Source organism: Hylaeus anthracinus, unplaced genomic scaffold (genome assembly GCF_026225885.1).
Source record: "Hylaeus anthracinus isolate JK02 unplaced genomic scaffold, UHH_iyHylAnth1.0_haploid 3, whole genome shotgun sequence".
NCBI lineage: Eukaryota > Metazoa > Arthropoda > Insecta > Hymenoptera > Colletidae > Hylaeus > Hylaeus anthracinus.
In genome coordinates, this window is record NW_026535284.1 from 2,299,666 (window position 1) to 2,366,146 (window position 66,481).

The following is a 66,481-nucleotide window of genomic DNA, read 5'->3' on the forward strand; positions in this document are numbered from 1 at the left end:
TCTTTTGATAGAAAATATAAGATCCGGAATGGACCCGTGACAATTAAAGAACATAATAAACTATAATAAATTGTGAATATTCAAGTATTTAGTTAATATGGCAATGGATAAAACATTTCTTTGAATTATGATACAAAAATCTACTATACTGTATCCGAGAAAATCTATCCACCCTTAATGCAAACATAGAAATCACTACTATCATCGAGTACACCATCGATACTGTTAAACTTGGTGCACAGTATCGACATTTCCATCGAGTTAATTATTTAGTCCAATCGAACACCTGTTCTCGTCGAGAAATCTTTCTCCTCATAGACTGAACAATTCATTTCATTATTTTGAAATAGCATTGTGGAGAAACAGAAAGACGGAAACGTTATTTCAAATAGTTATTCTGTATTACTTATTTCCAATTCAAAAATGTACAATTTAAACAGTTTTGGTCGATAGTATGCGCATACCAATAGAGCCCTGCGAATATCTCGTTATCGATCGACTCCTGCGTCAAACAAGAGCCGACTTTCCTTTCGACTGTTTCGTTGATCGACATGCCGTCGATACGTATGCACGTTCCCATGTAAACCTATAGGTTTATTCACAATTTACTTACATATTCTGGAGGAACCCTGCATTTGGATGAAATTTGAATATACGTAAATATTTGGCAACAGAATCTTCGTACAAAATTCATGTCTTAGCCAGCCGGCATTTACTCAAAATTAATCATACGTTTTTGGATCTAGCTGCAGATCCTATTTGAAAGAATTTGATAATTTTACAAATATAGTATTTAATTGGTCATGTGTACAAACATTTGTATAAGTAAATATATGGCAGTAGAATCTTTGTACAAAAGTAAAACAGCTTCTGTTTCTAGTGAATCAACATTCAAACATTCAACAGTCGTTCAAAATTAATCATACGGTTTTAGATCTAGCTACAAATCCTGTTTGAAAGTATACCATAATTTGACAAAAATATAATTTAAAGATAATGAATTGATCACGAATAAACTGCTAATTTCATACGTTTGTGATACAAACGAATACGACAAATATGTGGTAAAGGTAACGTAGAGGTATGTACAAAACTAAATATTAATAATATTATATTAACTATTAGAGTATATTCTATGTACATTATATATATTTTTTATATGTTTTCCATATTAGTATACGATGTAAATGTATAAAGTCCGTAATCTAGTTATAAGATTTGGATATGTAAATTTTTTAACTAGGTTTGCATACGTTTCAAAATGTTCAATAGGCGAAACTTTCAAACGTGAAAAGTAAGAGTACGTTGTTTTATCATTTAAAAAGAGTGCACGTACTTTAGATCAGTATTAGAATATAATTTCCCTGTTAACAAGTGACGGAGAAGTTGCACCCGTTGGAGAACGGACTGACAACAAGAAGTCGAACGCAACACTGCTCGTTTCCGTAAGTACCTGCTCGACGTTACAGCTGAAAGGTGATTATTAATTCGAGTGGTATCGATCTCCGAACAGAAATGAAATCATATAACCTACACAAGAAAACGTTCCTATTAATTTTCTAGCATTATCGAGGCAAGAAGGAACCGACGGAAGAGGATGTAACGCCTGCGCGAAACCCGGACATCTCGGTCAGCTCACGGACTGGCAACTATGAATGAAAGCTCGAACCTCGAACCTCGAAGCTCTCAGTACCGCGCGGGACAGCGACAGTGTCGTTGCTATTCCTCTTTGTCACGTTTCGGGACCGTTATATCGCAAAACGTAGAACACTTCGAGCATTCGAGTTCTTTGACCAGTTAATTTAATCAAAATTAATTTTTAAGTCATAAAAAAGAATTTGATTCGTCGACTATTACAACTTTGTAAAGTCGTGTAAAAGCTATCTTAAACACTGTGACTCACTAAAATAATTTTATCGCAATTTTGACAAAAAAAAAAAATTAAATTCAAAATAAAAATTCACCACATTTTCTTTTCCTTTGTAATAAAGTAATCGTATTGTATATATTTTGGTTTTGTATACAAGTAATCGAGACATACAAATATAATTGTATTAACTCTTCAAGGTGTTGAGGGGAGTATGCATATCCAGTATTGTAATTTTGATTCTGCCAGGTTGCAACGAATAATAACTTGATAATACTTATTGCATCTTCTGTGAGTATGTTGGTGGGACAGTGTTAGAAATAAGCAAAATTTTATTATAATAATAGATAATGTATAACATGATAAAATATAGTGATTTATCGGTGATTTTTTATTGATTTGGTCATCTTTCGGAAAATTTTGTAGCTTGATTTTAAAAAAACTAGTCTTTTCAAGTACAGGAATTTCTTTAATAAACAAAACATAAATTTTGAAATTGATCAAGTGAATTAGTTTCTTTAATTTAAATTCACTTTACCAAGAATCAACAATGATTTCTGGTGATGCATTATTTTTGTGAACAACGAAAGATTGGGGATCTATATATCTTCAATAAAATATTATTGACGATACGCATATGCAACACGAAAAAATTCTAATTCCTCCAACACGAAATACATTTAATTCTACTTTAAAATTAAAATTTCAATTCCTATTCAACTCTGATTATTTTAATAATAGATTCTGTCTTCGGCGATCTCTGGACGGTGTCGCGTTGCATTCAAAGAGGCTCGATGAATTACATCGAATAAAAAGAGCAAAAGCCGCGGACGTATGGAGAGAGATCCACGGTTCACGTTCCTCCGTAATTAATAATTTCGTGTCCCGGCACCACAGATCCGTTTGAATTTGTCGAATGATCTACAATTATGCGTACACGTCGTATGGTGCTGAATTATTAATGGTGTATCGCCGCCGAAAAGTGTTCTCCCGCTCGAACAAAGAGATGTAATCGATTAAATCGGTAAAAATGAAAAGCAACTGGAGTAGCCGATCGCGCGATTGCGGTCTCGGTCAATTCGGCCGCAAACGAGGCGCGACCTAATTGCATAAAATGTTGAATCGCGATGGGCGAGAGTTCGTGTTTTCTTAAGGGGAAGGATGACGCTGAGAAAACTGTACGACTTTCGCGTCGCAGGGTTGGAAAATTTTAAACGTCAACCACTCGACAAGAAAGGAAAGTTTCATTCTTCTTTCTAACCGTTCCACGATTGAAACTTTAATAGTTACGTAATATTTCTCCGGCTGTATTACGCGTGACGAGCATTCGTGTGTAGCCTACCGCGGGGAATAAGGCTCGTCGGAATCTTCCTGTAGACGGAAGATGCCTCGTTTGGATTTAGATTTCTTCAGCCAAGAAACCTTTAGGTAAGACCAACGTTCCGTGCATTCGAGGTTTTGGTAAAACGTATGGCGATGTTTTCCTGCCGGGGGTAACGTATAGTGCGTGGGACAAATGTAGGTATTCCGCGTAATACCCAGAGAGAGGCCAACGGTGATGGTCTTGAGTGCAGTATGTAAAAAGTTCAGTGTACGCCTTGAAGTGATTTATTTTAGGTGTCTTTTTCAAGCTTTATAAAAATACATTTCTTTTGTTGACTCTTAAAGTGCATGCTCTTGCAATTGTTGTAAAAGGAGGTTTGTAGGAAATTTTTGAAAACGAGATAGATGTGCCATGGAAGATGTTGAGCAGACTAGAGATCATGTGTCACATAATTTATTGTATTTGTAGTATAGTTTGTACAAGCTTTAGTGACGTTTTCGAGTCTACATATTCGATTCCCTTCGGAACATGGTTTACCCAAAGTGTATTACGCTATACGCATATTGATACATTTACATTGAATTTTGGAGAAAAAGAATATAAACGCTTTAAATTGTTTGTATACAAACTTTAATAAATTACGATTATCATGTACGTTCTTTTTTTACCTTGAGAAATTCCGTAAATTAAAAAATGGACAATAATTCATATGTACATATAAATATCGCGTAACAAAAAAAATGAATAATTCAGGATCCCTCACTTTTTCGATAGAAATTGAATTCGTACTACGAATTAAAATTATACTTTACGTTAAGTGACAATAATAAACGTTGCCAATACGTTGTATCATAATGTTATTCATGACCAGTTACTGCGATCAAAATTTGCTTACCTTTGTGCAACTGTTGGCAAAATCAGAACAATATAATAAACATGAGCATTTGAGAACTATGAGCTACTTCCTAAGTAAGAATAATTTATGATCCGTAGCCTTTGGCGATTACCTTTTGGTACTCGCGCTAATTTTCTCTTAATCCAAGTTCATTAGGAGTACATACTGCTGCTTCAGTTTAAAGTCCATTCTGTGTAATGAATAAGTAATTAAATCAGAACGGTAGTTTGGCCGTACAAAGGCAATATGATGTCAATTGTCTTTTAATTGGAGATTTATACGAAGAAGATAATGAAATATAATATCTCCCTAAAAAGTAAATATGGTTGGTTAGTATCAAAGAAAAGACGACGATGTGGAAGGCGTTTGTGTTATTGTGACAATGTGTTGATCTATTACTGAGTTGGTTTGTTGCTACCACAGTGTGTCGTGTTGTGTATTGTGGCAGAGTTAATGTATTGTAGTGTCGATGTGTTATTGTGTTATTGCGTTGGTGTGTTTGTGTATATAAAAAATTGTGTTGGTGTGTGACTTTTTTTGTCCTATAATTGTTTCAGTTAAATTTTCTGCCAAATAATTTTATTGATACCATACTTAAGTAAAGTGCATTGTGAATCACATATTCAGCGTTAAATCTATTCTTTTATGTCTCGCTCAACTGATCAAAAGGGTAACCCATTGTTTTTTCAAGTTTTACAAAATATTCGAGAAAAAGAAGAAACTTATCATAATTGTTATTAAATACCTTTTTTAACTTTATTAAAAACTACATTAATTTTAATGGGAGATGAGTGTCATGTTAAATCAATGATCTTTTTAGGTAAGAGTGGCTAAAGTAGGCTTATTAATATATATTAATTTACCATAAGGATAGATTTTATTGTACCAACGCACCGTTTTCAGTGATCGTATGTGTTATATTTATCTCTATGTTATGTAAATAACATTTATCAATTTAATATATGGATAGCTTTTATTGCATCAACGCGTGCTTTCAGTAATTAGTGTAAGTTTGTCCAAAGTACTTTGCCAATATTATTAATATTGATGTGCGGAATCACAACATATTACATCAAATAATTGTAATTTCACTTTCATAATCTGTAATTATTTTAATGATTGCTCTTACTGTTACACATATGAATCAATATAATTTGTCATTTTAGTATTATTAAATTTTCTGAATGCTTTGATACATGTCAAAAACGATGGTAATGACATGTTATAAATGTTGAAAGACTATTTAACGCGAGTTAAAGTAACATTATCTTACAAAATAAACCCATAAGACTTTACACATTATTATATTTTTCAAATTTTACCAAAAAATAAACAATATTCGTATCTTGGTGGATACATCCTTCTACCATACCGCACTGGATATGTATTGTTTACAAAGAACGTCCAATCACCTAATTAGTTTTGATTTGATTAATTGTCCGAATGGTTCTATTTTTTCAAATAAAAATTCGAACAGCATGACCCGACAAATTCAATAAGTGGCCTTAAAATAATTATTACGACAATGTTTCTGGGATTTTGTGTTTTTAAAAACGGGTACGAGAGAGTTTCGCAATTAATGAGAGCCCTCAACTTACGAATTGGCCCAAATGCTGTGTAAATATGCGGAGAATGGAACGCGTTGCGATTCCCAATCGCTCACGCGAAGGCTGTAAAAAATGCAAAAGAGGCATGAATTGCACTCAGATAACAAAATTTAGAAGCAGTAGTGGTTAGTACTTCGCGAAAGAATCTCTATTATACCACAGGAATATATTACAATGAGTAATATCAAGGTTTTCGCATTTTATCGTTGTGAAAAGTGCGAGCCGAACTTTACAACGATTTCGCTCCACGTTATGTTTTTTTAAGACGGCGTACACGATTTCGGGGAAACTATACGACCGATTTCTTTCCTCTTTGACACATGCGTGTAAAATGAGTGTTTACTGGATATTAAAATCGTGTCAAGCACATATATATAGTGATCCAAAGGTTCAAAGATTAGGTTCCTTTATCCAATTTAGTTCATGGTGAACACAATGCAACGGTATCATATATTCACTATAAATTTTTTCAAAAAAATCAGCCCTCTGATTTCAAATATGTGCAACGTGAATATTTTCAATATTTTCAAAGAAATATGTGATACGGTGAGTGATATTAACACAGATTAAAAGGCTATTCGACTTTTTGTATTATGTCAAATAATCCTGGATAAACCACGTACGCGTTACTCCTAGCATTGTGCAACACGCCACACAACACACTCGTTTAAATGTTGGAAAATATTTTTTATTGTGCATTCCTTTAATTAAAAAAGGTATTAAGCTTTCTATCTTAATAATTCGTTTGTGATACCGCTTGAGCACGCGATTTTGTAGCGTTATATCCCCACAAACATAAAAGTTTTATTTACAATACAAGATACAGGAATTTTCTTTCCAATCTTATTTTTAATTTTAAAATAGATTATATTTTTAAAAGGGGTGCAAGAAAGTTAGGTATATTAAAAAATAAAAATAAAATAAAATCTAATAACTGCAACTTTCTTTGTCGGAGAAAGAAAAGATAGTTGACAAATTTGATAAGGGAAATTACGAACGGTTTACGTGTAAAATGAGATATTTAATCACATTTCTTTCCTCTTAGCAATTATCATAAATAATTCAGTTTTCTGCTCCTTTCTTCTGCAGAACTTGCATCGTGAATATTTCTCAGACATTTTTCGCTTGATTCCCGGAAGACGTGCCCTAGAAACTGTATTTATATTTGATCTACATCTGTCGTTGCAAACTTTCTACAGTTTTATGTAGCATTTGCGGATAGATTCACATGTTTAACTCGAATATTAATTTATGGTTGTTTCTTGTGAAGAGGAAATAATGTTTGCATTGATGGCTCCAACGTTTATTTGTTACAAATAATTAAAATAAAGTGGTACGCCTGGACAAGTACAGAAATTGATTATTCTCCTTATCAATGATTCTTGTCAGGAGAGTCTTTAAAGTTTCTCTTGAGAAGGATCTTCGCTACTTACTAACTTGATCTACTTACCAATTCGAATTAAGATAACATTTTCATAGCTTTTACTTGGACTTTCGAAATGAAAGTTAAACATAAAGTTCATTTCTTTCTGGATCGCTAACTTCAACAATGATGGCGGAAATACTGTGAATGGAAAGAAACACGTAAACTGTATCCATCCTAGACCGATGTTCGTTTTACATATAAGTGTATACTGCACCCTATATGAAAATGCATACTCTTTGCTCTACTGACGTTGCCAGAGTCTGCGATCATGCTAGAAATACGTGACATGCATAGCTAGAATTTTGTAAGTCAAAGATTATTTTCAGGCCACATCTCTGGTGAAATTTTAATATCAGCTGCAGTATGCAAGAGAAAAAATGTCTACCCGCATACAGAAATTACAGAAAAAACATTAACGTGCTTGAAAACTTTAAGAAAAATAATCTGGTGTTATTTTATTCGGGGGGGGGGGGGGGGCCCGCCTGATGTATTTGTCTTTGAATGCCATCTAAATTACATATGAAACACTTTTTGTGTTCCCTCACGACTGAAAGAATTTCCTTCTGTAGTACGCCTTGTATATTCATAGAAAATGTAACAAACATCGATTTCTTTTACTGAAAAGAAGCGAACACACCTTCTTGATCACGACACCGTAGTTAGGCGCTCTTCAGTTGGGAACAACACATTCGGTGGTTTATGTCCAACAAGGTTATCGCCTAACAGACCACACCAGGATCCCTCAATTATATTGGTACATTTGTTCCACACACTGTACTATAAATCGTACTATGGGCAACTTAATTCAATAAACGTATATACCAGACACGGAGCAGTCGTTCGTGACCGGAATGAACATTGGAGAGCGGTGGGATTAATTCAATTTTAAATAAAATTTACGGTTTCCTTTGCCTAGCAATGTGGAGAGCATAATTACGATTCGAAAACAGATTCTACGACGCTGTTATTGCGGTAAATAATCGTACATGATTCTTTCACTCGCCGTCGGTCCTTTCAAGGTGGCCTTAATGATAAAATGTTCGAGCTAGAACTGATTATCACGAGCCTGGCCCGTGGTATATTGTTCTGGCCAAGTCATCACATTTTGGTCCCAGGATGTTGGAGCTTAAATCGTAGCTTAAGGGGTTTAAGATCTAATGCCATTCATAGTTTATCCAAACATGACGTCCATTAGAACGCTTTTATCTTACAATTTCAGGTTTTCTCAAAATTAATTACGTAAATCTATACAACTTTTCTTAATTTGTTTCGGTTACTGGCAACATATACGTAATTTCGAGTGTTATCACTCTTCAACGCATGTTTAATTGTTTATGTTATTACTAGTACCATATTCGATTATCGCAGAGGTAACTTATGTTATGTTTATGTAAAGCACATAAGGAGAGAAAAGTACCGTCAAATGGGGTTCTTTGCAACACCTTTTCACCTGAATACAATTGTTGAAGTACGGAGACACCCTGTGATTCGTGTCGAGTGGCGATAGAAGTAGCCATGCTTAAAAGGAACGGTTGCAGATGGAACTGTCAAACTGTCAGATTCCGACTGGCAGCCGACTTATTAACATGTCTGAATTGTCGGAGAATATTAACTGTATTGTATTACGCTGTTGTTGTTGTCGCTGTTGAATTATGGTTTACAATAATCAAACGTGTGACGCGAGAGTCGCGACCGACGTTTCCAACAATATTATGATCGCCACGTCATCCGCATATAGGTGACAATCATTTTCATCAGAGAATGAAATAGATTTATTCTGAAAATGAGATGTTAAAGGAAACAAATTTAGATGGGATTAGTAAATTTGAAAGAAGTTGCAAGAATAAGTACTATCACAAAATTTTAGCCTCGTAGGAATTTTCACGATTATTAGTTTGACAGTCAAGGTGTTAACCCTATACTCTATGAAATGTAAGATATTTCAGCAAAAAATGAATACGTAAATGAATACTGAAGATTAAAAAACTTTATCTATTACCGTTTCGCTTTGATGTAACCAAAACGTAGGTGCCCTCACGTAATTTACAAGACAATTATTTTGTTTAGGATAGCAAGTATGATTGTATATATCATAAATTCATAAACATCCGTAGCCTAATTTATCAGATTGTGATAATAACAGTGCTGACACAACTGATACTGATGAAGACGACGAAAGTGTTAGATGAATCCTACTAAATAAATGTTAAAACAGTATTGAATAAAACTAAATAAAACTGGTAATTATATAGAAAAGAGTGCTCAAAATATACATTAATTGGTGATATTTTGGCGAGGAAGAGGTTTACCTAATAATTGTTTTTTAATTACCTGCATTATTTTATTTCTGTTAAAATGTTAGCTGAGAAAGTTTTTTTATGAATATCTCGAAGACTAAGCGTTTCCATTGGTCATTTATATAGAAAAAGTAATTGTGCAGAATAATGATTTGATAACATGTTTCAAAATCATCGAAATCGGTGATGACCACCCTTTTCTGTATAACTATCATAAAATTACTTAATGTCGTCAAAAACGTACAATTATTATATAATTCTGTTACGTTTTCCCACATCAATAATTTTAATCTTAACATACGTTACGTGTTAATATATAACATACAATTTTTAGACAAATATTTTTTATCTTTGCGTAAGACTACAATTATAAAGTCATAAATGATTAGATAATAAATGATATGCGCAGGGGATAAGTCTGGGTTTTATATCACTCTGCTATGTAAAAGTTTTAATCACTCGAATGATTATTAGCCAATTACGATTATCGATATTGGCATTAACTATGAAGATAAGATTTTAATCTTCTAATCTGAAATTAAAAACTTCAATTATAACATGACTATCGACAGAATAATTATCGAATACGTCAAGGCGCGATTGAGATCTGAAATACGTGAGATCTTGACAACAATAATCGTGCACGATTTGACGTGAAAGCCTTACACTATCTGACGAGTAGACAATCGAGTACTTTTCCAGGAACTTATGACAAATTATCGAAATTCTGCTGGTTTGAGATATACAATATGTGACTCAATATTAAACTGCGAATCTTTATGCAAAATAAAATCTTCGCGAACGTGCCTACAAAAATTGAACCTAAATAGGAATTTATTTTATTCTACAAATATTGTAACATGAACTTTACTTTCAATCTTTTTTATATTCTTGCATATTGATGCATTTTGTAGTTTCTTGCACATTCAAATTTCCTATAAATGCATAAAGATCCGCAGTCTACTCATTATATTAACATATTCACGCCAGCGCTGTTCTTTGTGTTTCTCGCCATGGGGCGGCGCGGAAATACACGCCGTCTCATAGATACGCAAGCGCGAGCCACCCGTGGTACATGCCGCCCGATGAGAGAGGCAAGCGCGTGCCATCGGTATCACACGCTGGCGCGAACTTGTTAAAAACTTGTTTGCACGAAAGCATAGTGTGATAATAGTCTCGCTAACAACGATCGACGTTCTCTATGGGAATAACAACGTTCGTTTGCTTGTCAGAGACAGCGTTAACAAGAGGAAATAAATACTGTCGATCCGTTTAGACCGGGGACATTTTGGACAGCAATGAACATTTACGATTGATGGTTTTCAGTGCGTGAAGAGGACACATACATACACACGTGTACTTGTATGCATTTATCTAAACGTTCACAGGTATTCGACGATGTCAAATTGTTCAATATACCGCCACAATAATTGCAACTATTTAAGCGTTAAATCGAACTCAATTAAGAACCAGTATATAGAAAGATATTCGACATACGAGTAAAATTGAAATTTGAAGATTTGATCACATGCATCGTGGTCGATAGTTTGTACGAATAGCTTAATTCGATTTTATAGATTAAATTATGCTAGTACATTAACGTTTTAGGCTCTCCATATTGGATTATTTTCAGAAATATTGTATACGTAGGCATGTACAAACAAGTAGTAATAAATGTACGTATCATTTGGGAGAACTGTATTTTCTTATCGTCATTTGGTTGTATATGTTTAGGAACAGAATAGATAAGATTGAAAACGTTAGAATGGTAGTGTATACTAATCTACAAATAGAAAAATACGAATGAAATTGAAATATCGTTGTTCGTTCAGATGATCGATCATGGCAGTACAATTTTTAAATTTTTCAACGACCATTCGCGGCTTCTCGTATCACTTTTAACTAAAATGCAATATCGTTGACGGTTATCTGTCGATACCAAAAGTCAATTAAAACGATTTCAACTTTCCAAGTGCTATGATCTATATTTCGATATTTGATTCGAGTTCTCCGCGATAACGGTTGAAAATACCATGCATATAAATTACAATTGAAAACATTCTATAGCACAGTAAGACTTGGTAAGCCTGTCTAGAATAGTTCAAAAGAGGTGCACATTTGAGAATTTTGTTTGGACAAACGGTCGATTTTCTGGTGATAAATTCAAGGACATTCGAAAGAACGCTTTTTAGTACATGCGTTACAATTTTTGTATTTACGAATATTTTAAATTAACAAAGTTGTAAGAGTCGGTGGCAATATCGTTTTTGACTTGAGCATTTTGCGATGACTACTCTACCTCAGAACTGGATTATCTGAAATTAAAAAAGTAACCGTGATTTTTAAGAAATATTATACATTATGCAAGTGCTATCGAGCCATATTTTTGAAAAAATAATTTTACGTATAAAAAAAACAAGATAATTAACTTTCCGATTTATAAGGAAGTTATTGTAAATGAAAAATCGATTTTTTAGCAGATCTCCATGTTTCAAGGTCATTGGAGTCATTTTAGTCTATTTTTAACGAATTGTTCGTATGTGTGTGTGTGTGCGTATGTAAACAAATTTTTCATTAACATATTCTAAATAACTAATAGCGAAATCAAAATGATCGATGATGCAATCGATGTGTATCAATCTAACTTAGAGCTGATTAGATTTTGTTCTAATTCGGTCCAGTAGTTTTTTTTACTACTCTACTGAAACAGTCAAATATTTCCAAAATGGAACATTTGTGAGAAAAACGGTTTAGAGAAATGTTTTAGGGTTTAAAAATTCTATTGAACTATCGTGTCCGTTTGACCTTCAAAGGACCGGTCAAAGTCACGTCAAGGTCAACATGATTTTTTTAATGGAACACCTCATTTTTTGTCATGCACTGTGAAAGCTGGCTATGAGACTTTTTCAAAACACTAGTTTCAAACATTTTTTTTATTCGCAATAGATGGCGCTGTAATCGAAAATCGGAAAGTTCCTTGTTTAATATATTATTCGAATACTTGTAATTATGAAAACACTCAGATAATTCAATATACTATTTATAAATTCTTGTGGTTTGAATTTCAGATATTTCAGCTCAGGGATAGAGTAGTCACCGCGGAATACTCGGGGGGAAAAACTATAACGTCGTAACTTTCTTAATTTAAGATATATTTCAAGTATAAACATTGTGACACATGCACTAAGAAACGCACCTTCGAGTACCCTAAATCTTATTACCAGAAAATCGACCGTTTGCCTCAAAAACATTCACAAACATGCACCTGTTTTCGGACCGTAGATAAGCTTCCCCTCTTTAATCATACTTCATTTAGTTTTGCAACTTGATTGGCACTTGAATTTGGGAGCATCGTAATCTACGAATGCTTCACTCGGTGATTGAATCACCGTGATTGTAGATAACGCTAGACTCGTTATCCTACGAACTGACCCAGGAAGTGGTGGAAATAACTTTCTGACAACTTGATAGACAGTACTGCATTTAGCTGCCTTTCAAATACGAAAACAAAATATGCATTCAATACTCGATTTTCTTTTTTCCACGATTCTGTTGCAGAATGATCGACGACCGCGATGCAATCGTTTACGAAATTCATGACAACGAAATCTTGGTCGAGAACGGAACTATCCCTTACAATATATCCTCGAACGAAGATTATATCTTCGACAGGACCAGTGTAAAGGTGATCTTTATTACACTCTACACGATCGTCTTCATCTCATGCTTTTTCGGTAAGTTATCGACTTCTTTGCAACACTCTTCGACTTTAAGGAGGCAGATGCCCCCAAAAATCGATTTTTACTTATATAACTGCATATAGTAAGAAGGATTTTTTTTTACAAGTGTAACTATAAAGTTTAGAAATATAACGAGATTATGGTTAAAATCGTAAAAACTTGTATGACAAATAATCGGTAATCAGTTGGCACGCTGTCTACTTAACTGAACGTAAATTAATTGAAAATTACTGCGAATCTGAAATGCTATAAATATTTAGGTTAGATATTTTATAATAATTGTGATTATATTAATTGACACTGTCTTATGATTCGTTTTAATTAGTTTTCAATATACAATTGCTTTACAGGTCTGCTAAAACTCCATATATACCTAGGTGTATTTAGTTATGTTATATTATCAACCTTATAAAGTTTCAACCTGATTTCCATTACAATAATTCTATTCATATATTATATAACCTAAGTTCCAACCTGATGCTTATTATATTACGTATATGCATATACGAAGATTGGTAGTCATAAATTTTTGCTTATTGTTAATATTCTAACTAATTAACTAATGTGTTTGATAATTACAGTAATTGTAGAAGAATAACAATAAGCAAAATTTGATGGCTACTACAGTTCGTATAGATGCATTGCAATGACCATCAGGTTGATACTTTATACTACTAAGGCTTTATAATACAATAAATGACTTCGTATAATAGGTCGATGAATAAATACCATCTTATTAGTTATTATGGATAAAAATGAAGTTCTATTTAAAAAGATTAATTTTTTCTAATCTCCCCCACCACTTTATTTACAAAGAATGATTTACTCCATATAATGTTTCACCTCGTACCAAATAACTTTTGTGAAAATACCTTTTTCATAGTTATATCCCTTCGTGAGATATTTTACCATTCTGCATTAAACGAAACACACTCAATAAATGGGAATGCACTAATTTTCCCTTATATGTAAATATAGTTATTTGGAGATAATCATTCTTTCAAACATCGCTCGTTTTCGACTGGCCAAAAGGGCGTAGAGCCTAAGTTGGCAATTTATCAGCTCCAACTTTTTCCACGAGATAATGTTCACATATTTTTGAACGGGTCAATTCTCATCCTGCAAGGGTAATATAGAATTCCAAATGAAAAACGTAACGCATAAAAACGAAGCACGGTTCGTAAATTCGACGGAACCTGTCGTCGTAAATCTCTCGCGTGGCCAGTAGGACTTATTGGCAACTAGCTGAATTACCCGAAAAGTTGCCCAAAGGTATGAATTATCGTTTAAATGCAGAAAGTATTTTAGCGTTTTCTGATATACGAAGTTTTTCGTTTGATATTCTAGGGCATAAATAATCAGGACACTGGTGCTACTCGCCAAGTAGAGTTTTAAATGCAGGCGAGAGGTTGTTTGGGTCGATATATCGATTACTATCGATTCCATTGAAAGTATTCAAGAGACAAAGAAGCTTTTAAATTTATCATTCAACAAACTTTGTTATATAAGATTTAGTTATGAAAGCAACTACGAACGAGATATTGTTCATTTTACAGTTGGCGATTATTTAAATTTGGATTCGTGAATGTCTTTTACGTATTATAGTCGTCGCAACGAAACTGATTTTTTATCTCTATTAAATAAAATCATTTGTTGATGCTTAATATCATTGTCTGAAATTTCCACAAAGTCACCCAAATCATTGACTTAGTTAAAAATAGCGAAAATTATACAAAGTAATATCTTCTGTTAGTTTTGAATGTACGTATTTCAAAAGAGTGTGTCTTTATAGAAACTTCAGATTTTTATTTTTACTAAAATATATATTTCCATATTTTTCTTTAAATAAATATCGCATTCATCACAGTAACCCTATATCTATTTTGTTTAATTAATCCCATAATCATACCAAATAATAATTATCATTATCATGTAATAAATATCAGGTTTCATCGAAAAATTCGATGGTTTTATAAAAATTCCAGGCAGTGTAGAGTAATTACTAAATACCATGAATCGTGTGGGCCCTACACCATGTTTTAATGAAATATTCAAGAAATGGTTACCCACTTTTATATGGCCTTTTCATATACAAGTTGGGCCAAAGTAGGACGAGCTCTAACTCCGTTATCAACGCCTCTAGAGAAAACTGTGAAGGACAAAACAATGAATGGTTCAAACATGGTTCCATATTTCTTTTACACAGATTGAATCTTTTCATTATTCTATGTAAAATAGTATTAGGGTAAAGTGGTATAAAAATGATCAGTTCATGAAATATTTTAAACAATTCTTTTTATTAAAGAAGATGCTCAAATGCTTCTCCATTACACTCAGAGGTGGGTAATATTTGTAGAGAAAGTATTTTAAATACTATTTTAAATAATAGATTCATCAGAATTCAAATAAAATAGTATTTCAAGTGGGATATAAAATTTCAGCAAATAAAATATTTTATTTTGATAATGTAAAACGTAAATTAAAATATGTTTCATTTTAATACCATAAAGCATAAAATTGAATACTTTCCATAGATCTTAACCCGAAAATAAACTGTGTAAATATGATACACAGATGGAGAAACTATTTCTTGCGATTGAAGAATATCTCTTTCCATCACGCATTTCATGAAGATTCTTAGTTGAAGTATTCATTGCAGGACTACATTGAATGTATGTTTATAATGCAGAGGAAAAGTACTTCTTTCGTTTTAGATTACCATAATAAATGTACTTTACATTATAATTTAGTAAAATAAAAATATTTTATTTGCTGATAATAAATTGAATACATAAAATATTCCGAACTATGGCACAAATATTTTCAGTGTTTTTGAAATAAAATATCACTTAAAATATTATCTTAAACATTTTTTATAACGAATAAAATATTTTATTTTTAAAAATACTTGCATGATCCGAAATAAAATATTCTTCTACTGTTTATTATTTAAAATACGTATTTTACACAGCTCTGATTACACTCTACACATTTTATTCAACGTATTTTAATTGTCCCAATTATATTATTAAGGTATTTCATTTATGACAAAAAACATTATATTAAAATATTTTGTAAACATTTTATTCTCACTTTATCTAATACTATTTTACGTAGTATAAAATTTAAAAACACACATTTAGGTGTGGGTGAAAGTGTTAGCATTCAACATGTCCTTTACACATCCCTTTATTGCAACACGCACTAGAACGTTAAACAATTGATTGGCGTAGCGTATATGGAGTCACGAAACGAGAATCAAACACGCTGGTCGTCGATTCTCTTTAATGTAAACAGTACGGACGGATGGATAATCCACTGAACCTAGACCAGGGCTCTGGAACTATTTTATGTACATTGGGAGGCTACAATTTATTTAAACGTTCTCTATTTCAGGTCAGATCATAGGCTGTGAAATTAATACACAGCAAAACGTTGTCCTTTTACTTAATTTTAATTAAAGTCCGCTAGCGAGGAATTTAATTAAAGAGAATTTCAACAGAGACTGTTCTTTGTATTTTGTAATTGACAATAGCAAAAGACTTAAGCGATAGAGACATAAAACGAGTAATGTGATCATTTTATCGTGACTGTTTACCATGCTGTAACCCGTCGACCATAAATTTTACTTCCTCAGTCCTGAATTATTTTCTCTGACAATAAGTAAAAGCGATATTCTTCGCATAGGTACTCAAAGCGTTCAGGATTCAATCAACGCAACCAAATTGAAAAATCACAATGTTCATGCCAATTTTTGTAATTAAAATAATATTAACCGACAGTGTACAATTATATTCATATATTCTGGTATTTAAATACGAATAATTCGTTACGTTGTATTAGAGCCAAATTATTTGTCAAATTTTTTAGTAACAAGTTCTCCGTCCTTGAATAAGGTCGTCTAACATTTCTTGTCGCATTAGCATACACTAGAACTCCAAAGTCCACAAAGTTTGACAAGAAATCCTTGGTTGTTTTGCGAGTCTTGTACATTTTCTTCCAAACATTGGAAACTGTAAAGTTTTTACAAAGTTTATTCAATTAAAACAAACTTTTAAGTACGGTAACTAACAATAAGTTTAATAGAAAAAGTTAGTATTAATAGGACTTCTGTTATTTCTAAACCCTATTCGCATTAGTTTTGGCAACTAATCGACTAAATTATTGACGGTGTCCTGCCAGGCATCATTCAACGCGAATCGACTGTGTTCCACCTTTTGGGTGGACGAATATTGGTCGTTCATCGTCGTGAATTCCTGATATTATTAGACCCCTTACATTTTAGATGCAATTAATGTCAAGTAATATCGCCTGCCACTCTAACCTTTTGCATTCTGAGAATTTTTCATATTAGAGACTAACAGCATATAGCTGTTGACAATTGGAAGTGTTTCTTTCCCAATTAAAATTTGTGGATTCCTATAGTATGAATTTTATTCATTTATTTGGTCAATTCAGTTTACGTCACTATTCGTGAAACTCGAAATGTTCGAAGCAACAAAAACCCATTTTTGTTACGTCTGAATTATTCTTCTTGTTTGCAATGCTTCAATATTTCCTGAATTTCCTAGTTCCTCAACTACCATTGGTAGTGCCAATTGGTAATTTTGTTAAACGTCTTGAGAACAAAGCATGTAGTGCAATTTGAATGGTAATACATGTTATGTATTAGTGTGCAAATTTGTGATAGATTGGAATGTAATATATTCATATTCTACGGATGATATCCGCGGCAGAATGTACCGTAATCTAATTCTACTTATAGTACACGTAGTAGAATGTAAAGTAATCACATTCTATTTACGGTATGTGCTATAGCTTATCTGATATAGCTTAACTTCTTCATGGACTTGCCAACATATGTGGACGTTTAGTTTTTTATAATTATAATTACTCTCAATAATAAAAAGAACAAAAATTTGATAATAACTTCTTCACTACAGGATCCCTCAACAAAGGAGTAAAAATTTTATGGTTTAGCTGCACTGTTAATGTTATTTCCAATGTACAGTTAGAGATACAAGAAAAGCGTGAAGAAAAATCGTCCCTTAAATATATACTGCATATCAAAATTATACTATCACTTGGATTTTTGAGATTTCAGTGTTTTAAAACAGTTTGTCATAAAAACCAATTATACTAGGTTGTTCAACGTGCCAAAAAACTACTGGACTCCTATTACATCTCAATATGGAAAGAATTAACGTTACTATGTATTACTTTGAACAAATTGCAAGTGTGACTATATTTTTGACACGATACAAAAATCAACTTGTGACTACAGTAACGATAATTCTTTGTATATTATAATGCAAATAGGTGTTCAGAGGTTTTTTGACACGTTGAATATGATAGTATCATGGGTTTAATTGAAAAATTGTCCTTATATACTGAAACCTTTAAAATCCAAGTACTCGTATATTTTTATAATAGCATATTTATGTTCAACTTATGATATCTACAGTCGAGTATAATATTACACAATCAGATTTTACTTGATCAGTCATTCAACCTGTTTTTGTAAAATGACCGAATGACTTTTGCGAGTGTATGCAATGGAACAAATTGTACGACCAGAAACGACCTTTGACAGATTTCTGCCGTCCAAGCACAATACACATATGTTGTTTTACAGGCGTCTGCGGAATTGTGGCGCGTACTGTGTACAATATATCAGTGGTTTTCGGTGGAAATATAAAAGAAAAAAAAATATTTCTCCGTCCAAGATTCAGAGACAAAACAATTTTGTTATTAAAATTGAAGCAATGAATGGTAGACGAGCATTTCATGTTACGAACATTATCTTTCCTTTGAAATTTTTATTAAACGTTTCCAGAACATGGCTATGGTTTCAGCAGAATTCATTAATGTGTTCCATGATGCGGAAAATAAATAGAAAAATATTAAAATCATCCAGGTTCTACAGATGAACACATCCTTTAACCCTTAGAAGCCTGATTTTTCAAAATTAAATTTTAGAAAATATCAATGTATTTGTTATTTATTTTAACTTTTGTTCAAAAGAACATTATCCAATGGTAACATATATAGGTACAGCCAAATATTAAAAACAAACCAATTGCAAGTGTACAATTCGACTTAAAAGTCTGGCATCAAATTTGAAACTTAGAGCATTTAAGGGTTAATAAAAATGTAGTAACTTGTATAATTGTATAAATGTTTAATATGATTTTTTTCTTATAATCTCTACTCCTTTAATTTTTAATTTTTATTGAGGGACAATAATGATTTCCGATGGCGCATTATAGTTTGGAATAGTGAATTATCAGCTATCTAGGGTACTGTGCAAAAGTCTTAGGCTACCATGTCAGGTTTGCATAACATTTAAATAAATTTATGCTACAATGTGTAACGCGAGTGCGCGGAGGAGAACGACATTCGAGCCGGGGTCCTTGCACTAGAGCGTGTGCGCGGGTCTTTGTCGAGATGGTCGAGTTAAATTTTTCCGGTATGGAAGTTCGGAAGGGCGAAGAGCCTGGTCCGCTAGGATCCGGCAGCTTCTGGATCGGATGGAAGTCGAGTGCCTGGTCCGCGTAGGTCCGGCTGTCTCGAGGTTTTAGGAAAAATAGCGAAGTGACTGATCCGCTGGGGTCCGGGTGCTTCAAGGGAAAGGTTCGGGGTGTTCGACTCCAAGACCTTAACTAACTTTTCGGGAGTTCGTTTGCCCGTATTTATACCGTTTTGCGAAGTTCCATGCGACCAATTAGGGGTCTGTTTTCGTCGAGCGCGAAGCCTGGGTTTTTCCGCTAGTCTAGGTGCGGTTTTCGCTTATATTCTAGCTGCGTTCTCGCTACAAATGTGTATTTGTTACTACGCTTTATATATACTAATATACTATATTTACATATAATAGAATTGTAAATAATTATTTAATTGATTTAAAGGTGAATGTGAAATTAAAAGTTATGACTTGGCCATCAGAAAGTCCTGATTTAAATATTATTAAACATGCCCGGTATTAATTGGATAAAGGACGAAGAAATAGAGTTAAAAAATGCAGATGAACTGTTTGAGGTATTACGAACCGAATCGCAAAACATTTCGAGTGAAATAATTAAATATTGTCATGAAGGTAAAAGAATGACTAAATATTAAATTCTCCTTTGAATTTATACATTTTTATCTAATTTTGGACAGGAAACTGTATAATAATATTACTAAAATAAAATATTTCTTTCTTTAGCAGTAAAAATGTAAGAGATATAATATACCATAAGTGGTCCAACACTTTTGTGCAGTAATGTATATACATATTATTACATTTTAAAAATATATAAGTCTTCAAATTACTGAAAAACAAAGAGTCGAAACGTGAAATTGAAAGCTTGTGTATACGTCACTTCTCATCGAATAAACTTTAAATTAATTATTCGATAAATATGATTTTAAACATGCACATTAAAATGAAATTACATCCATGTATAAATATTTAACTAAATAAACACCGTGAATAGGTCATGCTGCAGTTTCATTCATATATTATTAAAATTAATTTTTTCCCATCTCTGCCATCAGTAGATGACGTTTTTTGTGCCCGTTGAATACAACTGGTTAACCCCAGGGGCGAAGTGAATGTCGCTCTTCTAGCGCGTCGACAATATGACGCTCTAGCAGCACCAATGGAGTGCAAAAAGCTAATGTACGAATATTCAAGTCTGCCAAGCACGATTCTATTGACATCCTCTTGTGAACTGCTGCATGAACATCACATTCACAGCTTCAAAACGACGGAAATACGGTAGCAAGCGGTATTCCAGAACTGCTTGGTAAACAATACCATTGAATCGATGAGATATTACGGCGTGGCCAACCGTAGCCAAGCTAATAGAAGCAACCAAAATCATTAAATAGCTATTTTCGAAGTTCTGCTCCGAAAGATCTAAATTGAAGAAAATTATGATGCCCGATGCATTTTCGATGATTTGACGGAAAAGTTACTTAAGATTAGTCTTGAGTGGAGCAGAATACATGAAACGTGTTTGCAGTCAAGAATAAAAAGATCGGACGTCCTACTAATTTTTTAATTTTTATTCAATAAGTATCGTTAACGAAAATTATTGTATACATATATAACATTGTATACTGTTTTTGTTCGAAAATTCCAGTGACTTAAAGTAAAATGTCGATATTCAATATGATTGTATCTGAAAAAGTGAAAATATACTGGAAAATCTGTGGAACAAAAAGATAAGACATAATGTCTAAAAAATGGAATGTACAAAATCAATTTACCAGTTTTGTTTAATAATTAGTATCTCATAGGGACCCTTTATTCTTTATTAAGGAAATCATTCGTCCAGGTAATTGTAAATGTAAATCTATTTCCGGAAATTCTAGTTAGTTAGTTAATTAATCTTTGCAATAGAGCATTTTCCATCCTTGTTCCATCAATTGACGGGTTGCGTTATATTTTTAATTTCAAACATCACTTTAAGTCGGTTAAAGATAGTACAAATTTAGCATTAAATGTATCCGCTTTGATTTATTCATTCTTATTTATTTTTTTACGTTTGATCCTGCTAGCTCATTATTAAACTAGCAGCGCCACGATTTTTTTGAAAATGGCACGAGGTACAAAAATTACTCTTTGTGGTACAAATTAGTAGCAAATTAGTACTAAATACTCCATTAAGTCTGTTATGATTTTGCTGATTTGGTCCTGTCAGCTTAAAAGAGGTTTAAAAAGTTACGTAATGGTAGAAAAAATATATTGAACGTGGAATGTGCTATTATGAAAAAATTGCCGTTAAATTCAACGATGGCTTCATAACGATTTCAATTGCTTTCGATAAAACTAACTTCGGTTTAATATCTTATCGATGAAAGCAAATCGATTATCAGGATATAATAGAAAACCACACTTCCAATCTTACCATCATCGTTTTAAAGCTACGAATTTGGTGTTCATGCACGAATAACGTGGCAATTTACAACGGCAAGTCAACAGTGTCGTGGCTAGAAGAGCAGCGATATCGCCTGACATTAATCCGATCGAAACTGTGCGGGGACTAATGATGCGAAGAATTTACGTCAATGAACGCCAATATTCATCCACCTAGGAGCTGGAACAGGATATGCGATCCAGGTGGAACGCTGAAGGCTATAACACCGTGAAGAATTTTATAAATTCGACGTTCGAACGAAAGAAAATGTTTGAAAATAACGGACACGTTATTAATTATTATTACGATAAATGTTATTAATCTATTTTTGTTACTCTTTTTGTCTTCACTACAAATTTTTTCTTAGATACATAGACTTTATTTAAATTTTTGAGAAAAAATAAAGCGCAAAACACACGAATACTTAAATTATACAGTATATTCAGTATGTGTTTTATCTAGTATTTAAAATCACGTTGATTACAAATTTCATTAGTTTCTACATAATAATAAATGTAATACAGAATATGAAAACATTGTACTCAACAAGTTATAATATTTAACGTTTTCTTTAAATATCGTTAATTACTTTAATATTTTTTCAGGGTTGAATTATATTTCCTTGACACTCATGATGTAGTTCTATTAGATAAACATTGTTTTTTTTAATGGTTTATAATATCGGTTTTTTTATCATATCAAATTTTTACTAAGTTTCTCCATTGCGTTTTTTATTGAAATTGATAAAATAACGTGAAAATCTCTGTGTTTCATAAGGATCTGTGTTACAATTACAAAACTGTGATATCCTTGTGCATAGAGCTCGGAAGAGCAATTTAAATCAAAGTATGTAGACTCGTATTATTCAAATTTAAACAAAGATCAATTAAGTGAAGTTTTGTTAAGATACTCCATTAAATACATCCACGGCACAGCTACCTTAAGGCACACCTTCATCCGTCTCAGTTATCGATTATCCGTCAATTTACGTGACATTCAATTGTAGAAGGTTTTCACTAAGGCTGGGACTATTCGAATAATCGAATATATGGATATTGACGTCAGAAAGTATTCATTATCCAGATTTCGGATAACCGGATGTCGGTTCGGTTTATACAGAAGGATCTTGAAAAAGAGCAGTTTATTTTATTTATACCTGTCAGCGTATTCTTAATATTTTTAACTATCTGGAACATTTTCATTTCGGATTCATGATTAAATTTAGTCTTTGTAAAAAAAGAACTTTTTGTAAAGTCCTGTGGCGAAATTCATCAATATTCGCTCCAGGTGGAATTATATCAATTTTTTATATTCGGATATTGCTATAATATTCGGATATCCGGATATTCGAATACCCAGATTATCCGGATAGAATAGAAATCCGGATGAAACTCTCAGCTTTAGGTTTTCACCTTTCCTATTGTGGTCAGGTGTGGTGATACTGTCATAATGAAACTCCTAAATCTGCAGCCAGATCTTCATTTATTTATGGGTTATCATCCATCATGTCTCTTAAGAAGTCTTTCTGCTTTATACACCAGGAAAATACATTCTTTATGAACTTTGTCTCGGTATATCTTTTTAGAAATATTAGAAAGCAATTATTCTAAAACATTGTGCGTATATTTACTATACTGTTGTACACACATAAAAATATAACAATAGGTAAAATATTGATTGTACATTACAATATTGGCCACTAAGCAAGATAACTTTTTAAAAACATTGTTGGACAACGTTAGTGATATCAGATGACCTCGATATGTAAACCACAGAACCCACAGAAATGCTTAATCTTTCTGTCTGACAAAAATTCACGAAATGACGGACAATTGAAGAAAAGGTGCTAAATTTGATCAGAAAAATGGTGATTTTTTTATTAACAACAAAACAATTATTGATAACATAGCAAAGATACTAATGTATACTGTATAAAATAACGTCTTGAAAATCTTGTGAAAATTTCATCTCAAACATTTGGAAATTATCGCCTCTGTGTTATACGATATCATAGCAGAGCGAATATATTGCTTTAGATTCAACCCTTTGCACTCGGATGTCCCCTGAAAGGGGACATCACAAGTCCAGCAAACTTTGGTAATGACTATACAGGATAAACTTACGCGAGCGCAAATTTGTCAAAAGTGTATGCTTCCTTGAAGATTTACATTCAAATAGCATGAAAAAACATCCGCAGTCTACTAATAATAAATGTTCGAAATAGTGACCATTTTCATTAAACCTTTGCGAAATCGATTTTGTAACGAATGGCATACTACTAAAAATACTACTAAAAAAAGTTATTGTAGCTAAAATAAAATAGCCAAGCAACGCTTTTCTTCCGACTTGATTTACAAATATTATGATTTCCAATTGAAAACGTATTTTTCTTAAAGTGAAATATAGCATACTCAGGGATAGTGTAGCTTTCTATTACAAAAAAAGTTTTTAAAATCGATTCAGCAGTTCCGAAGATAACTCCCTACATAGAAACAAACAAATAAACAAACTTTACTTCTTTGTAGTATTCGTATAGAAGTATAGATATCTTCGTAAATATTAAATTTAGGACTGATAAACCTTTTTATTCAGAATTCAATACTTTATCGAGTTGCGAAAGAAATAGTTTTGGGATTTCAGTTAAAAAATCGAAGGTGACCGTGATATCTTCATTAAAAACAACGTTGGTTATAAAGGAACTCGATAAGATGCAACTTTTGTATGAAGGAATTTCGTGTATAATAAGGTGTTTAAAAGTTATTTAGGGTGGTAAAGTTAGGCGCCTCCCCTGTATGTAACAAAATATGAAGTAATATATGAATAAATTTGTGTAGAAAGAGAAAGAGAATATGTGATATAAAAGGAAGCTTAAGACTGGAACCTGAAAGATAGGAACTGTCAATGTATATTTGCAACTATTTGCACTTTATCACTCGTTAGAATAGTATAACATGGTAAATATAGAATAATATAAAATTTTGACTTTTCCCATAAATATCTTCAATTTTTAAAGATTTATGTAAGTTCAAGTACCATTGCAATAAGTTACATGTTCTTTAAGTAATACTATTGTACAATTAGGTACGACGGCGACGCGCGATGTGATTACTGTTAGAGCATTCTGTAACGAAGTGGATTCGAGTACAAACGGGCAATTCATTAATTATGATCAATGTTCAAGTAACCGAATATCGGCAATTTCATGAGACCCAATAAAAGAATATGAGTCATCGATACCCATTTGTTTGACTATTGGGGAACGTTGGCAAAGTGCGGGCAATATAGCCGTCGCAACTATCGGTATATTCGATGCTGAGAGATTCATCAGTGAACTTAAATCGATCTGCGCTTTATGACGTCAAACTGAGATAAAATTGAAAAATGAACATTCATTGAAAATTGGAATTTTCATTTCTTTTTGCTTCTCGAAAACATCGAGTTTTCCACATTCCTAACAGATTTTTCAATTCCATTCCTAATAAGAATACAAATTCAACTCGCTGAGGTTTTGTTTTTTATTCATCGTAGAATTATACAAAAATTACCTTTTTTCCATACATTTATAACCAATACACTTGTTAATTACTTTTTTCTTCAGCGGTAACTTGAAATGTTACGAATTTATCGAATTAATTATTTGTCTGTAGTGTTGGAGATATGAAAATACATAACTTTCTGTAACTATTTTGCGGGAAAGAAAAATTAGCATTTTATTGAAGAACTAATTTCACCTTCTCACCAGACCATACTATGGTACAAACGAAGAAAAGTTGTTTGTTTGCGGTATAACACTCTATTTGCATAGAATGTTACCCTGAATTTCTCGGTCTCATTACTGTTCTTGCTAGATAAACCGTGTAGAATCGCATTTGTTTTGAATGCAATATATTTCCTATAATTACTAATTCAAATGTATTTTAAAATTCAAATGTATTAATTCAAATGTATCAATTTATTTTTTCAATCAATTACTTGAACTCAATCAATACATGCAAGCACAAATTCTATTCCAGATGTAAAGCTATTCATTGTTTTCATTAACCGCTAGAGGTAAACGTGACATGTGTATCTGATACGTAAACAGAAATATATTTTCACCATTTGTTAGAATTGTAATCCCTAACCACAGTTTAGCAAGCTCCAAGTTAGATGCAGGAGTCCAGATTAGAGCGAAGTAGTCGTCTTCAAGTAACAGGAACTCTCGGAAACAGGAACGCTCTGTCAGGTGACCAGAACGGAAATTCTACTTGTACATACCTTACAGCTGGTCTTATAGTTTGAAAACACGAAGTATCTGATTCGAAGAACATCTGGGTGGCGAGAGCAGACGCACGTCTAAGTTGTTTACTAAAAGGGTTTTTAAGTTCGAGTTGTAAAAATAAAATTCGAGTTTTCACAGAATGACAAATCTTAGAATCTGTATAATACTGTCGACCATATTTGACGTTTTAGTTTTTGCATTTAGAATAGAAAATTCTCGGAAAATACAACCTACATAATAAGTAATATTCAAGTATGTATGTATTTTATTAATGCTCCCCCAAGGAGTTTGCATGACTCCCACTTCCATTACAATTTTCTTACTTTACTTTCTTACACTAATCCTTAAAACTATCCTTACTCTATCCTTATTCTATTCCTAACCTATCTTTAATTCTAAACCCGAGAGTGAACCATGCGTAGTTGAAGAAAGAGAGAGAGAGAGAGAGAAATAGCGCATGTTTTGCGCCCCCTAGTAATATTTAAGTATTACTTCAAATATATCTATTCTCATTGCCAGTAGATCTGTTTATTTAAATATTATTTTTAAGAGTAAGTTATAAGCGTGAAACTCGAGCTACTATAGAATGTAAGACTACGAGATTTATGTTTTCAATGTTTATACGAAATCATCTCGTTTATTAAAGCCACGAGTCCCCCACTCCCGATTCACGCGAAGAATAAATGCTCGATGATTTGACTACTGGGACATTTCAGAACGGATAAAGTAAAAACGAGACAAGTAGTAAGCATTAGCGCGTCAGGAAATTACCTTGGAGATTAAATTTCGTATTCTCGGAGGGAACTGCGGCAATATTGAATAAAAATTCAATTAGATCTCGGAAAAATAGACCACTACGACTCGTAAAAATACTTTAAGTTCGGCGCAATACCGGCGCTAGTAATTGAATATCGTGCCAGATAAGCGGACTGATCGATGAGAGGAATACTTTAATCTTAACCGTGATTCGTTGAAATTAATGGGTTATTATCTTACACTCGCAAAAAAAACGTAGACGTGTTAAATTAATAACAAAATTTTTGTTTATTTTTAATCATTTTTTTATTGTTATAGTCACGTGAAATTTGAATTGAACCATTTTTCAATAAGATCCAATAACTTGATATTGGATTATCCGGAAGCAAAAAATCAAACAGATTATTAAAATATAGTTTTGTTGATATCGTCCGTACTGGAATCAATCACCTGTAATTAAAAGATTCAAACGTACGCTATTTTGCTTTTTTAAATCAGAGCTGTTTCTGTTTAATATATAGGCAATAGCGACAAAATTATATTTTAATGATCTGTTCGAGAAAATTATTTAAAAAATCATTAAAAATAAACAAAAAAAAATGTATTTATTAGTTTAATATGTTTACTATTATACATAAAAACATTGTCATTCCACAATTAATTTTATGTTAAATAACAATTCTTAAAAAAATATAATTTTTTTCGTGAGCGTATGATAATACCCTCTTAAGTGCATATTGAAGAGTTGTAAATTACTTTTCATACGATAGTAGTTATTGGAGAGATTGAATACTTTTTGATCCTTCCTTATAATTTCTCTGATTTTTACTCGAAAAATAGAAAAGTACAATATAGACTAAATAAGGCAATTGTATTTGGTTTTTGTAACAATCATATACGTGGAAAATAAAATAAACAAATTTCTTATATTTCAATATTGTAATAATGTTAAAGTGGAAGTGACAAAATTGTCTGAAACTCCATTTAAAAAAATTATGTACTTACAGTTAGTAAAATTATTTTAATCTTACTTTATCTCCAGATATATTCAAAACATCAAATTTTTGTTACGTAGCTGAACATCAATCCGGAGATCGGCTACAATTTTCTTTAATAAAACTTTCGTCCTTGGAAAAAAACTCATACAAACTTGAACTGTTTTCAGTGAAATGGTATCCTATCCTGTATTCTTCTATCGAAACATCTTTCACTTGCTTTGGAAATGTTAGACAAGGAAATAATGTCCCTTAGTCTGTTCTCCAAAACTATCCTCTGAGATTCAGTGATATTTAAATAAGGTAACTGCGCTGGGTAGGGAAGATCTTTAAGTTTATCTTGGTGTTCCATAAATTATTGCTGAACTTTTCTGGCTAAGCGCAGAAATGCGGTATCGTCTTGAAATATGACATCGTTTACGTTGTTGGAAAACAATACGTGGGCCATAGCTTAAATCTGATCGTGCTGTACACCGAAGCACTTGCTGGCGGTAATATGATCATCCAGGATAATGGATGAGACCAACCGAATAGCATGATATGACCGTCCAAATCATTACGGAACTAGTCATATATTTTGCAGTTAGGAGCAGCCAATCCGGATGGTAGATACTCGTGTTGGCTACTGTAACTCAATGGTCAGCAACATTTTTTGACTCTGCACCAAAATACAATTTTCTCTCCGCGAAGTTGATGGCAGAATAGTATTTTTAAACATGCTGGTACTGTCGAAACTGTTTATGAAAGTAGGAATGATGAAGTTAAAACTATTTATTAAAGTAGTATCGCTAAAGTTGAAGGTACTCGTTAAAGTAGAAACTCTCAATGATATTATCAAATTCTTTCTAAATTAAATCGTAATAGCTTTTGTATTGCTAATAACTAGCCATCATTTTATGTGTACATTTGTATTAAAGAGTTACTGCTCCAAAATTTCTATTTCAACTTTTACTTTGCACTTTATTAATTTAATCAATAAGCGCCGCTTTATTTGATTATCTGGCTACTACAATATTGCCCACGTTAACTCTGACATGGCCATGTAACCCTGGTTAATATACATCAGAGATAGAGTACTGATGTCATCTCGTGACATACTTCACTCACAGAGTGTCGAACAAATTGACGACTTGTTATCCAAAGTATCATTCAACAAACAAAGACATCGAAAAGAATCACATAATATAAAATAGAATGACCAAAGACAGGATTTTATTTCGTATACGCTTCATATTTTTTAAATATTAGCTTACAACAAAATTAGATATACATACTACTATTAAATAAGAAAACTGTTTTATTCAACACAATCCATCTCCCCTTCTCTTCAAACAACGATTGTTGAAAAACAAAAACTGCCGATAAATGGCTCTTAATATTAATGAGTTGTTTCTGAAACTAATCTCTGAGTTCCTATGTTTAAGTTTCATTTTCCATTACCGAGAAATACCCAAATAAGGATAGCAATGTCTAAGGAAACAAAAAAAGTGAAAGAATTGTTCGTTTTATTTGGCAATCGACAAGAATCACGGCTACAAAGACGTTTCACTCCTTGATCTAATCGGAGAAGATCGTTCTTACCTTTTACTTTCTGATTTCTTAAAGACGAGTGCAGAAGTCGAGATATTTTCAAAGAAAACCATCGTACGCTATACCTCTTTCCGGTATCCACATTCCAGGGGTCATTTAAGATTGCTCACTTCTTACTATATTTTTTCAAAGTTACGTATAACGTCGTCCCACGTAGAAGCTAGTTATTGTAATTTCGTTTTAAAGCGACTCTCGAAGAACGATGCTCGTCGTTTCAAGCAAACACTTTACGATGGAACGAGATTACGAAGTCGGATAGCACAGCTGGAAGGCTCTCTGTCGTGACAGTCGGCGCATGGTAGGAAAAAATGAGAGCGAAATGAATTTGTGCGACAAGAGTGGAACTTTTAGAGAAAGATAGGGAGCAGAGATCAGAATTGAGTTCCTTCGATTCTCTTAAAACGCATCCAGGGTATCGAATCTGGCGTGTACCATTCGACGAGGTAAGTGAACTGGATATACCGAAGGAGAATTAGATGAAGCAAAATGAAGAATATTGGCGATGGATCGGCAAGGTTTTCTCGACGAAAATAAATGTGTTGCTTAATGCTACTTTTTGCACTTTTAATACAAAAGTGCGAAAGTACTAAGAAGTAAGAAGATAATAATCGTGAAAATTTGCGCGAGGGAAACAGTTTGTACGCCTGAATCTCAAAATAAATCTCAGTGTATTGTGTGTGACGAAATTTTTAACGAGGACTAGATTCAGTGCTGTGTTTGTGAAGGCTAGACTCACGAGGCATGTGTGGATATAAATCTATCACATTCAATTGCAAAAAAACTATATAAATATTAAATTGTATGATGGCCGAGGCTATGCATCACTTTTTTAGAAAGGCTAGAAAATACGATTTTTTAAAAAGTATTTTTATAATAAGTTTCAAATTGTTTTTGATTGTATTTGTTGTTTATTACGCAAATAAATGTTCCTGAATTATTCTATAGTATCTGTTTTGATCTGTATGCACCTTGTCTTATGCGAAATATCAAAAAGAAAAAAGTAGTCGGAACTACTTACCATTCGATCCTCTACAATGTAGGGCCTACATGATACGAAACATGATGTTTTGAATCCTGAGTTTAGGTCATCATTAGACCGCTAACAATTTTTTAAATTACAAGTTTCGATATGTACAAGAGTACAATGAATATTTTTTCAAAGATATAAACAATCTTCAATATTTTTTGTATTTAAATATGAAAATGGTGTACAGTATATACATATTGTATAATATTTATTCGTCTGTGAGCCACCATTATATATATATACATATATACAGTATATAACGATGAACCTTCACTTTCGCATAAACGATATTTATTAATAATAACGCTTCTTCGCATTTCCATTTTAACAAGTTCCTGATCGGACAATCGCCTTTTTCTCTAAAAAAGATGAAAGTTTAAAAGGGATTACTTACGCTAATTATTTCATGGAAAATTAGTTCCTTCACCAAATTGCAAGTAACTAAGGAATAATTTTTTTATCATTTTTCAAAAGAAATAAAGACGAAACATTGCAATTTTTGAGAAAAGCATTAACTTATATTAAAAGTTTCAACACTTAGCCCTTAGAATGTATACTCACAATTAGAGATAATGATGCATTTAATATAACTATTGTTGTATTATATATTGTTGTATGGTAACCAACCAGAATTTTCAAAAGCTCTCGTCACACTCGTTAACCTCTTCAGTAATCATTAAGAAATTAAAAAAATGGAAAAAATAACACTTTTTCTTTATTGACGAATTTTATTTACTGAATATAAGTATATATCTCTCATAAAAGCCATTTCAGGCTCAAAATGGGATTGAAAGTTGATATCTACTGATTAATTTCGGTAACATTCATTCTAATACAAATATGTGAAAATAAAATTAAAACAACTCGCGTTCACTATACAAAAATTTACACAGGGTTGCTTATCTGTAATCTACGCTTTTACATACCAGAAATCGTATTTATTTTCACCCGAGTATATTCAGGAGTGGCCTTTTCTACAGGTAAAGCTTGCCCTACTTATCTTGGAAGTGGGATTTTCGGCACATAATAACCGCCCGAGTAGCGTGGTTCTTAAGCGGTTAAAGTGCGGGAAGGGGTTAAATATAATTTTTTTCAAACTAATAATGGACAGAATATTCCAATCCCAAAAGCAAGCATTAATTTATTTTAACTAAATTTCGATCCCTATATTTACGTAATATGCGGTATCTGTAGATATACGTAATAGTAAATTCGAAAAATTAGTGATATTATCTAAAGCCAGACCTAAATAGGAAGTAAAAGTCACCGATTATCGTATAATCTCACGAAGAGAATATTAATAAAAATGAATTCTTGTTGGGAACGAGTTTTCCCACAAATTAATAATATTCACAGCTACTACCAAAATTTGTCCACATTTGTATGATCTTGCGACACAATAAACTTACACGTCCGAATTTGAATACGTGTACAAGGCGTGCGGAGGAAAGAAGGAAACGAAGGAAAGAAGCGAGTGCGTCGGATGACGGATGCGCGTAAGCGGGAAGTCCTGTGATGACTAGTATTCACAGACGGAAGGAGTTCCGATCTGGGCGCGAAAAAGTTGTTCCATCGAAGAAAGAAAATGAGGGCAAGTTGTAGAGTCGAATCATAACTTATGGAAAATGAGTGGCAACGTCGCGAAGCATAAGTCGGCGCGAACGTGCTGGAGTTTCACGAAGAAACGGTGCATTGAATCGGATATCGTATTAAAGGAATTCTCGGGAGATAAAAGTATGATGACCGCTTGAATTCGCTATTGAAAAGCTTCCAAAATGTCCAAGTTGTACGTTGAACATAGTTGTACGTCGAATGAAATCCACTAAAATTTTATTTCATAGTAGTTGGACACTTATATTGCTCGAATGTAGAGAGTATACTGTATCTATGTAGTAGAATAGACGGCAAGTCACCCATATTTTTAGTCGTAAGTTCACCATTCTAATAAGATTCATAATACACTACTACCAAGTTTAAAAAAAATCCGTCAAGTTTTGCAGAACGTATAAATATTTTTTGAATCCAATAGAACGTGGGCTGTCCACGTACGGGTGTAAGACCTCGATCCGCTTCTGAATGCCGGCTTCGTCCAGCCCACTTGCTGGTCTTTTAAATCTGCCTCGATTAAAACATATTATTATTGTGCAATTTATGTATTTAGTTTTAAAGTTTCAATTATAGTATACTATAATCCTATATCCTATAATTATAGTATCCTATGGTACCCTTGATACTAATACTTATTTGCCTGGACCCGCAAGTTAACTATCAGCATGCAATTACTGCACCAGGATTATATTTCTGGCCAGTACAGCAATAAATAAAACAAATGTTTAAGGGTATCTAACAGTGATCATAACAATCTATTAGATAATTCAAATTCCGTTTGAATTTTGTTAGAATCGAATCGGACGATTCCACGCCGAATTACATGGAACAATGAGGATAATATTTAATAATTATATATTAAAAAAAAAACAATTGTTTAAGAGTATCTAACAATGATAGTAACTACCTATTAGATAGTAGAAATTTCACCCTTTAATTTGAATTTTGTTAGAATCGAATCGGACGATTCTACGCCGAGTTAGCCACTTCAAAGTCACATACATTGTTATAAAAAAAAACAATTGTTTAAAAGTATCTGACAATGATAACAACAATGTATTAGGTAGTAGCAATTGTGCCCTTCAAATTGAATTTTGGTAGAATCAAATCGGGCGATTCTACGTTGAGCTATGTCAGCTCAAAGTTTCTTATTTTATAGACAATTTTAAATGACTGACAGGCGCTGTGACCTATATATACAGTGTCCCAAAAATGTTGGAGGTCCTTGAAAAGGGTGGTTCAGGGGGTGATTTGAAACAACTTTTTCCTTAGCGAAATTGTTGTCCGAGGCTTCGTTGAGGAGATATTAACGGAAAACACTGACCAATCAGAGTGCGCGTATACCGTTGGAGCGGCCGCGATAGCGATGGCTACGCGCTAGGTAGCCGCGCTAGTACGCGAACAAGGGACTCGATGTGCATCGAAGGACATTGGACGCGGTCGCTTAGCACGTAGCCATCGCTACCGCGGCCGCTCCAACGGTATCCGCGCGCTCTGATTGGTCAGTGTTTTCCGTTAATATCTCCTCAACGAAGCCTCGGACAACAATTTCGCTAAGGAAAAAGTTGTTTCAAATCACCTCCCGAAACACCCCTTTCAATGTGTTACAACATTTTTGGGACACCCTGTATATACACATAGCGTCCTTGCAAGGCCGTTCGAATTCCGAGAAATACTAGTAAACATTGTAGTATTTCCTGGTTGGAGAATCCCTCAAAATTCTTTGAAAGAAAAATATTTATATTCATTTTTCCTGACGATCGATTTTTATGAAATTTGGTATACAGGGGTTTTTGAGGTCGCTGATTCCAAATCTGAACACAAAATTTAGAAATTCAAAATGGCGAATCCAATATAGCGGACCAAAATAAGAAAATTGATTCGAATTGGATGAAACTTAGTATAAAGGGGTTATCGGTGTCGCTAATTCCAAGTGTGAACTCAAAATTTAGAAATTCAAAATGACATGATGTGTGGAAGTGCCCTTTCACGGAGGGGGTTGAAAAGTAGTGACCTATCCCGCCCCCTCCCCCCAAACTTGGTGGGTAGTAGTGTGTCTATATAAGGTAATATCACTAAAAATTGCAAACGATTTCATTGACGAACGAAGAACTTCTGAACAAAAATATGGGCGATCGTAATATTGTAAGACGCCCTGTATATTCATTCTATATGAGAAAACTAATTGAAACTATATAATTAATTTTTGTATACGAGACTCTGTTTTTTTTTAGAATAACGGCTATGATTATTTTCTGGGTACACGTGTATTGTACGTGTACCAGAAGTATGTACCCTACTCCGCCTACTCCATTTTAAAAGCAATTCAGCGTCTGGTGTACTCTTGGCATAGTGGTTGTGTACTATTTACTTGTCCGTCTGTGAGACAAGATATCGTGTCTACCAATTGACAACCCTTTTTGTAGCTTTGGATGTACACGGAGGGAACTCGTATATATCGTTGAATACAATTACTTAATCTTGGGGGCGGAGTCTATTACATTTTCCTTTTATACTTGAAATACTTGACTTAACGATTTTAGCCGCAGACTATTGTAGTATTAAAAAAATGAAAGCAAACATTAACCCAACATTCGATCCATTTAAATTTTACATTGGTAGAACATTAAAACAATCGTTGAATTTACTTGTTTAGAATTATGTTTGATACTCAAGAAATGTAGTTTAACATTCAAATATAATTTCTACAAAATTAACGTACAATAGTTAAATGTAATAAACTATCAGAAAGGTGGATCGTCACAATTACATTTTCCATCATTCAGGCTAATTTGATTTAATGCGAAATTGTTTTCATTGGCTTTGACTCATTGCATTTTTAACTCAATGAATATACAAACTTATTAAATGAAAGCCTGTTGTTGAATTAAATGTTTCAAATCCCCTTGATGATTCGCTGTATTACACGATACTTATTATTTTAATAAATATCTTGAAAGTGTTTGTCTAAATCTATCAATTAACATTGTCGGATATTTGTAAGTCGATAACAATTTCGAAAGTAAGCTGACAATGTAAATTCAATGGAAAGCAATACAAACAAAATGCAATCAGCGAACCTGTCGAATCTATAGTTAAATACATATACATGTAGTAATATTTACATTATAATACAATATAACTCGTGTATTCAACAAATATTGAAAATCGCTTTCCTCGGAGATAAAGCCTCGCACAAACAATCGTTGCCATACATTTTTTATTCATTTTTATTTGCATAGGAAACATTGCCATTTATGTAAGCAATTCCAAAGACTCGCGTGTATTGCACTATGTAGTGTGAATTTTTGGCAACGTTTTCCTTTCTTTCCACCCAACAAATGCATTTCCACCGAATATACTTTTCAACAGAGTTCCGGATACGGACAATAATAGTTGAACGTCACTTTGTCACGAAGCGAAGGAACGTTGTGAAAAGAATTGAAATTCTTTCGCGTAGTTCTCTTTCTCCTATTTATTTATTTATTTATTTATTTATTTATTTATGTACTGGAGAAATGGTAAATGCAATGCTCGAGAATATTAACAATAGAAAATACGGAGCACATTACGGGAAAGGTACGAAAATGGAAGGACAGAAACGATTACAGAAAATATGCGAGGCATTCAACACCACAAATCAAATATTGGAGCCTGCACCACGATTCATTCGATCAAAAGATACTCATATTCGTCGTTTTAGCAAACTAATGGGTTTTTCAATAAAGACGATATGTTTTTAAAATGTTATGGAAACCCCGTTTAATGTCATATACGTAACATTTACTGCTATGTTTACTCATTGTTAGTAAGATACACGCTTCAACAATGATTGGTAATTATCAAAAAATTGATAGTAAAATAAATGTTGTTTTGTATATATTGTAATACTCAACGTGCATTTCGTGAAAATTATGGTTCACATAATCGACTTAATAAATAATAAATAAATAGATAGATAGATAGATAGATAGATAGGTAAGTAAATAAATAAAACTAGCTGGTTATTGTTGCTCGCTTAATTCATATAGCTATTCATATTTATTTTGTGTGTGACCCTTCACGAGCCACACAAGGAACTTCCCGATTTCCGATTACAGCGCCATCTATCGCGAATAAAAAAAATGTTTGAAACTAGTGTTTTGAAAAGGTCTCATAGCCAGCTTTCACAGTGCATGATAAAAAATGAGGTGTTCCATTAAAAAAATCATGTTGACCTTGACGTGACTTTGACCGGTCCTTTGAAGGTCAAACGGATACGATAGTTCAATAGAATTTTTGAAACCCTAAAACTTTTCTCTAAACCGTTTTTCTCACAAATGTTCCATTTTGGAAATATTTGACTGTTTCAGTAGAGTACTAAAAAAACTACTGGACCGAATTAAAACAAAATCTAATCAACTCTAAGTTAGATTGATACACATCGATTGCATCATCGATCATTTTGATTTCGCTATTAGTGTTTTAGAAAACGTTAACGAAAAATTTGTTTACATACGTAAATACATACGCACACACACACGCGCGCGCGCACGAACAATTTGTTAAAAATAGACTAAAATGACTCCAATGATCTTGAAACATGGAGATCTGTTAAAAAATCGATTTTTCATTTTAGGGGCAAATACAATAACTTCCCTATAAATCGAGAAGTTAATAATAAATAATATACTTGCTATTCATCGAATCGTTGCAAAATTCGAGTAGAATTTCTCTCCACGATACTAAACAAAGAACATTGTATCGCAATCGTAGCCATTGGGAATTCGTTGATTGGACTCTAGAGCAATTCAAAATTGATTCTAATTTTGAAGCTCGCGAAAACTGGATGAATTAAAAATAAATATTGAAAACTGCATTCGTGAACTTAGATATATCGAACAAAGTAATTGGAAATCTGGTTCATCGAATTCATTCTTGTAAACAATGCCGAGATGAACATTCAAGTGATATAAAATTCCACACATAATTCTCATGCGTCATATTTTAAAATATAACGGAGAACGTGTTCTATCTTAAATGGTTATTTAACTTCATTTTAACATCACATCGTTCTTATTTAGGAACCCTTTGTACTCTTCTCTAATTCTAAAAAAGACCAAGTAGAGAATCGAGAGAAAATTGCTATAACAATTTAAATCAAATAATTTCGAAATTCCTTATCTTACTATTTAAACTGTGTTTTTGGGATCTCTAACTGTTTTAATGAAATGATTTAATTATTGAATTGTTCGTCGCTTCGTATCACCGAATTCCATTCTAGCTGTATCATGATACCAGCTAATTCTCTGCAGTTCTCTGAATAATCTTCGTGGCGATTAATCAAGAATCGGACAAATAGCATACGTCCGATTTCAATTTTGCTGAAGTTTGCTCTCAGATTTAATTGAGAATGGAATGAGGAAAATATACAAAACATTTAGTTGGCGTCGTATTTCACATATTAAATTGTCGGCGGAATTACGCTTTCGTGATGAATATACAGGGTGTCCCAGCCTAACTGTTAAAAAGCTATATCTCCAAAACTATCGGCCGTATGCAAAATTTCAAATATGGAAATTGTATGGTAACGGTATTTAACGAGATATGATGGTCAAGTTTCGTTTCTCAAATGAAACTATATATTTTTTTTTAGACACATTCTCTTTCTACGTAACATCGGCTCATAGTTTGTTATAGTTTGTTATGAATGGCGTCAGTAGTTGCCATGTTTAGAAGGAACAGTTACAGCTGCATCTGTAAAACTATCAGAGTCCAACTGTCAGCCGAACTGTCAAAACTCCAAATTGTCCGGAAACTACAATTAATTACATTGTAATACTGTGTTGTTATTGCGATTGAGTTATGGTTTATAATAAACGGACACGCGGTGCGAAAGTCGCGACCGACGTTTCCAACAATATCTTAGTATACAGGGTATTTCACCTAACTTGACCATCTTAAATATATCGCTTATTTTGTATGATAGAAAATATGTCATGTGGTGAAAATATTCTGTTCGAAGGTGCCAATATAGTAATGGGCCAAATTTGTTTCGAGATTTCAAGGTCATCGTATTTTTTTTTTATATGAGACTGCAATGAGACTACAACAGTTTTATAGCTTATAAAAAAATGAATCCAACGAATTTTGATATGTTGTAAAAGGAGGAAAACGTTACCTTCAGTTATCTGAAAGGCATACTATGTTTGAATTTCGAAGCTTTCAAAACTTGCCTTTTCTTTAGAAAGAAATATTTTAAATTGAAGTTGAAAAATTGGACTTCGGCTACAATAAGCCGCTTTCTATACCACTATGCGTCGTGGTGGACATTGGACTTCAAGTTGGAAACACGAAATTATAGATAGAGATGAACCGATGTCGAAGCTAAATGAGATGTACAGCCAGCACCGGCAAAACGAACCCGCATTTTTCGTTTTTGCAACGTAGCCAAACGAACAATTCGTATCGACTGACATCGCGAATTCGATAAAATAATCCGATCCAAGGGAAATGCGGGTTGAGCGGTTACGTTAAAAGGATTGGTTGGAAAAATGGAAAGATACTCGAAACATCCCCCTGCGATACAACGATTACAACTGATATGCACGGACGCGAGAAATACAGTGCTAAATTAACGTGTTCGCGATAAGAATGAAACGGTTAAATCCTAATTTAATGTCTGATTATTCGAAACGATTATTTCATTCCACGGAGTCCATCGGGCTTAATTGAGACAAACTCACGTTCGACGCGGTAGAATAGCTAATTTGGACATCAATTCAGTGGTATTCCACCCCGATCGATAAATACATAACATTCAATCGTTTAGTTTCGTTTATTCCACCGTTCTCTCGAGCTGCTTTGCACTGAGAAGAAGCTAATTCTTGTAATCGAGTTGATTATTACATTCATTTACATTTACGTTGGGTAAGTGTTATTGGATTCGACAAAAAAGTTCTCTCTTTGTTACAAATTGAAATCAAATATCAGAAAACAAGGACTGAGATCACCCATAATGTTGAAACATTTAACTTGAAAAGCTATTGCATGATGTAGGAAGGATTTTGGATAGTAACTCTTAATTATTTCAGAGCTTTTAAAAGTTTATAACGATAAAGAAACTGGATCCGTATAAAATGACCTGGGTGAGTCTGTACAAGAAGCTGTTGTCTAACAAATGGTATACGTATAAATATAGCGAAAAATTAAATAAAGCATTAACGAATCTTGCAGAACTGTCTGCAAGACTTTAGTATACTTGGTGATTTCTCTTAAGTAGTAATCGCATTTGACTATACTTCAAAGACGTTCTTTATACTCAAACGAATCTTAATACAGTGTAATACTCTAGTATTATATTCATACTCATGTTTATTCATGGGTAATTTATTGACCGTCAATTTCATTATAATGCTCGAGCAACGTGCAGTGCGTAGCACGTGCAAAAGTATCGATCAGGAGAGGAACATTTACATATTTCTTTGTCGCTTTCAAGGATTACGTTTTAACTTAACGCGTGTACAGCTGCCAACGGAAACCTGGCTGACTGACATGTTACAAATGTAATGTCAATATAAAAATGGCTGGTTTAATAATCTTGAATATTTAATGTCCACTTTTACATAATTTATTGTACCTTGAAATACACCATCACTGCAAATTCTGAACAAAACTGAACATATAAATATACATGTATGTATATAATGTGTTACATATATGTATTATATACTAATAATAATAATGTATGTACACATATTTGTTTATTTATTTATTTATGTATCCCACAACACATTATATTTATATTATATACATGACGTACCTGTCGTATTTTCATTGAAATTCTATGTTAGAAAATCCAATTTCAAAGGTAAGACTTTATTGGATACTCTATCATGTGATAGTCCTGATCGTATCACTCGAGAACCGCATAAAAACTTCGGTATCGTGAAAACTACTACTCATCGTGACCGAAATAGGCAATTCCTGCATTCAACTTTCCATTGAGAATCATATTAAAGATGAAAGCGCGAAATTCAAAACAAAGGCGAACAAAACTAAACAAAAGTGAATAAAATTAGAAAAGAGAACAAAAATGAACATGTGTGTACCCAGATAGCACCGGACGTCCCATGGACGTCCATTTTATGTCCAGTTTACGTCCATTTTATGTCCAGTTTACGTCCAAACGTCCGACGTCCGTTGTCGGACGTCCTTAAGACGTCCTGCGAACGTCCATGGGACCTAAATTCTGCACGTCCCAGGGACGTCCGCCCGGAATGTCTTACGAATGTCCATGGGACCTAAATGTCGTTTACATGACAGAGGGATGTCCGCTCTGAACTTTCTAGATTTAGAGAAAAATACTTTTTTTTAAACAAAATAAATATTATTTATTAATATTATTTATAATATAATATTTATTCAATATGTAGAACAGAATATTTTTTTTCGAATATAAAATACACTATTTACAATTGTAAATTAATATTAATTAATATAATTTAATATTAATATAATTAATTAATTAATTAATATTATTATCCCAGATAGCATCGGACGTCCCATGGACGTACAAAGAACGTACAGAAAACGTTCTGGAAATGTCCATAAGACGTTCCTGTTCCTGTGCTATCTGGGTATTCAATCATTATTTCATACCGCAACAGAATATTTTTTCCGTAGATAAAACACATATTTATCTAATATTCGCAACAGAATATATGTTTGAACATGTAAAACAAAATATTTATTCAATGTTAGGAATACAATATTTTTGGTACATATGAGATGTAATATGTATGTAATATTTGGAAGTATTCAGAATTACCTAGAAAATTAATTCTTCTAACTTTTCAAAAAAAAGTTTAAGTCATTTAGACCAATTTCAAAAGAAGGAATTGTATTTTTAAAAGTATCCGAATATTAATGCGAGTCACTATATAAGCCTAAAATATGAGTCGTTTTAGCAGAGGCGTTTATGGGTAAGTGAGGAAACAGGTTGTTGTTGTAGTCCGAAAATCGTGAGTTCGAATCCCGCCGAAGGTAAATAAAAATTGAAAAATTTGTTCGTCGTTTTTCATGGAATCCAGTTACAAGAAATAAATACAGTTAACTTAAATCTACCAACAAATATATATACCAAGAAAATATATAAAATTAACGTCCACATCGGACGTTCCAGGGACGTACATAGAATGTCCACGCCGGTCGTTCCAGGGACGTTCACAGGACGTTTGGACGTACATAAAACGTCCCTGTGCTGTCTGGATATACATCATAATGCATTTGTCGGATTTTTAATAAGAAATTCTATGCTAGAAAATCAAATGCCAGAAGTGACACATTTTATAGTACACTCTAGCATATGACTGGTTCTGATTCTATCATTCGAAAACGGAGAGTTACCGCATAGAAATTTTGGTATCATGAAAAATTATTCCTGAAAAAGATAATTCCTGTATATAAAAAATTCCGTCGAGAACCATGCTAGAGATAAAAGTGCGAAATTCTGAACAAAACTGTGCAGAGTTAAATAAGACTGAACATATAAATATACAGTGGCTGCCAATTTTATCATATTGTTTAGTTAACACTTAACCGACTGATCGGGGAGATCTCCTACTTTGACCTTAGCAACGTATTACCTTAGCACACATTTCTCGTTTTTTTTTAGACATATTTAATGTTCTGAATTTTCAGACTTCATTACCTATACTTTCTGAACAACTCACAAAAAAATAATTATTATATATATACTTTTAATGTTATGTTTTGCATAAACAAAATGCGAAATTGTTAAACTAAATTGTTACCGTAAGATATAATTGACCACTTAAATAATTTTCAGACTTCTTTGATTTCAAATAGTGAAAATCAGTCCGCGTTACTTGCGAAAAATGCGCGGTGAACAGCGTAGTTTGGCTTGCCAGAACGCGGTGGACAGCGTACAGTTTGCGGTGGCGCGGGTGGTCGGTTAAAATAACAAGGAAACATCGATGAGTATTACACTCCGACTTTGATGGAATTTAGTACACTTGTTTGTACAACCTTCCAATGAACTAAACCATCTTCAGTTCGTGCCACTTTTGTGATTCAAGGGAGAAACTACCCCTTTTATCTAAACCGCCCCTTTTACTTTTGTACTTACAACTCGGAAATGATAAGAGATATCAAAAAAATGTTCAAACAAACATTGCACTGTATTGTAGAGGTCTATAAACCAGTATCAACAAATTTAAAAAAAATGTTTTTTTTCCAAAATTACGCTCTTTCCCCCGAAATTTTTGATTTATTTCTGGATCAGTTAAAGCATTTTTTTATTTTGAATTCAAAGATGTGTATGATTTTATGATTATCATACTGACAAGCGATATATTATTGTAAAATTGTCGCTTTAGTTGTCGATATTTCGAGTTCTTTAGGAATTTTTAAGATTGAAAATCTTGTTACTTTCGAACAACCGAAATTCATGTCCCGTTATATGATGAAAAATGCTGTGAGACGATGAAATGTGTGGGTAGTAACAGAATAAATATGTCCCGTTACATAACTTGAAAAGTGGAGAGGTAATGCATGAATTACACAAATTCTTGGAAGGTCTCACAAACAAGTGTACTAAGTTTCATCAAAATCAGGGTGTAACACTCACCGATGTGTTTTTTACAGTGTTAAGGTGTTTTTGCCAAAAAACGGTTAATCCACAAGTGCAGTATACGTAAAGTATACGTAAAAAAATTGTATTACCATATAATTTAAACAGGAAAAGAGGTTGACAAAAGTTTCCAGTCACGGAATTAAAGTACAATAAACAAAAAATGTAACAAACGTTTGGACATAAATCTTTTATATATCAATTAAGTATGTTTAATACTGAATGCTGTAACCTTTTGATACAATCATAACCATCCAACATCGGAGTGTTGAATCAATGAGTTTGTTAACATACACCATACTTACCTTTTCCAATCCATCGGGTGAAGATTGTATTAAATCGGCCTCATTTCTATGTTTGCCAATGCATGTCGCGAAAATGGATAGTCACTGCATGAAACTACAGTATCGCGAAAAACTACTGGTCATAGTGACGAAAACATAATTCCTGTTTACAAAAAGTTTCATCGAAAATCATATCAGACGTAAAAGCGCGATGTCCGCGATACGCAACCTTCTGTCGTCTAACGTCAACTTTCGTGCAATATCCGAAAGTTTCGGGGATAAGCGGATAGTATCGAATTAAAACTATCGTTACCTCTTGTTCGGTTGTTCCAGGTAACCTGATGGTGATCTTTGTGGTGAGCTTCTCCCGACGACTGCGCAGTATTACGAACTTCTTCCTGGCCAATTTGGCGGTGGCCGATTTCTGCGTTGGCATCTTCTGCGTGTACCAAACCCTGACGAATTATTTAACCAACAGCTGGCAGCTCGGCGATTTCCTTTGCAAGGTTTATATGTTCGTTCACGCGCTTTCCTATACCGCCAGCGTATTGATCCTGGTGGTGGTCTGCGTCGAACGATACTTGGCCATCGTTCATCCGATCAAATGCAGATCGGTGCTGACGAGAAGTCGCCTGAGACTCGTCGTAGGTCTCGTATGGTTGATTGCCGCGATTTACGCATCTCCGAGGTTCCTCTACGTCGAGACCATGAGAAATCATTTAATCACGGGCGACGTAGACATTATATGTCTAGCAAACATCAAGAAACACAACAAGAACGTTCTAGACGCCGTGAACCTGGTCTTCCTTTACATCGTTCCTCTCGTTTTGATGTCTTGTCTCTACTCGAGGATCGCCATTGGATTATGGAGAAGTGGGGCCACTCTCAGAGGACCTGGTCTGACGACTGGGACCGGTAGCGTTAGAGTCCGTCAGGTCCCTAATTCCAGCAGGAACATCCTTCGTGCCAGACGTGGCGTCATAAGGTATTTACGTCACGTATGGCTGAAATATCACCCTTTAGAATATGTACACATGCAATTTGTATTCCATCATTTCGATATATTCAGACCTGTCCTAATGCCACCTACTGAAAATTGACACGAACTTCAGAACAGCCTAATATTATATCTTCAAAATTGAAGGATGAATTGAATATTTAATTTTTGAATATAATTAGTTGATGCTTTAGGAATTGTTACCAGATATTGCAGTAAAAGCGTTAAGGATAATTCAGTAATTTAAAAAGAAAGTTGCACAATTGCAGACAAAATGAAGTGGATAGATAGTGCAAATAGTTATCAACGATGTTCAGTCGAAGTAGTACTACTGTTATTTTATTTATTACTATATTATATTATTATATTATATATTATTATGGTACATAGATTACTTACTTAGTGAATAATTAAAATTAATATTTACATTTTGGTTTAAATAAATAACGCTTAATGAAAATGTCCACCATTTTTGGGAAGACAAAAATAAGTGTACACACGGTTAAGATATTGCAAGATAGAAAGTGTGAACAAAATATCTGGTCTGGTTTACATGCAGTGGTTACAAACGCACACTGCAATTGCTGCTTAGGCTTTGTACAAGACATCGCTTGTATATTATTCGCGAAACAGTGCAAAATTTTAGGAAGAAGAAATTTCATTTTAAATTCTAATGAGTTAATTATTATTAACTGCCTCGATAAATTAACGACGATAAAATTCAAAGAACACATTGCGAAATATACTACAGAATAAAATTATTCATAAAAATCTTCATTGTATCGAGACAATTTTTTTTTATTTTGTAGGTATTTATCTGTACTTTAAGAAAAAATTAATGCAAAATGGATGCGAGTCGATGCCGCACCTCCAGGTCCTGGTAACCCCCAAGCATTTTTTTTTCTTTAACTTTTGATTGTTTGATGGGCTACCTGGGTTGTCTTTTTTCGGAAATTATATACAAACCTTCGCAACGTGCACATTTTAACAAGCAATTTAAAAGAAAAGAAGTTTATAGGAGTTTTTGACCGAGTTATGCCATCTTAAAGTTAATCGCGCGCTTTCGGATGATACAATGTTAAGTTATGGTGTTAACAATAGAAAAAAGGACAAACTTTACTTGATTAAATCAATAAAAAAAATTATTAAAAGTACACAAAACAACCGGTTTGACATAATTAAATAAAATAACTTGCTATTAATTTGTTTATCTTTCCTCTATTGTGCATTAAAAGAAGAGTTTTAGTAATCGTCTAGCTTTTCCGAGAAAGCGACGCTTTGAAATATGAATGGTGTTTACGCGAGAAGTTTCAAAGCAGTGTTCTTATGTACATATCCAAGAAGATCCAACATATCGGTCGGAGCGATGTATGTATATATGAAAAATATATAAGAAAATTAAAACCATAAGTAAAAATATTCACAAATAAGTGGGTGATAAAATTCGGAAAAGCAAAAACCGTCGATGACCTTCCAGAAAGAAGGATGATATAGAAAAATACGGTTAGAGAGGCAAACGGATTGTGAACATATCTTTGAAAAATCCTGACTTGGCATTTTGTAAAGACCAAGAAAGACTAAAGAAAATGGGCTGGAGTATGTCTTATGAGAGTACCTAAATTTAAATGCTCGCAATGTAAAATTCAGGAATATAATAAACAAAACTATTACTTTCTACTAAACACATTGAGAAAAGGACTGCATAGGCACACGACAATGTTGATCGTGATTGGAGTGATTGGAATTCAGTAATGTGATCTTTTCTGATGACACCTTCTTTGTCCTTTGGATAGGAACTTCTTCAAATCGTTTTAGATCCACACTTACCATAGAAATCGTCCAATGGAATCTTCAAGACATGGTTTCGGATGTTTATCAATACTTACGGATACCTTGAACGGTGTTAAAATGAATAAAATTGATCAAAGACGTTAGCTAACATCAGCACAAAAATGATTTCGATTGAAGCACCAAAAGTGGATATTACAAAAAGATAATAATCTTAATAAAATGTCGGTTAAAAAACGGTATCTAATAGACTATTCGTTCCAATCGTGCAATGCTAATCTAATCGAAAATGTGTGAAAATAATCAAGCTATGACTTTGAAAGAAGACAATCTAGAGTTTGAAACAGCTTTTTCGACAAATTCGAGTAATATGACGATTCGAGTAACATCTTGCAGTTATTTTATTATATTAAGTAAATTACGGCGTACACGTTTTTATTAGACAGACTGTATATAACAATAGTACTAATTTGATAAAACTTTATTGATAACTATTCTCACTCCTTGTCCACTCAAATTTGTCCGCAACTTTACATGAACCAAATTGACCAATTTGGTAGTTCAAGTGTTAGACATCTTCAATTTTGCTCCTTGTCTCGATGTATCACCTTTAGACCATTTGAATCCCATCACTGTTCGTAAAGAAAGGTGCCGACCCTCTAAGAAGAGAACAAATTGTTTCCAGAATGTTGATTGCCGTGGTGGCGATGTTCGCCGTCTGCAACTTACCGCAACAAGTACGAATCGCCTGGCGACGCTGGGGCTCGAATTACGATCGGACGTCGGACTTCAGCACTCTCCTCACTCTATCGACGTTCTTGATCTCTTACACGAATTCGTGCCTGAATCCCTTGCTATACGCATTTCTCTCCCGTAACTTTCAGAAGGGAATGAGAGAACTTCTAGCCTGCAAAGGTTCCAGGGGTCGTGGCGTCAGTTTGGCGATGGGCTGCACCGGAGGAGACACAGGGACGCGTCACGAGCATGGTTTCAACGCTAATCATCCCCACAGTTCGATGGTCCGATCCAGCTCGGCTCAAGACAGTCCTCGCACTGCTCGAACCATCGCCAGACCTGACCAGTCCACTCGCGTGAACGTTACCTGATCTGATCCATTCGACATATCGACGAAAGTTCCGCGTCATTTCGTACGCACCGCATCCACCGATAGACTTTCCTTAAAAAGACGACTGGCGGCAGAATCAGTTTAGAAACCGAGAGTTCGACGTGCTTGGAACGTTCAACTAACCGTACGAAGGTGACGAAGAAAAGTTATCAGTCCGTATTCCACGGAGCACGAAACGACAATATTCCTGCTTATAATTCCCGTCGACTCCTAAACAGAGTTGGGTTCATGTTATTCCGAATAAAGTGTAACGGATGAGTAACAAAAAACAGTTTTACTGGACGAGAAACGATTCGTTGTTCGCGAATCAATCAGTAGCGTTATTCGATTAAGAATTCATTCGTTATTCGGAAGGTCTCGGCGACGAGTAAAGGTGACGAATGGAACGCCTCTGTCGAGCAGTGTTCAAATATAAACAATATACGTTGTTTTGTAGATTTATTCTGAAATTTATTTCAGTTAAAAATTATTTATTATTTTCCAATAACTTCCTTTTATTTGAACATTATTCCAAGAAAAATTTATTCGAAAGTTTGCTCGAAATCTTATTCGAATAACGCCGAAGTCTACTCATAAGCCAGGGTTCTGGCTTGTTGAACTAATGACACAAGAAATTAAAATTTGCCATGATAGGTTGGTAATTTATAAACTACAAATATACAGTATTACAGAAAGGAACAAGATACTGTATGAGTGTAATTTAAAAATCTCAAGATTATAAAACATTAATATAAATGATTAATTTCAAAATAAATAAATCAATGTATGATTTATACGAATCAAAACCTTACCCTAAAGCCCTTTTCCCAACAAAGCGACTCTTTTTCAAATTTCAAATCGGTTACAAAAAAAAAACATCAAAAGAAGAATATATAATTCTACTTGTTAGAACAAGTTAAAGATAAAAATCAAAGAAAACAAATTAAAGATAAAAACGAAAATAAAAGATAAAAATCGAAAATACAAATGTTAGGTGGGAGGAGGGCCTAACTCTATAAGATTTATCATGCACAGGGGGGAATTTATATTCCCAAGTACAAAAGAACACTTGTATGGTTTAAGATACATGTTTGGAGGTTTACACTTTTGGAATTTTCAATAAGAACAGTGGTTAGCAAGGATGATCACCAGGAAACTATAATATTATTACAATATTGAGAAAATACATCAGGTAAAACTAGCAAGTGGTCTTTGGATAAGATACTCTGACATTTCGCCGACGTTCCGAGTAACTTCTTCAGGAGTCAGCTGACGCACTGTTCGTCGGAAGAGATTCGAAGAACTTCTATCGGTGAGCAGTGAATCATGTTATCAGCTCGGTGATTAGTAGCCAATGAACTGTGACATGAGCACGGGTACCTTAAAATGACCCACGATGCACGATGCACAATGCACGCTAATGTCAGTGTGCCTTTTGACCCTTGAAAATGCTAGCTACAATGCTGGCGAAACTAAAGTGGATCTTATCTGAAGGATACGATTTACGTGCGGAAGTCTCATAACCATGAAGAACGATGCCATAGAAATCTCAAATATCTTTACATTACAACTACGTTATGTTAAGGATAGAATCTGACGTTTGTATTTTTGACAAAATAAATCAACCCATTTGCGGTGAAATAAACAGTAAATTTGATCTCCCGATGAAACAAGAATATTCGTTTCTTTTTGTTTCACGTTGAATAAATTACATTCTGCTACTTTTTTGTATGTACTTTCTCACAATTGTAACATCGTTGTCAATTACTTCCTGATTTTTCATTCAATTTATTTCCTCTTATACCTTCTACCTTCTATTTTACGTTTCTAATATCAAGTATTAACGAAAATAATAAAATTCTGAATCTGTACATCGCAAATTTGTATCGTTAGGGCGAAAATAAAACTTACAAAATATGTTTTGTAATATCAATGTTGTAAATATGTAGTGCATAAAATACAAAAATTTTCATAATTTTTTCATAATCAGGAAGAAAATTTGAAGTGACGTGAATTCACGTCAGTGGTCGCGAATGTGTTAAGTGGACATAATGCTAAGCATTGGATTGGATGGACATTTTCTAGGCGGTCACCCGAGCTAGCCATCATGTTGCAAAGATTTAACACTGACAACGAAACAATTACGACGATTGCACGACGATTTGCTGTAATTGTATATATATATATTACGTGAAAATAAATATACGTAAAGGATATATTTCCTTGACATTTTCTTGCTGAGACGCAGTTTTACACAGAGCCAAGAATTAAAAAATGTTTGGAAGAGTTGCATCCCGCGTCTCACCCTTTAAGAGGCTTCATTTTGTCAAATTCTTTTGGACGAATTTTTCTTTTAGAAACTTTGCGTTCTAGACATTTTTCAAGTAACACAAAAGTATGACCGAATTCTTTCTAGTAATTTCTAGTTAGGTAATTTAAAGCTTAACATCGTAGCCTCGCAACCGTTTTAATGATATCTTTTATACCTTTGAAACAGATTTACTAGCCTACTTTAGGAAAATAAGAGTTCAAGTTTCTTCGTTTTATATTATTTGAGGAATAAAAGTTTCATTCTCCACGGAAACCATGGCAAGCTGACGAGCTTCTTCCTCCAGAAGAAAATAAGGTCTGGACGGGAAAAATAGATAGGATCATTCTGAATACTAGATTCACATGATTCCGTCCGTACTGTCACAGAGCATCTGATTACTTGATCTAATTTCATACGATATATTTCCATTGTTCGTAATAAAGGCTAGCACATAATCTGCAACTGTTGAAAAATATTTGATCAATGTGACAACAACAATGTGGGCATAACATGTTTTCTACATAAGCCTGTTCGCGAGCAATCAATATTTAAGTTGAAATAAAATTACACGTCACCAACAGCGGAGGCGTTGGAGTTATTCTTGCTTAACCTAAGCACGTTCGCGTAAATACGCATTCCGTCTCCCACGACGACCATTGGAAATTGCTTTCGAGCTGCAAGCGTCGAGAATAGTCATTTATCGCGACAATGAAATTTACGGTATTGCTGCGCGTTTCTACTTGCCACACCTTCTTGTCAACGGTCCCTTATTATTTGAGAATCGCAAATTTTCCATTTTAGAAATCTCCGCTCCCAGCTGCACGTTGAAACGATGCAAACCCGCAATCTCTGGTAAAGTAATATCTGTAACTGTCTACAACACCCGCCACGGTGACAATTCGTTCAATTTCAAGCGACGTCGCCGCAATCGTCACGCTTTAAGACCATTCTCACAGCGAATGCATATTTGTACGAGCCGTGGTTAGGTCTGGGAATGAACAATATACCAGACTGCGAGACACTAAATTCATTCTTACACCTGCAGGCTTGTTGGTTCCTGGACACACGTATTTATATATTTTGTTTATTCAACGCCTTTACCGTAGCGTATAACAAGATAAAATAGAAAGAAACAAACAGAAGAAACGCAGAATATACAGAGCGCTAATAAAACTGTGGTACGTTTGATGAAAATCGATTATACGAGAGAAAATATATCGATAATTCCATTGCCATTTTGTGATTTGAAGTTTCTTTAATTGGATACAAGCAATTTGAATTTAATGATGCGACCCCCGCCCCGCCGAAATGCACCAATTTGTATCTTAGTCAGCTGATCGCACGGCTGCGCACGCACACGCTTACGAATTCGAAGCGTGTACAATTTCCTAGTTCTAAAAAACACTTTTCAAGTTTCACATGACAATTTTCTTATTCTGTTTCATAAATTCATGTTGCATATTGGATATAGGAGTTATTATTTAAATATCTTTATTCTTTTAATTGTTACTATTTCTGTTGAGGAAAAACCAAGTTTCTTCTTCAACAGTTATGTAGTTTGTAGTATGTATCAACTTTGTAGTATGAAAACGTAAACGGACCGGGTACTTTAAACGTAAATAAATTCATATCTTTTTTATTATTGGAAACCTTGTGGAAAATTTAATATTTTATTGCAATCGAAAGCCCATACTACTAAGAATAAGTATATTACTTATATTAATATATTATGATTTATGGGCAAACATAAACACGCAATGCCTTGGATTCTTTGCGATAAATTTAAATCCGTTTACACAGTGTACGAGGATGAAACAGTGACTGGGTTCAGGAGATAACGTCATGTGGATATTGAAGTAAACGATAGTTTACTACTACGACAACGAAGGCGTGTGAATTACAATAAAGGATACAGATCGCTCTTTGGATCCAATAAATTGTACACTTGTTCGTCCAATTTATGGATTAAATTAAATGATGACCAAAGATAAAATTCGTGTAATTCTCTTATACAAATTCAAAATCGAACACAATGTATGAATTACAATAATGATTAAAAGAAAAGTTCGTGCAATTCTTCTATACGAATTTAAAATCATATGCAATATATGGATTTAATAGAATGACGATTAAAGGCAAAATTTGTGTAATTTTCCTGTGCGAATTCAAAGTTGAACACAATGTATCCAAGGCAACCTATAAGGGGTTAAATACTGGACGTGGCGGAGGCTAAGTTAATGAACACTCAACACGCAGTTGCTTTGGCAAATTTTATTTTCGCAATATTAGCCTCTATCGTGTGGCACGTGGTCGATTAGAAACCGCCAGGTAGGACGACGAGTTAAAGAGTTTAATCGAATAAGATACGCCTCAAACTGCACGGAACCTTGCAGAGAAACTCGATGTACGCTATCCAATAACTTTCCAACATCTGAAATCGATTGGGAAGACGAGACGAATACAGACGAGAAGTTAACACTTTACGTACCGGTCTATTTAGAAACAGTTTACAACTTGGAAAATGATTTTCGATATTAATAGGTATATTAGCTGTATACATAAGTTCTCTAGATTACGTTTAGATAGTCTTAGAGGCATAGAGATACTATACAGGGTGTTCCAGAACTCCTGTAAGAACCGGAAATTGGGGATAGCTGACACGATTCTAATAATAGATCGAAGATGTTACCATAATATTTTTTTCCGTTTGTTTTAAAGTGAAACCCCACAAGTTGCACATAGGCACATCACTATTTACTTTTTCTGATTAATTAACACAAAACTACTGCAGAAGCAAAAATAATGATGCGTATTAGATTCAAAGATAGTCCTGTGATCGATCGGAAATGCCTAGACTAATTAAGTAGGTTAAAAATCGGTGATTTCAATGTTAGCGACAAATCTCGCTCAGGATGGCCCGAGAAGATGTAAGATGAGGAACTGCAAGCTTTACTTGAAGAAGATTTGGATCAAACACAACAACAGCTTGCAGAACAACTAATTGAGCATGTTTAAGTGGCGTCCGATTATTCTGCTCTATGACAATGCCAGACTTCGTGTTTCTATGGTGATCCAGCATACTTTATTGGAACTCGAATGTAAAGTTCTACCTCACCCGACGTACTCATCCTATAACGCGCCTTCAGATTATCGTACAGGTTTATGCACCACAGTCTCCCTGGCACACGTTTTCGAAGCAAAGTCGGAAAACGTGTGGACGAATTCATCGCATCGAAAGATTGCAGAGATTTTCAATGAGAAATCGATCTTTTGCCCCCAAGAATGACAAAAGGTACCTAGCAGAAAGCGAAGAAAAATGTTTTAATTGAAGTTAATATACAAATTTCAGTTGGTCAATAAAGTAGTTCGGCATAAACATGGCATGGACGATGAGACGATGTCATACATAGGAAGAAAAAAAATGTGTAGTGATATGGGAAGTAAAAAAGAAGAGAACAATGAGCTGCAAAACAATTAAATTAATAAACAGAGATATAAGGTACGGAAGCTTGATATTTAGTAGTACGACGAGAGGATACGGGAAAATTGAGATGGCATCTAGCGACTGGAACATTATTGGTATCCGAGGATAGATTAGAGAGGAGTAAATTAAACGGGTAAATAGGAGACTTTGAGGCAAGGGCTTCGCAAACAAGGCGGTTGAAATTGTGAATCCATCTCTGCCGCATGTTTAGCCAGCCAGAACGTTGGAGCAGAGAATTAATGGTGGTCGAATTTCCGAGAACAATAAAAATAACGAGGACACGAATTTTTGATACGTTGAACAAGCGGGGGTAGTCGAACGAACTGACAGGGGGCATAAACCACGTCACAATAATGAGACGAGGAAATCACTAGGGGTTGAGAAAGTATGAGTTCCGAGTGGACTGACAAAATAAGACAAGAAAAGTAAGTAAAATAGAAAAGCGGAAGGGAATTTCGCGACCACGTGACAATGATAATTATAATTCGAAGAAGAAATAACATTGTCGTTCATTAAACCTTTCATCAAACGATTTCGAACAGGTGAATCGTGACTTTGAAAAGAAAATATTCAAGAATCAAACTCATGTGGTGTATGCTTATATAATACAATTAATATTAATTGAGTACACGCACAATCGCGTGTAATAAGAATACAGAGTGAGGCATTTAAAACAGGCCACCTGAATAATTCGCTTACTTTTAGCGATAGAAAAGAAAGTGTCAGAAAAGAATTATTTGGTTTATAGGTTTGATTTCACCCTGTATAAACCAAAAAATAAACGAATATCATTTTTTCAAAAATTGTTAATTATGAACAATGGTACAGCACACCTTTGTACACAAGTATTTTAGTATCTATAAATATGAATAAATATGTTATTTACAATATTTTGGTGGGTACTAAAGCAATAAATTACACTGGTCTACACAGCACCGCCACGCGGGTAAGAGGCGTCTGTGTGCAAGACAAATTTAGCGGCCTTTTCCGTGATACATAATTGGTAAATTACACCAAATATACATTATACATTATACAATTATTTACATATTAATCCTCCGAGCTTTGGCTGTCATCAAATTTTCAATTAAATCGCTAACATTTAATGTATCTAGAATGTCATTCTTAATAGATATCATTGAAAAATCAGTTAATCGTTCTTGATTCATTGTACAGCGGAAATAGTTCTTAATAATTTTTAATTTGTAAAAACGCCTAACGTCTTTCTCGTGATACAGCCTAAAATGTGAAGCTAAAAATTGATATCTCGAAAACCTATCCATAGAAACATGTTTCATTGCGATTTTCGAGTTTAGCAGGCCAAAATACGTAAGAAAAAAATAGTGGCATTGAATGTATATTTTGGCTGTAAACCAGTGTTATCGATAAGCTGTACGGATATCGGTGCACGCCGAATGGTTGTGGAATAACTGAAACGCAAGAATCGAAAATCGTTCTGGCCGTAAAGAGATAATGAACGCGCGAATGAAACGTAATCTTGCTACAATCCTGATACAATCACGATCGTGAAAAGCGCTTCGTTACTTTGCCGATACACATGGGTTGCAGCTGTCCTGTACAAGTTTCGTTTCCATATCGATCCACGCTTCGGACGCGACGGATTACGTATGTACCTAATTAAAGGATCTGCTTCATTGGTCGAAATTGCCTTGTTCTGTTCGATCTGCTCTGTTCGTCCTCTATCGAGACATTAACGAATGTGTACTTTGTTTCCTCCAAACATATAAGACGAATCCGCTACCATCGAAAGCGCTCACACTTACAGAACCGTTTCAGATTTGGGTGAACTTGCACTTTGGATGCTTTGAAAACAGTAATTGCTAACTACGCTTCAAGAATCACCCTTGTCAAAATAAACCATTGGTTGAGTGAAATAACCACATATATCTATGTTATACTTACACGGGAACATATCGAACCGACACACGCCGATTTCAATGAAACTTATCTGGTAAGATAGTTCTCAAGGAAATACTTTATACGTATTTTTATATATCTGTCATCGTTCACATTAAAAGGGTGGTAATAGCCCTCAAAGTTAAGGCTGCAAAATATATTTTTGGAAATATCTCTGAAATTAAAGGAGATAATTGGAAGCTTTCTTTTCTTAATTGTGGGCCTTTAATAGGGGATTTTTCTGCAGAAGAAAATTTTAATAAACGTTATTTGTTTAAATAACATATTGAAAATGTATCGTTTTTGTTTGTTATTTTGTACTAAATGTTAATCTATTTGTTTGTAACTTTATGTATAGAAACTATGAACAAAAATAAAGAATACGTGTTTTGTGTATCAGACTGTTGTTTTAATATTATTTTACTATCTCTTGACTATCGAATGTCTATTTTGATAAAAAATGGGGTTTTGAGGGCTAGTCCCCTGTCAGAAATTTGAAGGCGAACCCTCCAACTACGCGTGTTACAGCGCACCACGCAGGTGTGTAGAGGTTTACCAAATAATTATTTTTTAATTACCTGCATACATATATTATTGTATTGAAAGTTTGTTATGAATATCTCGAAAACTAAGCGTCTCCGACGGTAATATATATATATAGAAAAAAGTTGTTCAGAATAATGAATTTGATAACATATTTCAAAATCATCGAAATCGGTGTTGAGTACCCTTTTCTGTGTAATTATCTAATACATGAATATAATATTCTTCATTTTAGAACATTGATCCATTGCTTTCGCTTTAAATCGTTGTGAATCAAAAAATTGAATTTTAATGTTAAACTTATTTGTTATTCAATGATTATTTTTCTATTTCTGAAGACGATCACGAACCAAACGACCAAATCATTAATAGACATTGTTTAATAACGTCAAATTTGTCTTTCGTATTATATCCACAAGCCGTGCTATCAATTAAGCGGATAATACTTCTTAATCCTAAGAACGTGCGGTATGTATAAATATGCCGCAGGGCACATGCGGCAATTTGCAGGAAATCAGGATTTTCGTCGCCGCAGAATTTAGCTTCTCTAATTGGATATAATAAAGGGAAAATTATTCACCCTAAGTGAAACGATGATATCGTAAAGAATGTGAATATTAGAACAATGAAACTGATACACTATTGAAAATTTTGTGTTAAATTCAACCCGAATCACATGTCACAAACGGTTCAGCAATATTTTTGTGTTAATTTAACATATCATGCTCACAAGCTGTATAATGAATAGGTTAACATAAAAAGTTGGTAACTTTAACAAACTTATAGTCTTTACACTTAACTTAAACTCATTGTATAAAATAATCAACACAAAACATTTAACCAATGGATTTGTATGCGCAAGATCACAAAATTTTCAATTCTGTAGAAATTGGCAGTTCATCTGTCCGAATACGATATTTTATTTTCATCGGAGTTCTTAATATAAACAGAACTTCAATGGTAGTCAAAAAGTAAAAGAGAATTTGATTTATCGCCATTTTTTATTTTTTGTAAGAATACCATGCCAAAGGCTAGATAATTTTATCACGAATTCTATACAAAACTGTAATGAAATCGCAGACGCAACAACGAACAAAATGACGCCCAACGAACTGTAACCAGGCCAACAGCGGTGGACCTCGACGGTATTTGAAGGGGAAGGATGCAGGCACCACGTGTGGTAAATTAGAGTTGCCTCAGATTCTAAAGCGAGAGATGAGTAAAATTTACCAAAATCATGGCGTATTTCGAGATTGGGCAATAAGATAGTTTTCCTTGTTGTTCGACTTCTAAATTCATTAATCAGCTGCAGATGTTTATGCATTTATGACAAATCGAAATATGGTAAAATGTGTGAGAAAATGCGTAAATGTAAAAATATATAAATTATTAACAATAATATGGATGTTATCCCATTTAGAAAATTCATACTTTTAATTTAAGAACTTTGAATTTACATAAACATCCTTAGTTTATCTATTACATATTTGTAGAAAATTTCTGCATTTCTATAAATCATAAAAAACGTATTACATTTATTTTGTAATATTGACACAATCTATTTAGAATATTGACACTATCTGATAATATTTTATTCGAATAATAGATGACGAATATCATATAGCAATTTATTAATTTTTATTCTCGTTCAACACGACATATAATTTCATTTTGTAATTCAGAATATTGTTTCTTTTCAACAAATAAGGATCAAGATACTTTTATTCGTAGAATACATTTTTAACGATACTGATAAGAAATAGTTACGTTCTCCAATATACATTTATATATTGATTTTTTTAACATTAATATAATGTTGCATCAATTACGTGGTTATTAGCAACAAATTAAAAGAATTTTATAAGAAAGCACGTTGATGTATTCGAATTAAGATGCTAAAGTTTGCTAGCCAATTTGGTTTCGCTTGTAAACTTTACCAATCCTGGGAAAACTGTTGTAAGCATCACTTGAACTACCTTTCCGGAAAGTTTCGAATCTTTCCAACGTTTTGGGCTGCGGAACATCCTTTGTAAGCCCGTACCACAATAGGAGGAAGCAATTAGAAAATTACCTTCATTGCTCGTCATAGAGGGTAGTACGCCGCACCATCCTGCTAAAATCTCGAGGGTTACATAATTCACTCAGTCAGCCTCGGTCAAAGGATAAACGGAATGGTATGCAACCACACCCGATGATCAACTATTTCGAGCGCAGAGCGAGGCGCGAAAGGGTGTAAGTACCTACATACTGTATTAAGTGAGGAGTGCTATACGCGGCGTTCGACCATTCTAGTTGCGAGGGATGTATGTGCATATATCTACGGTTCCTACTGTAACCATCCCTCTGTTCAGCTTCCAATCCACTTCAACTAACAGTGTTCGCAAATTATGGCCAATAGAGAGCCTTCCACGTCACAGACTTAGATTCGAACTTCATGAAAATTATAGCCTTCGCTAATTTAGCTGCTGGTATGAAAAAGGATCTACTAAGATTGCCTCCACGGCCACATTCCAGATCCTTTCTGGTATCTGGCAGTATGTTTGAAAAGACTGTTTGCTTCGTATGACAGATTGTTTAACCCTTTCAGACCTGAATTGTTTTTTTCTCGTATTAATGTAATTTCATTTTTAAGGTTAACTTGGGCTAAGATTAGTATGGAAAAAATAAAAAATAAATCCTAATAGAGTAGTTTTCGAGGAAAACTGGTCTTTCTTCATATGCACGACAAGGACATTTACCCTAACGATAGTGTCGACAATTTAAAAATTTTATGTTCTCAATTGTGGACACCAGGTCTGAAAGGGTTAAGAGAGGTTTCTCCTTTATTGGGTCAGGAAATAAATAATATTCGTGATTTTTTTTTTCCTAAAGTATTGAGCACAAAGAGCTTTAATTTATCGCGTTATCTGTTATGGTTTCTCTACAATACCTGAGAATTTTTGTAATTAAAAAAACATAGAAACGTTTTAATTTATAAGCGGTTGTAGGTAAGCACGTAGAAGAAACAATGGGGCTCTGTGTTTATAAAAAAAAAAAAAAAAAAACCATGTCGAATTGAGTAACCTCCTTTTTCGAAGTCTGTTAAAAATAGTGCGGGTATCATTGGAATCACAATATTTAATAAGATTCTTATTATCCCTGACTGTGCCTTCGTTTGATACAAGAATTATAAGAAAATAGAGAAGATTTGTAAAAATAAGGCTTTTTTAAGAAAACTCCGTTAATTATACGAATTATCTAATGAAATTTAGACTGTGCATTCTTAAATGTACATACTTTCATAAAATTAAAAAAGAAAATCGATTTTTACGTACCCAAAGCCGACATCCTTCTTGAGGAGATATTCTAGTCTAAAGCATCAATTTTGAGGTATACTTTTGAATCTTTTTTAAATTCATAAGAAATTTCTGTATGGGTTACAATACAAATATTTATTCATATCGTCACGCTTTTCAACAGCAGTTCGTTCTTGCAATATGTTTATTTTTATTTGCATTAATAACAATATGTAATTACAGACAATGTATATATTGTGACCTTGACTTTTTGTAAAAAAATGTTTGCATGGTATATCACAATGGAAGTATATGTCATGGTGACAATATTAGGTCTTTGAATTCGTATTTCTACCAGCTACAATATAACGTAGTCAAAATCATGTGGTGCCATTTAAAAAAAGTCAAGGCATCATTGTATTTTCATAGAAATAATGTTTGTTTGGAAATTTTCTAGATTGAAATTCATAACCGTCTGAAAACTAATTAATCCTTGGTTGGAATAATTTTTCGTCAAATTATCGGAAATGCCTAAACAATCTGATACACTGTTACAATGAACACACTATACATATGTATTGCTCGAGGACTCGAAAAACATCTACCGTCCAGTTTGATCGATCTCACTCGTCGATAGTGATCGATCGTCTTATTTATCGTAAATATGCAGCTTAACAATCCAGAACGTCCTTCTACATGGTGTTTAGTTCGTAACAATATATTAAATGCACATAATTTATTTTTTACGAAAATAATTAAAACTAAATTGAATGTAAGTGATCTTGTACAATCTGTTTTGAAAGAAGTATGTTCATAGTTGCCACTATGTCGGCCGTTCTCCTTATCCAAAATGTAAAGAAATCAAGAAAGATGTTCATTAATATGAGTGTCGCTATGACTCGAACCAGAATCATTAGGAAATATTGAAAATAACAAACTGAGAATATAAAAAACCTCAGATACCAATGTTTATCTCTTTTTATCTTTAACGTGTTGAAAAAGGAGGTAAAAATACTAGATTTTGAAAACCGTGGTTCGGGCGGTAAAAGTACTTCTGCTGAAGATTCATTCCAAATTTCAAGTCATTCGGTAAACTAAAACTCAAGAGTCCATGGTAACCATTTGAAAAAATGATGGTTATTAATTTCCGCTTGTGTAGATACAAAATTTTATCGTTCCAGAAATTTTTAGCAATACTCGTCTAACACCCAACGTGTTCATATGTCATGCGATGTATGAAATTGTATCATAGTAATTCGTATTGTATTCGAGAATACTGTACCTTGAAATCAAATCCTAATTTAATATTTCTTCACGCGTTCACGAGTGGATCACGAGGTCGCTCGACTGGCTTGTGCATAGTAAAAACTTAAACAACTCTGAAGTAGATGAATTACGGAACAGACAAGCGAACGAGAGATCCGCAGATGAAACGGTATGTACAGTAAGTCCCGTTTGCATGCAATTGAATCGAGTTTGCTCGTTTGCATACATTTAACGAAGTTACACCAATTCTTCTTCTTTACATGCATCAAACTCCTTTTATCACAGACCGAGGCTGAGCTCGTATGTACCATTTGGCAAGGGTAAATGAGACGCAGCAACAATGAATGAAATAAAAGTGACTGTGTTGGATTAAATTGTTATGCAGATGAACGTTGCAGGCGACGGATAAAAATTCAAATTAGAATTATGGAGTTAAGTACTTCACAATGCGCAAACAGAAATATGACTATGTTAATAGAAAGGGTCACTAGTATATATATATATATATATATATATAATATACAGAGTGAAAATTAAAAAGCGTTACAGTTGAATATCTCCGAAAATATTGATTATACGCAAAAATGTTTCAGATTAATGTTGTTCAATACCGAGGGAAACATCATGTGGTGGAACTTTTATTTTTCCCGGTGGACACTCCAAGATAAGGGGAAGGTCAACTTTCTTTTTTCGAATGGAGTGATACGTTTTTTTTATCCATCATCAAATGGTACGTTTTAAGACGAATTCAAAGACCTAGGCTCTAGATCATTCAAGGTCAAACTTAAAAGGAAATGGACAGAAGGTGTAAAATACTTTTTTATTAATTTTCTAAAGGTATACTTATTCGATCAAAAAGATTCTCAATCAAATTGTTTTACGTTGACACCTACTATTCGAGTAAAATTTTGTATTAAAAGCAGGCGCGAAAGATAAGTAATTCAATAATGTGAAAATGAAAATTTTAATTATACATCGTCAGTAAAATATTACTTTATGTAGGTTTTATCTCATTCTACCTACCTTTGAATTAAACATTATTGAAATCGTTTCTGAATAACTTTTAATTGGGTATACATAATTATAACGCGTGAACTGCCACACTAATATCATGTGTGAGTCTCCAAACACGACGCAAGTATAATGAAATGAATTTGCATTTCCTCGTGCTATCGTAAGTATATCCAATGTTTAATAATATGATCTTAATCCCATCTAATATTAGTTATGTAGCCGTCATCTCACGATCAAAAACACCACAAAAACGAAGCTAACGCAAAATAACAAAAGACGAAACTGTTGTTGGGATTTTGAGCCATAAAGTATTTAACTTTCCAATGTTTCTGCCAAATATATATTCGCTTCAAGAGACAAATCTTAGATAAACTAAAATTATGAATAAAATAAGTATACAGAGGAGTTTAGTTTCAGGAATGAAAATGTATTGTAACTTGAAAGAGAACAAAGTAAAAAGGAAAACAGAAACGGAGAAATATATGTGAAACTGAAACACATATTCTTTAATTCGAAAGTAATATACATTTTGTGAATCTAAAGATCAGAATCTAAACATCAAATTAATAAATCATTGTTCTGTTTACAAAAATTCAAACGAAAATAATTATGGGATAAACGAACAGTAATTAACAGTGTCCACAGATCCAAATATTTAGATTCACCTATAAGTCGCGAAAGACATTGTATACCCCATACATTTTTGTTAGCCTGGAAGTTAGAATCTATTATTTTTGCAATATTTGATTACCTTTATCCGACATTTTTAGAAATAACTATTGAAATCAATTCTAATCGGTTCACTCAAATGGCCACTCAGAAGTAGATAATATAGCAGTAAATATATCGAAGTGTGTTCGATAAATCATATTTATCATTTTGATATTTATTTTCACGATTATCTTCATAATCATTTTTAGAAGTATTTTCTTAATTATCACTACTTGCATAGTCGTATCACATTCTGCTAGAAATGTGGATTAGTATCTTTTGTGACACGTGAAGATATGAGCGTCACCCGTATTTACGAGACAGAATCCTTTGTAAATTTTACGTATCGTCTGTATGTGGGTGAGGTGGTAGTAAACGTAATTAACCCTTTCACAGTTTAGTCTGTACAGTGCATGGGCGTGACGAAAAGTACGGAACTTGTCTGTCAGAGACGGCTAAAACAAACAGTTTAGAATACACGACGGTGGATCGAGATAAACTGTTTAGACCACACTCTCATACATAGTTTCATAAATGAACGCTTCCTAGTTCATCAGTCACTTCTTTTTACAAGACAAAATTGTTAACAACTCCTAGTTCGACAGAAATATTTAAATTTAATAGTATTTGTTATTTTCATAACATTTGTATTATACAATATTTATTTTGTTTATTAGAATTGTTTTTAGATTAATATTTATATAATCTATATCTATGTATGTACAGAGTGTCCCAAAAATGTTGGAGGTCCTTGAAAGGGGTGGATCAGAGCGAGATTTGAAACAACTTTTTCCTTAGCGAAAATGTCCGAGGCTTCGTTAAGGAGATACAGAGCGCGAATACGCCGTTGGAGCGTAGCCTACACTACTGCGGCCGTCTGGCGCGTAGCCTATTCTACTGTGACCGTTCCAACGGCATACTCGCGCTCTGATTGGTCAGGGTTTTCTTAATATCTCGTTAACGAAGCCTTGGATAACACTTTCGCTAAGGAAAACGTTGTTTCAAATCACCTCCCGAACTACCCCTTTCAACGACCTCCAGCATGTTTAGGACACCCTGTATACAATAAGAATGAAGCCCTGACTGACATATCAACGCCCAGGCTAAACCCTTGAACCTAGAAAGCTGAAATTTTGCACAGAGGTTTCCTTTATGATGTGTGCAAGGAATAAGAAAGGATATTTCGAAATTCAATCACTAAAGTGGTGAAAAATATTAAAATTCCACTAAAAAGTAAGAAATAATTTCTATTTCGTTTGTATTAAATGATATTGAATAATATTTTAAATTTTTATTTCCCTTTGTGACGGGCCAAAGCGTGGGCGGCCGGGAAAGCCGCTATTCGACACGCTCGGTCGCACAATTTGCACTGGCGCCCAAATTTCTTTAGAATAAAGTGTTAAAAAATAAAACAAGGACAAATGTTTTGTTATGGGGCCAAATGGCACATGCTCTTTCAGATGCAAGAAGTTTTAATCCGATTGGTCCATCCGTCTCGGAGTAAGAAGCAAAACAAAATTTTTCTGTTCTTTTGCAAAAAAAAGCGGGTAAAAAATGACAAATCACAAAATGTTTTGTTTACGGGACCTACTGGAAGAAATATTCTACAAGATGCAAGAGGTTTCACTCCGATTGATCAAGCCATCTCGACGTAAACATATCTAAACATTACGGTTTTTTGTTTAAAAAACGGGTAAAAAATGACATATCGCAAAAAATCTTGAGAATGGGTCCACCGGGGAGACATGCACTATAAGATCCAACAGGTTTCATTCCGATTGGTCAAGTAATCTCGACGTAATCGGTGAACATACGTTAAAAAAAAAATATACATATCGAATTGAGTAACCTCCTCCTTTTCGAAGTCGGTTAAAAAGGGGTTGCAACGTTTGTATGAGGAATATTTTATTTGTTGTCGGATTTACTACATACTTGGTCTTAATATGCTCATTGATGCACTTATTTTGCTTTAAAGTTGCGTTATTTCCGTAAATGTATCTAGAAACTTCAAATTTAACATGTAATTACGTAATTACAATCCTCAAAGAAATTATAGGATCACATCTGAAAACCCGAAAATGTAGTACAACTTCTAGAAATCATAACTTCGGCATAATATAGAATATTCAGAATAGTATTCCATGCGGATGGAACCGCGGGGCACAGCTAGTACTTCATAATTCATATAATGATAGGAGCAGACAATGTTATCTCAGTAATAGATAAGAAATTATTGTTTGCTATGGCAAAAAGACGATTACTAGTCTACCGGTCTGTAAAGTGTTAACTATTATACCCAGTGCATAAATAATTTTGGAAATGAAGTTCTAACAAGCGCACAATTACAATTTTCAATAATAATTATCTCTTTGCAATCTTTTATATATAGATGAAACATCTGATACTTCAAAGTAACAGTAAAACATGTTTTACGATTTTCAAGATTCTCTGTGACTCCAAGAATTTTAACGCGACTCCCTTTGGAATCGCAACAAATATTTAATGCAACGCACAGTAGCCAGAGGACCTATCCATCTTTTAGGAAATCGTTCGTTCAAGATCTGTCTGATTAAATGACTAAAATGGAACGGTGGATGGTTACGTATAAATCACGTGCCTCGTAACACATCTGACGGAACTTTTTTCATTAAATCATGCAATTGATTACTCAAGAAGTGGCATAAGATTGACCTGTTAATCTTCCATCGTAAAAAATAAGGAGATATCGAACATTGTATGCACATAATTGAGTAGAATCAGTTACACTAGTTCAGTTATGTTCATTATATTGCAACATTAAATTATAAGGTTGCGTATTTAAAGTGCAGTCGAACGGGTGTTCGAATTTGAAAAAATTCGAATAAGAGAGGTTTCGGAAAATAGAGCATTCGGATAATCGAGGATTCGCTTTACTATGAAATAAAAAACATGCGAAACAATTATGTAGTTGTTGAAAGACGATACATAGCTGCACCAGTCGAGTGACTTTAGGTAGTTCCGCATTGATTTTGTATAATACACACGAAGAGTAGCCTAAACGATGCAATATTTGAACAATGCATCTTAAGATGCAATTGCTTTATAACAAATACATATTTATTCATCCCTCGATTCATTTTAACTGTCGATAATTAGTTTTAGCACACATTTGAAATACAGAGCTAAAATATTTCATATAATCCTCCAGGTTATCAAATTAAAAATACATATATCATACGCTCATAATTTCTCTCTCTATCTATGATTGTATTTCATTTTTAACTATAAAGTATTAGTTTAAATAGTATTTGATATATGTACTCTAAATGTGACCCAGCTGTGTAGGAGAGTACAAGAATACAAGGATACAAGAATAAAAAGAGGGAAATTGAAATAAATACTAGTTATAGGCATTTAATAAATAAACGGCTGCCTCATTGAAAGTAAAATATATAACAATCGCTGTTTTCTAGTACTTTGTTTCAAACTTTTGTGTGATCCTGTATAAATATTTATATTTATTTACGATTCCACGAAAAATCACGATATTCCCAGCGTCACTAGTTTTCGCTATGCACCTCCACGTCATGAACGAATTACCTTCACGCTTCACGATCGGATGTAGATTTTTATCACGCGCCTCTGCGTTCACATTTTTCAAATTTCATTACATTCATCTGATACGCGTATAATAACTTCATTATTACTAAATAAAATGTCACGTTTTCTAAACACGTTAGTTTTATTAATATATGGTTCAGTATTTTCCTTAATACACAATCAATAAATAGTACTTACATAATTACCAGTAGTATTTTCAAAAAACTCAACCATACAAATTTTATTCATGCAAAATTCTTTTATGTTCTTAAGTAAAATTCTTTGATTCCTTTTGTAATCCACAAACAACTATATTTTCTTCCCTTTTCGTTAGTTTTCTTGATCTACTATCAAGTGTTTACTTTTTTTACAATAGTACAGATTAATTGTTTTCAATCTTTAACTGGAATATTATACTACAGGGTGTCCCAAAAGTCGTGTAGGAGCCGGAAATGGAGGGTAGCTGAGACGATTCTGAACAAGAATTTCCTTTGCAAAAATGTCGGATAGGGCTACGTTACGGAGATATTAACAGAAAACCGCGACCAATCAGAGCGCGCGTATACCGTTGGAGCAGCCGTGGTAGCGAAGGCTACGCGCTAGGCGGCTGGGCTTGTACGCGAATAAGTGACTCGACGTGCATCGAAGGACATTGACGCTGCCGCCTAGCGCGTAGCTTTCGCTACCGCGAATGCTCCAACAGTGTACGCGCGCTCTGATTGGTCGCATTTTTCTGTTAATATCTCCTTAACCAAGCCCCATCCGACATTTTTGCACAGGAAATTCTTGTTCAGAATCGTCTCAGCTACCCCCCATTTCCAGCTCCTACACGACTTTTGGGACACCCTGTATATTATTTGTTTATTTATAAAATGATATGATTATTTATAGTATGATAGGCCTAACTTATTGTTACTGAAAGTATACACAGCTTTGATTAATCTCTTGCTTAGTCTGAAGATGTTTAATCGTTATGGAAAAAGATACGCATCAGCTTGTGTCATTTAAATAAATGCATAGTAAATAAAACGTACAGAAATATATATATATATATATATATAGATCCTATTTAATGAAAGTATACGCAGTTGCGTTAAGTATTCGGTTATTTAGGAATATGATGAAAATTTTCTTAATGATATCACGTTTGAATGGAAAATAATACCACATTCTTATCAAATTGGATTCTTATGAATAAAAAAAGTAGCAGGTGTACAAAGTGTTAATAAAATTTGTAAATTATTATATACATATATATATTTGTAAATTATTATATAT

General features: G+C 33.7%; 1 protein-coding gene across 1 annotated transcript; it reads left to right on the forward strand.

Annotated features, from left to right (window-relative positions):
* The first annotated feature begins 1,694 nt into the window (after positions 1-1,694).
* LOC128894258 (trissin receptor-like) lies at positions 1,695-49,112 on the forward strand. The gene is made up of 5 exons (XM_054155909.1): positions 1,695-2,158; positions 2,655-3,295; positions 12,975-13,150; positions 43,547-44,198; positions 46,684-49,112. Exons 2-5 carry the CDS (start codon positions 3,252-3,254, stop codon positions 47,102-47,104), a joined length of 1,293 nt encoding a protein of 430 aa, XP_054011884.1. The 5' UTR covers positions 1,695-2,158; positions 2,655-3,251; the 3' UTR covers positions 47,105-49,112.
* The last annotated feature ends 17,369 nt before the right edge of the window (positions 49,113-66,481 follow it).

Excerpts from the sequence above, each read along its gene's own strand:
- LOC128894258 (XM_054155909.1), top strand. The coding sequence starts at position 3,252 with ATGCCTCGTTTGGATTTAGATTTCTTCAGCCAAGAAACCTTTAG. Across the intron at positions 3,296-12,974 it reads TTCAGCCAAGAAACCTTTAG|AATGATCGACGACCGCGATG; the intron begins GTAAGACCAACG and ends ATTCTGTTGCAG. Across the intron at positions 44,199-46,683 it reads GCCAGACGTGGCGTCATAAG|AATGTTGATTGCCGTGGTGG; the intron begins GTATTTACGTCA and ends AATTGTTTCCAG.